General features: G+C 38.8%; 3 protein-coding genes and 1 long non-coding RNA gene across 6 annotated transcripts; 2 read left to right on the forward strand and 2 right to left on the reverse strand.

Moving 5' to 3' along the window:
* Positions 1–8,012: 8,012 nt before the first annotated feature.
* LOC139758025 (calaxin-like) lies at positions 8,013–12,587 on the forward strand. 3 transcript variants are annotated; one of them, XM_071679028.1, is made up of 6 exons: positions 8,013–8,300; positions 9,079–9,192; positions 9,404–9,567; positions 10,883–11,014; positions 11,829–11,953; positions 12,290–12,587. In XM_071679028.1, the coding sequence occupies exons 1-6, from the start codon at positions 8,035–8,037 to the stop codon at positions 12,350–12,352; spliced, it is 864 nt and encodes a 287-aa protein (XP_071535129.1). In that variant the 5' UTR covers positions 8,013–8,034; the 3' UTR covers positions 12,353–12,587. The 3 variants fall into 3 exon arrangements, with proteins under 3 accessions (XP_071535129.1, XP_071535130.1, XP_071535131.1); XM_071679030.1 differs by having other exon boundaries at positions 8,020–8,300; positions 9,117–9,192; XM_071679029.1 differs by lacking the exon at positions 9,079–9,192 and having other exon boundaries at positions 8,014–8,300.
* Positions 12,588–13,961: 1,374 nt separating this feature from the next.
* Oda (Ornithine decarboxylase antizyme) lies at positions 13,962–35,789 on the reverse strand. Its single transcript, XM_071678918.1, has 6 exons — positions 35,614–35,789; positions 32,696–32,719; positions 32,463–32,475; positions 16,931–17,083; positions 16,181–16,421; positions 13,962–15,000 (listed from the first exon to the last, which is right to left on the reverse strand). Exons 1-6 carry the CDS (start codon positions 35,787–35,789, stop codon positions 14,891–14,893), a joined length of 717 nt encoding a protein of 238 aa, XP_071535019.1. The 3' UTR covers positions 13,962–14,890.
* A 26,437-nt stretch (positions 35,790–62,226) lies between these two features.
* Positions 62,227–63,039, reverse strand: LOC139757924 (uncharacterized). The gene is made up of 3 exons (XR_011714741.1): positions 62,996–63,039; positions 62,344–62,457; positions 62,227–62,303 (listed from the first exon to the last, which is right to left on the reverse strand). It is a non-coding gene; the product is annotated as an uncharacterized lncRNA (long non-coding RNA).
* A 1,616-nt stretch (positions 63,040–64,655) lies between these two features.
* Positions 64,656–70,109, forward strand: LOC139757925 (uncharacterized). Its single transcript, XM_071678867.1, has 7 exons — positions 64,656–64,732; positions 66,509–66,653; positions 66,876–67,010; positions 68,093–68,214; positions 68,465–68,612; positions 68,991–69,143; positions 69,499–70,109. Exons 1-7 carry the CDS (start codon positions 64,724–64,726, stop codon positions 69,588–69,590), a joined length of 804 nt encoding a protein of 267 aa, XP_071534968.1. The 5' UTR covers positions 64,656–64,723; the 3' UTR covers positions 69,591–70,109.
* The last annotated feature ends 1,980 nt before the right edge of the window (positions 70,110–72,089 follow it).

Genomic DNA, 72,089 nt, shown 5'->3' on the forward strand with positions numbered 1-72,089 from the left:
ACTCGAAACATGACAGAAACCCTTGTGTGGGCTGTAACGTTCACAAGTTTACGCCAGAGATATGGCGCTTTGTGTACGTGATTTTAAAGAACAGGTACATTGTGGTCTTTGTGTGTGTGTGTGTGTGTGTGTGTGTGAGGAGTTTGTATGGGTGTCGTTGCTTGGCTTCGTGGGAGTGACTCGGGTTTGCAATGCTTGTGTCGGCCTCATATCAGTTGTGTATGAATGTAAGTGTTGAGCTGTAGCACAGAAGCAATTGCAATGCAGCAAGATGTACCTCATGCATTTGTGACAGCAGGTTCGAGGTTGAGGTGTCCAAGAGTGTAAATATAAGTACATTTAAGAGTAGATATGCTCATGTTGTTGAGTCGCGATGTATATGAGGAGTGACTATGCCTTTTTTGGTCAAAGTGAGTCTACCGGTAAGTTGGAAGTGTAGATAAGTAGACATAAGAGCGTTCCACTTACTTCTCTTAGCATCAGCCTCGTCCCGCGTCCCGGTTTTCTTCAGTGTACCTTGAACGCCGTCCATTTTCTCTCTCTCGCCCTTCTGTCGATTCTTGTTTCTTTCCTTCTTCGCCTTGCTCTTCTGCGTTGTCTTCTTCGCCTGGGAACTCTTCCGTGTAGGCTTTTGATTACGTTCTGCCATCTTTTTGTCCTTCCCTTTTCTTTTATCGCCCCTCCTATCGTTCCTCCTTCCATGCCTGCCTCCCATATTCCTTGACGTTTTCTTCCTATTCTTCGCAAGTTTTCCCCTCTTTCCGTTTTTGTGTCTCGTTTTCTCTCTCTTGTTTTCACCTTCCCCCATTCCTTCACTCCCAGATTTGACTTTCCCTCTCTCTTTTGTTCTCTCTTTTCTTCTCGTTTTCTTAGACTCTTTCTGCGCTTCATCCTTCGGTCTCTTGTTTCCTCGCGTTTTCTTTCTCTGTGCTCCTTTCTTCGGTCTCTTGTTTCCTCTCGTTTTTTTTCTCTGTGCTCCATCCTTCGGTCTCTTGTTTCCTCTCGTTTTCTTTCTCTCTGCTTGATCCTTCGGTCTCGTATTTCCTCTCGTTTTCTTAGACTTTATCTCTGCTTCATCCTTAGGTCTCTTGTTTCCACCAGTTTGTTTAACGTTTCTTTCTCCTTCTTTCCCAAGTCTCCTGTTTCCTTTTGTATTAAGTCTTCTGGTTCCTTTCCTGTTAGTACCGCTTCCTTTCTTATTAGATTTTCTTTTTCCTTTCATATTAGTTCCTCTATTTCCTCCATCCATAGCAGTTCTTCCGTTTCTTTCCTTATTCATTCTTCTTCTTCCATTCGTATTAATTCTTCTGTTTCTTTCCTTATCATCTCTCTCTCCTTCCTTATTAGCTCTTCTGTTTCCTTTCTTATTAGTTCTTCTGTTTCCTTCCTTATCAGTTCCTCTGTTTCCTCCCTTATTAATTTTTCTGTTATCTTCCTTATTCATTCTTCCTTTTCGTTTCTTATTAATTCTTCTTTTCCCCTCATCACGACCTTTTCTGTTTCTTTCCTTATCATCTCTCTTTCCTTCCTTAACAGCTCTTTTGCTTCCTTCCTTATTATCTCTCTTTCTTTCTTCAATAGATTCTTTGTTTCCTTTCGTATTCCTGTTTCCTCCAGTCTCGCGTCTCTCATTTCCATCTTTGTCAGGTCTTCTGTCTCTTCCTCTCCTTAGCGTTGATCTCTTCCTGCCTGCAATGTATTGGACGAAGATACTTCATTAATTTTTTTTTGTCGAACTATATTTTTTTTGACATATAATCAGAGACATTCGCCTGCCTGACACAAACTTTCGCTTTACGTAGGTATACATATTCTTTTTTCTTTATTTCAAATCAGAAGGGAAAATGAGACAGTCTGAATATGCTTCCCCACCCAGCTGATAACTGATAACGTTTCTCTCTCTCTCTCTCTCTCTCTCTCTCTCTCTCTCTCACTGTCTGCTCATCTTCCTCGCGATCTGTGGCGGAGTAGTGGAAGTGCTAATAGCAGTAGTAGTGGTAGTGGTGGTCATACCCTTACCTTTTTGAAGGCAGCACTGCCAGCCAGGCTTCGGGCATGTGAACTCCGGCTCCAAGCGACCGCCGCATTGAGCTCGACCAGCCTCGGCCACACACTCGCCCCCGCTCGCTTCGCACTCCCTCGCTCCCTCTTTCTCCTGTCGGGAGACCAGCGTCTTTGGAACATCCTCATTGCTAAAACACTGCAGTGGTTAGGTTAGGTGGTTGAATGGTGGGAGGGGGGGCCAGCGTGGCGGGACTCTGGGAACGTAATTGAAGGGATGGGTGTATATGGATCCATTCAGGGAGGTGCAAATTAGATGGCGTGAAGAGGTGTGTGGATTATATACACTCCGGTGATGCACTGTCATCAGGTGATGGATAGCTAGATCACACACACACACACACACACACACACACACACACACACACACACACACACACACACACGAGATGGTGTCCTACAGGTTTGTAAAGTTCAACTCTCCCTACATCAGGAGTAGGTCATTTCAAATAGGTAATGATTACACATACGATAGGAATGGAAGGTGAACAGTTAGATACACAATATTTCCCCGTCAGTGACATGGCACCGAAGCACAAGAATGTATCCCATACCCGAAAAAAAAAAAGATGAACGGACTATTATTTATTTTCTTTTTTCGAAGCCAGATACCAGACCACAAGACCGAACACTGATGCAACGGAGTGATTCACTTGGGCTGATTATTTGGTAACCCGTGATTCCAAACACTATCGTCTTTATAGTGATAAAACTTATATTTTTTCCTCGTTCCAAATAAGATGGAGACTTTGTTATCCGTAAATAATGAGGCCATACATTTGTTAAGTACAATTTAGATTTTTTTTTTATCGTATTTTATGAATCTCATTTTTTGTTTTGTTAGGGAGATACGTGTGTTAGACAAGGTTGGATTATACAACATGAAGGAGGGGATAATGTGGTGGTGCCAAGGGCCTGCCTCGAAATTTGAAGAAGACCTTACCTTACTGGCCGCGCCGTGGACCACGAAGACCACAGAGGCGCATAGGAGGCCAAGGGCCAACTTCCTCATCCTGTTGGTGCTGACGGCGACTTGCTGACGCTGCTCTGGCCTCCTCCTCCTGGTGGCGCTGACGGCGATGGACCACGTTGGGTCTTGGGAACTGACAGTCAGCCACTGACAGGCACGATTTTGAGCGCCTACCCGTCCTGGTCTCCTCTCCAGCGTCCCATTGCGCCCTCTGTCGCTTCGTCTTATATACAGATGTCCACCATAGCCCCTCCCTCCCCCTTCAACATCTGTACACACACACACACACACACACACACAGACACACACACACAATACACGTGAAAATGGGTGTTGTGGGGGGAGAGGTCAGTGGGAGAGGCCAGTGAGAGAGGTCAGTGAGAGATAGGGTAAAGGTCACAGTTGTATATGTTCGGTCGTGTTACACAAGGTTCTTTTAAAGTCTGTTATGGTCTTGGACGACGTGTCTCTGTAACCCGGGCGAAAAAGTGGGGTTTAGCGAGGCAGTTTGAGCCAGGTTGTCGTACAGAAAGATAACCAGTATTCTGAATGAAGGGAAAGACATAATTCTCCCTCACCGTAACCCGATTCATTTTTTTCAAGTTCAAATAGATAATAGCGGTTTTTTTTGGTGGTGGTGGTGGGGGGGGGGGGTGAGTGATTGAGATGACAAGAATAATTGTGGGCGATAGTTGGCGGGAATGGCGCAAACAGTTACCCATTTTTTCTTCTTTGTTACCCATTGTTGGCCAAGTTTTCTAGCACAGCTGTTAGCCAGACACTGAACGGCCAAAGTAAAGCAAAGGGTGCGGGAAGGTAGTGTTGTGGAGTGAGGGACGAAGAGCGTTTATCTTGGCGTTTCTTTTGTACGACTGTCGTCTGAGCTGGCCGACACCAGATCTCGTCGGTATTTCTTTAGGAAGGCGTTCCGCAAGGTGAGGGTGGGATAAAAATGCACCACTTCATTTTTCTTTTTTTTTTTTTTGTCTCTGTTTTACGAAAGTACTGTCCGTTTTGCCTATCACCATTAGTCCATGATTGCTCTTGTAGAGGGGGTGCATATGCCTTTTTTTTTATTTGTTTATAGGTTGGCATGGAGAAGAATTTTTAAGGATACGAGATGCCATGACGAGATTCTGGGCAAGAAAAGGACGTAAGGGTAGCTGCGTCTCAGTGTAAGGATAGTGGATGGGTGGGAGAGGCTGTGCAGTGAAGCTGTTATTACCTGCAGGATACATTATGATAAATGAATAAGAATATAGAATGCTGCTTGGTGGTGTGGAGAGTTTTAAGAGCTAAGGGGTACCACGAGAGTTGAATAGTCTCTCTCTCTCTCTCTCACACACACACACACACACACACACACACACACACACACACACATAACAACAACCTCCACACAATACAGCATATCTATACTAACCCATTACTAGTCTTCCTGCACATGCTGTCGTAGTCCCCATCACAATACCATGGGATTCTCGACCTCACCGGTTCCCTCCCCCCCCTATACACACGCACACCCCAACCACACACACACACACACACACACACACACACACACAAATATCATTGAGTTCCAGAGGGACACAAGGAACACCAAGGATGTTGTATGGATGGCCGTGAGATTGGGACTGTTGTTTCGTAATGTCGACCCTTCTAGGACTTAAGAAATGCTGGTGTATGCCACTGTGTTGGCGCTAGTTGCCTGCCCCGTATACTTAATCGACTCCACCGTTGTTAAGATCCAAGGTGTAATTACACAATATTTGTTAGCGATACAGAACATTTGTTAAGGTAATACAGTGTTTATTCAAGTTACACAATATTTGTTCAGGTAACAGTATTTTTAAGGTGATACAGTGTTTATTCTAGCTACTCAATATTTGTTCAGATAACAATATTTGTTAAGATAATACAATATTCATTCAAGCTGCACAATAATTGTTCATGCAACACAATATTTGTTAAGGTAATACAGTATTTGTTCAGGCCACGCAATTTTTGTTAAGATGATACAATATTTGCTGAGGTTACACAATGTTTATTCATGTTACACAATATTTGTTCAGGTTTTTACAATATTTGTCCAGGTAACAATATTTGCTGAGGTAGCACAATAATTTTTCAAGTTACACAATATTTCTTCCAATTACACAATATCTCTTCAGGCTACAATATTTGTTCAGGTTACAAAACATTTGTTAATGCTTCATAATATTTTGTTGAGGTCACAAAACTTTGTTCATTCTACATAATATTTTGTTCAGGTTACAGAACATTTGCTTATACATATTTTGCTCAGATTACAGAACATTTGTTCATACTACACAATATTTTGTTCAGGTTACAAAACATAGAACATACCAACCTTCCACAGTCTGAATCGAACTCGGACTCCTGCCTGGTTAACGGAAGCGCTACAGCTACGTTATGATCGCTCCTAGTTACGAAATGACTATATTCGAATACTATGTACTCGAATTCCCTTCGTCTCACGTTGGTGAGCAACGGGGTCTACACCGGTCATTTCCCTATAGGCTCACACAGCCAGCAGATAGCATTTTACCGAACCTGGTTGTTGGAAGTTTGTATTGTGTGTAGGTGGTGCTCAAGATGATGAGGGAAAAAAAAATGAACAAACAAACATCTCGATTACTCGCATTAACATATTCCTCACAATTGCTCACGACAAATGTATCAGATAAATTGATTACATGACATGTATCACGTTACGTAAATGGGAACCCCCTCCCCCTCGCACACACACGCACACACACACACACACACACACACACTCACACACACACACTTGACTATAATAAAATGGAAGGCCGCTGTCGTTTTGTACCTGTAACACGTCTGCATATATATATATATTTATTACATTTTATGGTACTGGAGATTATTGATCCCACGATCCAGAGACCAGGGGTTTGTTGGAGGGAGTGGCTTATCGCCCGCGCTTCCTACACTCAAACCCATTGACGCAGTCTGTAGGCAGAACAGGTGTGTTATGCGACATGATCCTATCTCTATTAACCCCCAGGATAATTCTTCTATGGTGTGACGAACAAGGTCATGATCAGTATAGGGCTAGAAGGGCACTGACGTGTAGGGAAGGGCGATTGTACCTTCCATATACTGGCAGACCTTCGACCAACTGGAAGCGATTGGTTTAACGGTAATGGTACGGTTGGTGACGGAGCCATTGTATCAGACGGAATATATGATTATTATTTACTGTGAGGCACTCCGGGTGAATGGCTTAGTGATTGAACGTTGTCGGAGTTTTATATGTATAGATATTTAGGTTCACCATTTTTGCATATTTCAAAATGTGTCATTTGTTAAGAAAGACGATGACGTTACCCTTTATCGTTAGATGTCGTACCCTTTGTCGTTAAACGTCGTACCCTGTGTCGTTAAACGTACCCTTTGTCGTTAAACGTCGTACCCTGTGTCGTTAAACGTACCCTTTGTCGTTAAACGTCGTACCCTGTGTCGTTAAACGTACCCTTTGTCGTTAAACGTCGTACCCTGTGCCGTTAAACGTCCTACTTGTTTGAAAGCAGCTGTTACGTCATTTTCACGGGTGTGCTGAGTCATGGGTAGGCGCTGATACTAAACCTGTGATTATAATATATAATTAGGCTGTTGAAGAAGAACCGTTTGGAGTGGAAAGAACATCATCATCCAATCCAGCTTGGCATGTTGTGCTGAGCTGCGTCACCCCCACAGTGCAGGATTTATCAAAGTATAGACAACACAGGTTTGTCCATAGAACGTGTGGGGTCTGAGAGAGAGAGAGAGAGAGAGAGAGAGAGAGAGAGAGAGAGAGAGAGAGAGAGAGAGAGAGATGATTGATGATCCAATGGCGTTTGCTATTAGTACTTGTCTCTTGTAATACTGTTGTTGGAAGGACTGTCAGGGACATGTTAGACAACAGTGTTCTACATTATTCTTCGTTTGTGGGAAATGTACACATAATCAAATAGTGAATTCAGGCACATCAAGATCCAATGTTTATAAGGATATAAACCCAGATTTTACAGTGCATGATGTATACACCAGAAAACATGCAGTTAATGATATTTATTTAGAATGTCTTTTACAAGGCTTGAAGTATGTGGCTACATTTTGGCCATTGAGACAGAAGCATGTGGTTGTTGACTGTCCCAGTACTCAAAATTTAAAAGATTTATAATCATAGGAATCCCATAAATGATTTATTTTCGAAATATACTAATGGCGTTGCTTGTAAGATCGCCCATAATATTCTAAGTGCATGTAGACAATGTACTCAACCAAGCCTATTTACTTATTGATGTTATGTATTTACTATGCTAAGAATTGTACGAGACGAGACCTTGTGTTGGACTACGAATCATGTACTTTACTGCACTGGGGCTAATGTTCTTGTTTTCAGTTATAATGATTTGTGTAATATGTATATCATCTTTGTAAACTATAGTCAGTAAACATCTATCTGTTTGTCTGTCTATATATCTGTCTGTGATATTATTATTATTAATTATTATTATGTATCCCTAGTATTCCTTTTAAGTGGCTCCCGAAGTGTCGGAGCTACACTCCAAGCACTTCTATGAGGTGAGAAGGTCCACTTTTTTTTCCGTCTAATGACAGTGATATAGTCTCTAAAATTTCTCACTTGCAGGTGCAGTGCGTTAACACACACACACACACACACACACACACACACACACGATAAAAAAAACACCGTCCCTTGCTAGACAAACACAGCACTCCATCCTGGTTGATGGACGTGTCTGACTACCTGAGCGCTGCTGGAGCACCATGAAAAGGACCCTAGAGTAGAAAGGTTCAGTTTCCGGTCTTGGGTCACTATAAGTGAACTGCAAAATGCGTCATGATTCTTGTATTACACACACACACACACACACACACACACACACACACACACACACACATGCGTGTTGTTCATGCGCAATAGACATTCACAAGCTGGCAGTAATTTGATCATGTGGTTGAAAGACAAAAAATTGTGTACGGTCCAAAATTTCCTTTATTTACACTACTGCTACGTTGTCGCGCAAGATTACCTCACCCAGCCTGGCGTCCCCATGGCAACTGCCGTCTCTATGGCAACCCAGGCAAAACAAAAGCTGATCGCAAGAGTCAACAACAAACAGCTGATCCTCACTGGCCTCCGGGACGACCATGTCGAAGAACACAACGTACAAGGGATATTCCAAGCTAGCGGAAAAGATCGCCAAGAACACACACTGTGAGTGAGTGACGTGTTTTATTAGAACGTGTTATCACTGACATGAACGTATGGGAGGAGAGAGGGAAGGGATGGGATAACCAAAACGATATAAACGAGTGTGATATTGAAAATTTACTAATTTTCCGGACTGTTGTGTATCCGATAGTCCCAAGGGAACGGCTGTGCCACTCAACACGAACGAATATATGGCTCGAACCACCAAGCTCAAGGATCTTACCTTAATGTTCAAGGGTCGTACCGTTATGCTCGTGTCGTACCGTTATGTTCAAGGGTCGTACCGTTATGTTCAAGGGTCGTACCGTTATCTTCAAGGGTCGTACCGTTATGCTTGTGTCGTACCGTTATGCTCGAGGATCGTACCGCTGCGTTCGTGTCGTACCGTTATGTTTAACTGTCGTACCCATATGCTCAAGGGTCGTACCGTTATGCTCAAGGGTCGTACCGTTATGCTCAAGGGTCGTACCATTATGCTCAAAGGTCGTACCGGTATGCTCCACGTCGCACGGTTATGATTAAAGGGTTGAACTTGAAACAAGTAATCGTTCTTTCAGTTGAATGAATTTTTTTTAGTTTGTGTGTGTGTGTGTGTGTGAGTGCTGATTTGTAGTCAGACTGGCTCAGTGATCAATGTATCATTTTGAGTATTCTGATCATTTGGTTTCACTGTGTGCTTAGACTGGAGGCTTTGCTAAATATTTGATAAAAAAAAAAGGTAGTTATGTTGACTGACGTGACAGTGGCTGTTATTGACATCTAACTATTATTGACCCTAAAGTCGGAATGAATTGCTTGATGCCATTCTCCAACTCTCAGTCACGTGCGAGGAAGTAGACGCTCTCCTGACCCTCCATGACCCATCAGGCGCCTCGCCCCGCATGGATGGTAACAGGTAAGTCGAAGTCTTTCTTGTATAAAAGTTGACTGACATAATCTCAGACAACCACACACTAAGTCATCATTGGCACTCTCTGGTTACCCAGCCATGCTGGATATTCTCTTCAGAACTCTACCCACTCTCAAGTTTTCCTGTTCCCCAACCTTCTCTCGCAATGCCTCTTCCCACCACCACAGCACCTTATCTTCCCGACTTCTTTCTACAGGTTTCGGGACATCATGCACGGGATCTTTGGCATGACGGACGAGGGGTTGATGGAGGCCATGTACCAGGTGTTCGACATGGACCAGGACGGAACAATTGGCCCAGAGGAATTTGTGGTCGGCATGTCCGTCTTCCTTCGAGGCTCCCTTGATGAGAAGATTGATTGTAAGTGGGGTTAAACTGTTTCGAGGTCTAGTAATAGGTTTGTGGGTGGTGGGTAGCAATAGCTTTGCAACAGTGAGTAGATTGACAGTATGTTGGGGTCATGTGTCGAGTTCTGTACATAGGGTTTGAATAGGGCATCTTGTGGGTCGTGGACAGTGACAGTGTTGCCTTTGGTAAGAAGATTGATCATACGTGGGGTTTGTATTTGGTATATATTGGTAGCTATGCCCTCCATGAATGTATAGATATATGGTCTGTAAGTGGGCGATGTCGGTGGAAAGCACTGAATGTGAAACGTGAAGGTGCTGATCAGTGTATACAGAAGGTAGTGTGGCAGGCAGCCGACGACCAGGGAGGTAGATTATCAGTACTACTCGTATGGGTATCAGGAGGGTTAGTTACATCTGCTTAGTGAGCCAGCACTTTATTGGTTGTCAAGTTACACTTCTCTGACCCAGGTAGCTATCTTTTCTTTCTGCCTCACTAACATGCGGACTACAGGCATTCTGTTCACAAACATACAATCTTTCCTTGACGTATGTAACACTTAACTCATGCAGCTCATTCTTCGTAACTAGATTTACCTGTGGTGAGCACTGTGTGTAGCCCTACCTTTCGGCAAAATGGTATGAACAATAGACAGAAGTAGTAGGTAGGAACATTGAGGCAGGATCATTATGTAAAGACATTGGGTAAAAGTAGTAGGTAGGAGGATTAGATAGAAGTATTCATTAGGAACATTAGGTAGGAGCTTCTGCAAAAACTGTGCTAGTGGCATGTTAAGGGCAAGGCATTACTCTGAAGTGGCACTGGAGTTCTTTAGTCATGGAGACTGTTGCCGTGGCCACCCCTTTGAGGGAGTTCCAGTTGGAACAGATGTCATATATATATATATATATATATATATATATATATATCCCTGGGGATAGGGGAGAAAGAATACTTCCCACGTATTCCCTGCGTGTTGTAGAAGGCGACTAAAAGGGAAGGGCGTGGGGGGCTGGAAATCCTTCCCTCTCTTTTTTTTTTTTTCCAAAAGAAGGAACAGAGAAGGGGGCCAGGTGAGGATATTCCCTCAAAGGTACAGTCCTCTGTTCTTAATGCTACCTCGCTAATGCGGGAAATGGCGAATAGTATGAAAGAAAAGAAAGAAGATATATATATACAGGACTTGCATGTGGTGAGGTGTTGGAATATAGTCAATGAGGGATTGACACCTAAATATGTTGTGGCTAAAGATAAGAACCTGCCCTAGTTAGTGTCAATGGAAAACAACTGTAAAGCTTTAGGGAAACATTTTCTATTTCGTTCCCAGACTGTTTCAGTGTATATGACCACAACAGCGATGGTTTGGTGTCTCGGGACGAGATGTTCCATCATCTTAAGTCAGCTGTGGTCAACCTACCTCCTGGCGAGGAACTTGATGAGGTGGTCAAGGATATGGTTGGTTAGTACCTCATACATGCAACCATTCTTTACAGTGTTTTCTTGAGTGTAATAATTTTTTGCTTCATTACAGTCTTGTTAGAAATGTCTGAAACACTGGTTTTTAACACTTTTTGGTAAATAACATCATTTTATGGCTTGGAAGATTTATTTTGACTGTTTACCTCAACCTTTATCAATACAAATTTGTGAAATTTTCGTAGTAATTAACATATCAATAAGTACCAGTCTTCATCTCGTACTTTCTACATTTCATGAGGACTGTGGAACATTTTAGTCCAGTGGGAGGTTATGATGTCTTTGATCAGTAGGACTAGCTGCTTGCACTTATCTTGAAAATAATGAAAAACTCAAAACAAAGGACACATTTTTATCTTTGAGAACTTTGGCACACTTTTAAGTTATGTAGGTGTTAAGTTTAGTCTCTAGTGTTTGTCATAATCTAAAGTGATTAAATTCAGATGTTGTAGAAAAGAAGTATGTGTGGCAAACACTTCTGAATGAAAATGAATATGTGAGACTTGATGTCATGAAAAAGCCATGCGTTGTTTCATGATACAAATGAAGGGAGAATTTCATTAATTCAAACATATGCCATTGTTTTAGGAAGGTGGTAAAAAAGATATGGTTGTTTCATTCATCATAAGTGTAAATCACTGAAATAGTTGAGATATACTTACAAAAAGAGTTGGAGTAAATATGAAAATATAATTAAATCATCAAGTTTACTGTATATCTCTGGGGAGTGGGGGTGCATGGGCAATTATCCTGTGGCCCCCTGGATATGTCCCAGAGTACAGTGTGTTTTGTGTCAGATCTGGTGTGTCGTAAGCTAGATATCGACCATGATGGACGCGTAAGCTTCAATGACTATGCCACTGCAGTCCATTCCGAGCCTCTCCTGCTGGAGGTGTTTGGTCCAGTTCTCCCCGATATCCAGGTAAACTAACATCCTCTTTTGCTTGGCACATACATGACCTTTTGAACTCCCATACCTTACACCACATTACCTGTCCCTTTCCCAACTTACATCCAAGTGACCTGCCCATTTCCTTTACCTTAAATCAACATAACAGTCTATTCAAATTTAATTATGGTTTTCAAACCTTCAGAAATTATCCTTATTTTTGTATAAATAAAAAGATATTCTAGAAAATATCATATGATGAATAAATATAAACCTAGCATTACTTTCATAACATAATGTAGCTTTGTTAGCATGTTACTTTTACAACTGCTAGTGTGGCCTCTAACAGGGAGGAAATTTTGTCCACAGGAACGGGAGCAGTTCCTCAACACCTTCTTGGACAAATATGGCCTTCGTTCCCAGCAGCTTTGAAGACACACAAATATGGCCTTTGTTCTCAGATTTCCTAAACTACTACATATCCCTCTTTGAGTGATGCTCTGCAGTGATTACCACCAAACATCATAGCATCATCAAACTTGTCAGCCAGTCTTTCAGAATGTCATATAGGAGTTCTGTGATCCAAGTGATTTTAGCTTCAAACTCCTTGGTAAGCGGTAAAGGTGGAGGTCTGTCAAATCTATAGTAGAATTATTGGATTTTTTTACATACACCATAGTGTATATTTATATACGTATAGTACCAACTCGCGTGCTTATTGTATACGAAGATTACCATCCCTTTTTCATGCATCCTCTCCATATGTCCAAAGCAATTCATGACATATTCTTTGTCTCTCTCATACATACACTTATTCACACACCTATCACTTACTCTGTCATTTCCTACTTTATCTACCCTCCTCATACTACATGTTGTCCTCGGCCATTTAATTTTCAACTCATTCACTCTTTTAATCACATTTTTGTCAAAGGCCCATGCCTTACATATATACATTACCAACAGAACAATGGAGACCATGAAACATAATCTTTGTCTTTATTGACAATGTCGTCTCTATCTCCACACATTCCTCAGTGTGCCTAAGACCTTTATCCCTCACCTATCCTGTGGGTAACTTCAGTTCCCATTGTTCCATTTAAGAAATTCTGCATTTTATTTCCTTCTCCCTTAAAGGGAATGATACTTTGTTTTTATTAAACATTTTCACTTTTGATGGCAATTACTGATGTGCTTCTCTTTTCAGCCTTCCATGCGGGTGTTTAAGCTCTGTATTTACTCTGTTGAAAGAAGGTATTAAATTTACAAATGGGATTGGTAATTTTCTCTAGAGGTATCATTATGATATCAGGACCCTTTTCTGTTAAGGGGTCCTCCTCCAAGGCTGCATAACATCCAGTAGCAGGGAATGGATGTCATTGGAACCGGTTCTTCAATGAGACCGTACCTCTTTCGTCAACTCATGACGAAATGGACTACCAAAGGGAAGTTTTCACTAGCAGTATAACCACAAGCAGGGACAGTTTAGTAACACTTTCCTGAGGTACACGCAGAACCAACATGAATCTTACACCAGGGAACTTTGAAAGGTTGGCATGTTCAATTTTTTTTGTCATATTGTCGTATTATGTCCAAGAGTAAAGATTGTTTTTGTGCTGTGTACATTGTTACAAAATACAAAAATCAGAATCTGATAAAATTATAGATTCTCGAGGAAACCAGTAGGTTTAACTAATTTGCTTGGTTACCAAAAATTTTTGATTAACTCAATAGGAACATTAACTAAATTTGCTTGTCAACAAAACATGTAATTGATAAAGCTCATGATGATGGTAGTTATTCATGCTTGGGAAAAGTAAGCTATAAATATGACCTTTAAAAACTTTAAAAAAAAAACACTTCTCAATTTGATATAGCATTGAGCTACTTACTGCAATTGAATCAAATTTTTTTTTACTGCAGTTCAGTACAGACATAAAGATTGTTTACGGTCACTTTTTGATCCCGTTCAAATGAACCACAAATAATTACATTACAGAGAAAACCACCATTACAGTAGGAGAAGAAAGAAAACTTGGTATCTGTTGTGTGATTTATTTGTATATATGAACAACAAAGGATCCACCGATTACTTCTCCCAAAACAATGAAACTAAATTTCAAAATCATAATGACTGATTTGGTGAATGAATCTCAAGTGTCCATGTTAACTTGCAAGTCTAAAATCCCAATAAAATGATATGAAAATATGAATGCAACAGACTGGGATTCTACAAGGATTCAAAAAACTTACATGGAATGAATACAAGATTTTTTTCATATTTTATTATTTTCCACTTTTTTTTTTTACATTTTTGCTTTGTGATATTATACGTGTCCTACTAGCAGCAGAAGCCAGAGGTTACTGTGGAGCACAAGTGAAAAAGACTCGATCCAGGAGCAAACAGCATAATACCATTTCAGAACCCGACATTTGCAAAGCTTATCCACATATCAATGAAGCTGATTCTGCTTAGTGTTTGATATCAAGATAAACCTACTGAACTAGCATCTTGGGCACAATTCTGCAATTCTAATCACATGCTAAGATATAATGATAGTTAATCTTTAGTTTGTAGGTATGTTAAAGTAAAGTTAATACAATATGGCAAAAAGTACTTACAGTAACAAATACATTTTGTACGAACCTCTGATACATATATTTCGTGTATTGTAAACTATACCATTCTTTGCAGCAACACTGTACAAGGCTCAAAAGCTTATAAAATTACAGCATTCATGCCCTCCTGTATCTGCCACAAGAGCAATTTTCTACAATGCTCCACAACAACGAATGACTACCGGGGGAAACTCCACAATACTTTGGGTAACCAGGTGGCAGACGCTTGGTTTATAATGAAATCTTTCAACTTTCAAATTCAAACAAAAACTTAAAATTTATGGCTTCTCATAACTATATGCAACCTGGTTCAACCCAAGCATAATACAGAACCATCAACCTGTGAAGATACTACTCGATCTCATAGAGCATGTAGAAGTGATCATTGTTGGCGGGTGCCATTGGATGGCCAGGTGGGATGGCCACAAATCCGAGGAACATGAAGGTGCGGATTAGCACAGCTGTGGAAGAAATGAAACATTATGTTATCAGGAAATACTTTCTGTTGTACTTCATTCATGCAAGATATTTAGTCAAGACAATGCAATAAAGAAGAGTGGAGAATAATTACAAGGGTGTACCAGACCACTTAAATGGTGCAAAAGAAATATGGGAGAAATTACAAGGATACTCAAGTATTACTGTGTAGCAGCCAGTCAGATGAAGAGAGAGAAAAACACAAATTTAAGGGTAAAGTACACCGTATGGAAAATACACCTATAACAAGATTTTGCTACAAGGAAGGGCGAGCAGAAGCATGGTAGGACACTGTAATGAGTACAAAGATTGGCAATTATAGAAAATAAAATGGGAAATGAAGGATGTTGCTTGATCCATATGACATAAACCATAAAGGATTATATTTTGTTCAAGTAAAGCACTGACAAAAGGCTTTGTCTTTTTCACCTTTTTTCTGCCATGGAACCCCTAATAATTTTCACAATGATATCCAACATAACATTGCTGATATTTGTTGCTGCCTAACCCAAGGCATGAAGATAGTCCACCATATTTCCTAGGTGGTTCTAAAGATTCTGGAAGGAGAGAAATTTACATTTTGTTTGTGTGGGACTTTTGATGGGAAGCCAAAAATTCCATGCTTTGCATCTCCTGTATACTCTCTGTTCATATGCATGCACTGATGAAGTGGCCAGATATAAGACATAAGGCCGTGAATGGTGGGTGTATTGGTGTTTGCAATACTGGAGACTGGTGATGTCCATAACATATATAGAAAAGCATAAACACACATGCTTCAGAAATGGATGTGTGTGTTGAAGTAGTCTAAAAATGGGTACGAAGAATAGCTGTTTAGTACCTGTTGAGACACTTCTTTTTTCATACATACTTGCCATTTCCCATGTGAGCAAGGTAGCAGGAAGAACAGATGATCAAGCCTTAGAGGAAAAATTCCTATCTCGGCTCCTTGCTCTGTTCCTTAAAAGAATTCAACAAAGATCGAATCTAGGCAAAACATCTCAAAGGCCACATAACTTTCCACATGAACATGACCTGCATTTAGGATTACATAAACTAATTTTTGAAATTTAAATCTATCCATTTGTTTCTATTTCTTCTCTCTATCTCTTACTAATATGGTGTATAATATAAGGACAAATATATCAAATCTAATTTATATACCTCGATCACTGCGGTCCTTCTTGAAACAGATAAGCACATGTGAACAACCGAGGACTTCCTCAGCATACTCCAAGAGCGACACAAATGCCTCTTTGCTGCCCTCGGGTAAATGTACAATGGACAAGTAGAGGCGGCGGCCAACTACGACTGTCTCCCATAGCACCGTCGTTTGCTCCGCCAGTTGAAATTCAAAACTCACGCGGGCACAACCGCTCTGAGCTGCAGACACCACTTCAGTACCCTGCATAAATACGACGATTTCAGTTCTTTGCTCAAGATATACCTGTAATTGTTACAGGATCAAAGAAAAATAGCTTCTAAAGGGAAATCGTTCATAACCAAAATTAGCTAATTATACTGTAAATTTACATTGTAAGAATCACGGGAAACATTCTTTTCAAAGAAAGTTGGCATAAATATTTCAATGTTAAGCTTATCTCCTCTGAAGTGGTTCAATAAGATGCTCCATGACAAATGTTTATGATAGTGTAAATATTAATTGGCCTCTTAAACATGCAATATTCAAGGTAACTAACTACTACCTCTATCATGGATATAAATAAATGACTTTTTACATCTATTCACTGATCATGAAGCCCTATAAAAGCACATTATCATATCCATTGCATGCTTGCAAGTGTGGCTATTCACAAACACACATATATGTGCGTGTGTTAGCGCAGACATCATTAAATGGTTTGTGAAAGGATTCATAACTGCATGACAGATCCATCTCGGTGTAACTCTTACCGACACAGGTTTAGAACGAGTGCCGGCCACAGGGGGCTCTGTTGGTTTCCCCACGCCGCTGCCCTCTGCACTAGTAGACACGTAGGCGGCATGGGGGGCATCAAACCCACCACCGAGGCCCTGCGCCCAGGTGAACTGAGAAGTGACGCATTCCTCCACTCATACTACTACAATCCGAACTGAAAGAAAAAAATATGCATGTTCAATGGCACAAGACAAAACAGCTAAAAAATATATGACATAGTGCAGGCTAAAAACTAATCTATATTCTTATGTATAGGAAATATGTAGGATTAAGCCAACAGCAAAAACAATCTACAAATTACAAACTTTGTAATGAATTATATTTTTTCTAATCTATTCCTTTTCACTGTAAACATATAAAATCACTATACAACATTATTTACAACACAGAACACAAATTAAAATAATATGAAATAAGAGTTCAGACTGACTAGTCTTGTAGTAGCATGAAGGCCTATTATGACAGATCTCAAGGTTTTCATGCGTGTTTCTGGTATGATTAAATTTCACCTTAGTGTTCTCATACACATACAGCATATAAAATAGTTTTATGTAATTCTAACGATGGGTTTACTGGCTATCCTTGGCTTTCATAGGTCACACACTTCACTGAAGTCAATCACACCAGATGGTCTCATTATCAGTTACATAACTTCCCTCCTCTTTACTAATTCCCACACCTGCAGGTTAAAACTAAAACACCCGACCCAACTTTCCAATTTGCCCTGCGCTACAGCTTACCTTGATTTCTTGCTGGAGTTCACCTCCAAAACCAAATGCTGTTTGAAATCACACAACATTGTCCAGGCACCAACACACACAACTCCTCTTTTATCTTGTACTTTGTCTTCAAGTAATACACAATACACTCAAGTCTTTATAAACAAAAAGGCAATATTTCTTTAAAACTATTTCACGTATTTCTCCAGTAAATGAAGTTTATCACAAATATTTGTACTTTGTTGCTTTCAATTTGTAATTATTTTTCACACTGACAAGTGTTTCCTGCTGTGTGGTTCAGAGTATGTATTACCCTTCTCTTGAAACGATACGTCTTTCACTTCACTTTTTTGCACTGTTCAAGCCAAAATGTTATGTTTCAGGGCAAGTTATAGAAGTCTTAGGTAATGGATTAACTTATATCACGTATTGCTACCAGAGTTAATACTCGCAAAACTATTCAATGGGTTTTCCATAAAATCCTGAAAAATACAATCAATATTGCATACTGACAATATATTTATCAGGGAATTCAAATACACATACTTTTCACAGCACTGTTCCTTCACCCATCAGAACAATATGATCACATGATAAAAATCATATGAAATGCAACAGAAATTCCTTGCGCACTCATCTGTCAATTCAACATTTTCCCACAGACTCCAATGTAACCAATAAAGAACAATATTCCCTAAAGCTCACCCAGCAACTACATCATAGAGGAAATATCTGGAGTTCTCGGGAGGTACATGTAACTTTTTGTGCCAACAGTGGCTACAGTCCATTCTTAACAAAAGTGCCATAACTGTAATCTATCCACTCTTTAGTCACATGGGTCCAACGATAAATGTTCGCTAATTTTTTTTTCAAGTTTCACCTGTCATTATACTGTTCTCAAAAGTGATCACTATCGATCAGACCGTTCTCCATAGTCTCAATAGCGATCACTAGCCAACAATCTCTTCCTCAACGTTTGATGTCACTACCTCTCACAGCGTGGGTACAACACACAACTTTGTTTTCCTTCTTGTCAATTGTCAAAACTCTGTACTATAAAATTTTCTCATAATCATCCACTGATATGTCTCTATTCGCTTGCAAATAATACTACTAAAGATGGGGCCCATAAAAAAAATACAAGAGCTGCAAGAAACCGCAGGTGTTTACTGACGTACAGAAGAGCGAGAAGGTAGATTACAGTACACCATAAGGTAGGTAGCTAAGGCATTTGGCCGGGCCGACCCGCTCGATGCCGGCCACACACATTCACTGCTACCTGCATTCTATGTGCTGAGGCCTTTTATTCCTACCAACGCGGCCAGCTGGGCCTTGGCACTCTAACAATCTCACACTCGCCAAAACCATGCCAGCCCACAAACCAAATCAGTCTCTTACTAAACGCAATAACAACGAAGAAAATCCACTGAGAGATGAATCCACCTGTAAGCAGTGCCTACCCCTACCAGTCTTATACTGGCATCTTGCTGTAAAACACGAAGACCTACATCTCAAAATATAAAACATCACGATGTAATGACCAATAAACAAGGAAGCCATTATGGAACAGAGGGCATATATTAAAGGCAGTTGCGCAAGCCCTCAAAGCGTCTCTTGACTGCCTTACCTCCCAGCTGCACTAACTCCCACTCGCTCGGCTTAGACACGCCATGACGTCAAAAGATCCTACAAGGTCCTGATGCGATTCCCAAGCGTTCACGTCACCGCGGTGATCTCTGGCCTGTAAATGCATCAGAAAAACACTTGCCCTGAAACTTATTGCCGTTATGTTCACCGCTGAACCATGACGCCTAAAGTTACGTGAACTCGCTCATATGATGCAATACAAAGTATGTTGATCATGACACCTTGGGAAGATTTCACACCCTGATCCTTCTCAGATGTGGCAGCACACAAAGATAAGGCAACGGTCCAACCAGATTACTGTAAAAGGGATAGCATTATCTCCAGTGATCCTACCAGATAAGATATAACCATTTTACCATCCACGTTATTCTTCCCAAATTAACGTCCGCTGTGTTCCTCTCTTATTGTCTTAAGTCAGAAATTACAAACGCCCTTCGACTTAAGTGAGAAAATGTGGGTTGGGTTTGGGCGTCCGTGACCTAACTCCAGCTAACCACCAGCCATCCCTCTTATTCACTACTGTTTCTTCGTCCAGTGAGCGAATTCGTCCCATATAAGCTACAATTAATCCAATGACCATTTCTAAAATATACTCGCACAGTTTTATTTATTTTAAACCATACTGCTACCAAAATAACTTTCATGAAATGACCAAGCTTAATGAATCTCTAGTCCTAACACTGCACGATTTGAAATAAGAACCAGGGACCTAAATACAAAACCAACGATCCCCTACAGGTTCATGTAATGTGAATTACATCTTACAATATGCAGTTCCAAAAAAGACGTGGAATTACTATTCTGTAGCCTGATCATATTTTCAAGTATATATAGCTTCAAATTATGTTATATGCAAACATTAAAAGAACCTTTAGTTCAAAATTATTTGCATGTTATATATATATTTCCGTCCCCCTCACGGATAAAAAAATACATTATAGTACGTTTTATAAAAACATCAAAAGGGATTTATATGCTGTGCGAATTCATCTAATTTGCATGCCTCGGCTACTAACGCGAATAAACTTTTTCTCTTGACAAACCCTGTTCTCGGCAACAGACCAGACACCTCAGAGGTTTGAGATCACATATGTATAACAGCGCCACGCACCAACTATATTCCTTCGGTGCTCCCAAAACCATCGGCCTGAAGTCAAACACAAAGTCAACGTCATTCTAAACCTGAGGGGAATACATAAAAATAAACCCTTTGAGGCGAGAGATCTGAGTAACTCAGAAAGAACAGATGAAAGTAAGGAGATGAGAGGGAAGAGAGTCTTAACCCACATGACAACTGGGTAGCGACAAGAAGGTTCGCGCTGCCGTGGTGCCAGGTACGGTATTATTATCCTGAAGCCTTAAGATGCTGGCCAACCCACCCCCAGGTGCTGGCCAACCCACCCCAGCAGATCCGTGAAGCACCAACCAAATGATGTCCTTGGCTAATAATGTTTTAAGGCATTTGACGCATACAAACTATTATAACCAGCATGTTTCTATCCTACGAATAATAATAAGAAAAAAGTCTGCCCGTCTACACACTCGCGCACAAAAATAAACAAAATTGCCAAAGTGTCCACAACAAAAAAAAAAAAAAATGTCAACACTTATGTTTGCCAGGATAAGGGAGTCCACTGCACTCCAACAATGTCGCCGACAACTTTCTGTTGATATTAACGAAAACATATACACATGGAGCTGACCATCTTTACTGACTTGGCAAGCTGACTAACCCAACCTTCCGTGTGTGTAAACAAACCAGGAGAGGAGCTCTCAACCATGTAGGTAAGGTTCCGCAGACCTTTAAACAACCATTTCACAAGCATGACCTCGACTATTATGTAAACAATTCCGTGTGCCACTGATGAAAATGCTGCCTCACGACTACACGCAGTAAGAAATAAAAAAAAAATATACCCTGGCAGGGGCGCCTAGCCGAACGCTTTACCTCGACTAACACGAATATGTTCTGCTTTATATATATATATATATATATATATATATATATATATATATATATATATATATATATATATATATATATGGGGAGACGGAAAGACGCGGAGTTCTCGAGCGATGGGGCGGTATACAGGGGACTACGTGCTGTAAATGGGCTGAACCAGGACATACGGTGAGGTGAAACCACGGAACGGGCTGGGGAGAAAGGGATCTGGTTTCGGTGGATTATACACAGTAAGGCAACGTGAGCAAATCAGGAAGCTGTTTAACTTCTTGGCGTTATCTAGCTAACGCAAGAAACCAATATATATATATATATATATATATATATATATATATATATATATATATATATATATATAATATCTCGGAGACATGATATTGTGCTGCTTGGGTAACTACGACGCAGTATGTGTGAGGGCGCACTGCCTATCAGTGGGATGACGTTTCCCCTGCGGCTTGCATAGCGTGCCTGCCAGCGGCCCAAGTAACCTCAACCAATATATTTGGGCCTCACCTCTCCCCCACCATCCTTGACATCACCTTCCTATGCCATCCAACCATTCCAGCTTTACCATCTCATCTCCAACCACACTACGATCTTCAAGACACCAAGACTGTCCTTCAGCAGAAAAAGTCACACACCATCGAGTCATCCTACAATCTGTTCTCCACCATCAATTCCATCGTTTCTCTCACCTAACCACATCACAAACACCTCATTCAAGTACTTCAGCCCTCCCAGCCGCCGCTCGAATACCACTACAAAACCAGTGTCAACGCCCTATTCTCGACAAGCCGCGGCAGAATATGGTCTGTGCAGTCGAACATGACCTCCCGACACCAAATCACAACCGATATCAATACCGATGCCTCACCCAAAACTGATGTCGCACCACTCCAAAAAACCACAACCACCATACCAATGTAACCACAAGCATCATCATTCCAATATCAAACCAGATAACAGTGACCAGTATCATGCCACAACAACCATTAACATCCCTCTCCAGTGACAAATCCTATACCGTTACACTGCGCACATACTAATTGTGCCACACACACACAATCTCTCGCGAGTGACTTACGTAAGAATACTCCCCCCAACGGTATTCATCACCACCAGTTATGTACGGGGACATAACCGTCGGGTACACACAACCCCATGCATAAAACAGTAACACTTGATTATATATTTTACTTGTCCCAGTTCTCGTGCCATAAACTTGTCGTATAAAACAACGCCCATATGAACACGAAGAGAGTTATCACATTGCTAACGAACGGTAGGAGACATACACACAATCGTCATGACTAGTCATATATATGTTCTAGGAAAACCTACTTTTCATGTAGGTTTGGAGATAACGTCATTGCTGGCGGAGAAATGAAATATATTTGAACCTCAAAGTGAGGTGGGCACACACACACACACATGCTTCGTTACTAGGCTGTTCTGCGTATGGATCGACGCAGAATCAAATGTACGCCACGAAAAGATTAAGAAATGAATACATCCTGCATTATAGTCTTTTTGCACAATCTCAATCTTCAATGACATCTACTGCCCTTTACTTCACAAGCACACATTCGTTCCCCCTTCCAAAGTTCACTGTATCCAAGCGAACTTCCAAACATCAAGTCGCTTAACGGTCTTGGCACACTTGGGAATAATTCATTCATTTCATCATTTTTCTTTAGTTAAGTTTTCACGAAAGGATAGATGATCAATTCCTGCAAGATATTCATTAAGACTTCCGGGTGATTCTGGATATCTTCAATCGACTACGGGAGGAATGCAACACACAAAACTCTAAGGGGGGAGCAGTGTCCCGTAATTGCGTAACATCAACCAAGCAGACCTCACGGCGGCAACCAGTGTACCCCGCGTCACCAGGAACCACTAGCCTTGGGCCGGTCCCTCGTACCTACACCCAACCAATCAATAGACCACACATCCAACCACACACACACACGTTCGAAAAGTCAAGGGAGAAATGATAACCAATACTACAAAACGCGCATGCACGAACCAAAATACTATATCACCGAAATGTCTACAAAGAACATACACACAACACCTATATATATATATATATATATATATATATATATATTCCGTTGCTATGGCGAGGCGAATCTGTACATCGCGAAGTACATCGTCATTGGTTTAACATTTCAACCAGTTCTTAACGGAAAAACGAGTTTCGCAGTTCTACCGATGCCTCCAATTCTTAGGACCTGAACATAAGCAAGCACAAACATAGTTCCAGCCAGTAACAGGGTCCTGTGCATGATTAACCACGTTATCTAGGAGGGAGCGAATATGGGGACCAACAACACGGAAGCTTAGCCTATTTTCTCCGATATGAAGATACAGTAAAACGTGCGTCAGGCATACGGGCCTCTGTCATCCAATGACATCAGATGTAACTCATTTCTTCTTGGCATCAAACACGCACACACCAGACCAGTTTAAATAAATAAAAAAAAAAAAAATTGCACAGTTCAGAGTGGCGTGAGCTGCGGTGGCCGGCCGCAGCGGGCTTGCCAAAGCCTCCATCCATCCTGGCAGCGGTTGCGGCGTAGAAAGCGGCGGTGTGGTGTCGTCGGTAGCACGTGGTCGAGCCACCTGCAACACCTACCACCCTAACATCCATCCCTCCCCACCAACGCGACTCCACCACTATCGCTGGCTACCGCCTCCGCCTATCAAGCAAGCATTCAGTATCAATAATATTTTTTTTTGTAACTTTGAATATCTCCCATTTTCGACAACTATCATTTTTTTTTTATTTACAGAATCCTCACCGTGTGTGAACGAATGTATCTATCGAGGTAAATCATTTCCATCTACATCAACGGAAGTTGTATGACCGTAGGTGGGGAATCCAAGACGGTACAAATGTATTTCAAGCTAATCTACAATATCAGCGGGAACACGATTAAGTCATTTACAAACTAGATATCAAAACGTTATCATATATCAGTGTACAATCATTATCTACGGTAAACTGTTCTTAATCACAGTATATTATCAAAATCCAAATAATAGCTACTAGGACCAACAGCACCTACCTCACGAACCAAAGTTTCGAACGGGCCACGGGTACATGTCGTGAACGCTCCCAAATTGACTCAAAGAGGCGAGAACATCAGTGTCCCTGCAACACGTACGTGGAGAGTGAATCTTTCACTCAAGCTACGGTAACTAGGTCCATCGCGGGCAGGGCTGTGGGGAATAACATGAACCCAAGGACAAGCAGCAAGGACCAGGAATGAGCATTTGACGCATCGAGGTCAAGAAGCAAGATTATGAAACGCGAACTAAAGGATTGGCAACGGTGTTTGAACCTTCCCAAAGATGCAGGCGTGTACGAAGTGGATAAGAGGATCCCATATCAAAGCTTCTTGCACTGACAACCCCCCCACCTAATAGGCGTCGATGGAAGTTCATAATGCCTTTAAAAAACTGACATATAACCAGTAACCAGGGGTCGAAACCGCCTTGTTTAGTAGCAATATGATACGATGACATCTCCCACTCTGGACCAATCCTACTACTACCCCATTAGTTCTAATTCACGAAAGCTACTTTAAAATAACTAGAAACCAACGGAAATGTGGCATTTACACCGCAAAACTTTCCCCTGCTGCACACTGGCCAATACAACGCTTCACACAATCCTGACAACGCCAAGAGCAACGAAGACAGGCCTTTCATATCCACTGTCAATCAACGTTTTACAGACTTGGGCCGCGGTTGTGCTTGCTTCCTGGATCAGCCGAGGTGGAGATATCGAGGATGACCTTCGACAGACACCCTTGCGCATGAAGGGCTGACGAACAATGGGTGCTATAACTTCGACTCCTGTCTGCAGCCGAGCTCAAACCGTTGACGAAACTCTTATACCCTACATTAAATGACTAATATAACAAGCGGTCATGCAAAGATAAACGAACGTATACACATAAACGAATGTATACACATTATCCGGCATGAATACAAAATACCTAATACCTCCAGTAACGCCTTAAACATTACTGATAATTACCAGAGAAGCATCCTGGAATACATATACGTACCTCTCAGGCTTTCCTGCTAAAATGTATTCAGAGCAACGTCTAGAGGCGGTGGCGTGAGCGTCAAGGCTTTCAAATGCACGCTTCTCCTCAACCCTTCGTTACGCGAGCGCAACACACACACACACACACATGAACACATGGCACGAACGGGCTTTCTCACACAAGAACCCCGGACCATGTCAAAACAGGACAAACATCTACCTTTGAGCGTGGAGGATGAATCTTCCTCGTTAAAAAAAAAGTGGCCAAAGCGGCGTTAATCTCGTTAGGCAAATTTTCGCCAAAAACAGCGGTCGGCGCGGGCTTCACTGCTCACAGAGATCTGACTTGACCTCATCTGGCCTGGCTCAACCCGGGGACGTACTACAGTCTTCCACTCCTTGCACAGAAGGCACCATATTCACCTGACAGTGGTGATGCATTGCTGTTCATCTCTTCATCTCACAGAAGCATTATATGTTTTTGCTCCTCAATAACTTTCCCACTTGGCTCGAGTAATTTCTCACAAAGTAGGTCTTTCAGTTTTAAGCTACGGTACTCCGTCCATCATTGCTATAGGCGTGGGGAATTAAACCAGCCCCAGACACAATCAGGGGGCGAAACAAACTTCTATAGTCGCAATGTTACGATACACATTGACGGTATGACGATTCGAACACGATACGACCCCTCGTGATAAGGGCCGTGCCGTCGTGCATGAAGGCGTTACCAATAACAGTACTTCCCCCAACACCTGCAGGAATTCAGACATCCTCGCTTGGCTTATATTTCTATTGGTACATACGGGGCAAATCAAAACACGAGTCCGAGCGACATAAGTTTTCCGCGGTCTCACACACACACACACTTATGTAAACAACACAAACACATACGAGCGTACCCCGTTATCACGATAACGGTTTGAGAGTCGTGTATATATATATATATGTATATATATATATATATATATATATATATATATATATATATATATATATATATATATATATATCTTTCTTTCGCACTATTCGCCATCTCCCGCGATAGCGAGGTAGCATCAAGAACAGAGGACTGGGCCTTTGAGGGAGCATCCTTACCTGGCCCCCTTCTCTGTTCCTTCTTTTGGAAATTGAAAAAAAAACGAGAGGGGAGGATTTCCAGCCACCCGCTCCCTCACCTTTTAGTCGCCTTCTACGACACGCAGGGAATACGTTGGAAGTATTCTTTCTCCCCTATCCCCAGGGATATATATATATATTTATATATATATATATATATATTTATATATATATATAATATATATATATATAATATATATATATATATATATATATATATATATATATATATATATATATACATATATATATATACATATATATATATATATATATATATATATATATATATATATATATATATATATATATATATATATATGTGTGTGTGTGTGTGTGTAATAATCCACCTAGCACCATAGTCACACAAACACCAACATGGACAGCAATTAACGATAATCATACATCGGACACTCCCCCATACGGCCTTGGGGCAAGGGGTATCACTTGTATGTGCGCGCGCATAACCTCTCCCAGCGATAAACATGTCACATGCCCTGAACAAGGTCACAGAACACGCTAGAGAATAAATCACACATGACGAAAATCGCTAACTCATCAACAGCATAGGGTCAGTTGCCAAACAGGAGTTATCACGTTGGCGCGCCATTTTAACAATGGGGTACCGTTTAGTGCGCCTGGGGGTTTTATGATGGGAAGGGTGTGACGCAAGGTTATTATAGGAAGAGCATCATTACAGGAGAAGGTGGATGGTTCCAGTCCCGCGAGCAACGCCAGCAGCAACACCTACACAAACAAAACAGCAGCAGCCTTATCAGCGGAAACTCCCGCTGATAATATAACCTCATGCCTCCAGGACACCAGCACAAGATGAGGCCCTCAACCACCCTCCTGGTACCTCACGCACCACTCATGTAACCTGCTCCTCAACCATCACACACTACACGCACCTGGTACCTCACATACCAAACCTAACTCATTAATCCTCCACCACTCCTTAATACCACTCCAGAACCAACCCACAGCATGACGATGAAGGACGTAGCTGATAAGTTAAGGAGGCTTCCTCCTGAACCACCTCACCCCAACCCCAGGCACTGGTAGTGACATTTTTAGCAAGATAATAACACACCAAGAGTTGGCTGACCGCTCTGGCCACTGACTCTGGCGCCTAACCTCATCATTCCCTGGACGGACCACACGTTCAAAACCTTTACATGTATCGCGCAACCAACTCATCCACCCCACGGCCATGAAACTATCAAACTCTGTACGTCCTCAAGGCAAGCACTTAGGATACTTTCATCCCAATCCCTACAACCCCGCTACTTTATGTAATAAAAAAAAAATACCCAATCCACAAAATCCCATCTTTCGAGTCATGTTCATGCTTATGAAAAAAAGTAAAACCACACACACACACCTTTATCACCCCAAAACTGCTCATCTATACTAAGAACATGCACTCAAAACACATTCCATACTATATATTTTAACCTCCACAGCATCTGCTTGTAAAACCTCCCAACATCACCTGGCAAGCTTATACAGATACCAACAGAGCATGCCCATAATATGCTTAAAATATACAATTCCAAACTCGTACCCAACGACGCAGATACAGCATTCCAAGCAGCCTTTTACCGCAAGCTGTTGCTGGACTATATTCATCCCTCCCTCCCTCCCTATTTAATGCCGATGTATTTGATAGTAGAGAGCTAAAAGTTACATTTCAGTTTAGCAACTATAGTTCAAACTCATTATATGTACGTGTGCATATATATATATATATATTCCCTGCGTGTCGTAGAAGGCGACTAAAAGGGAAGGGAGCGGGGGGCTGGAAATCCTCCCCTCTCGTTTTTTCTTTTTTTTCCAAAAGAAGGAACAGAGAAGAGGGCCAGGTGAGGATATTCCCTCAAAGGCCCAGTCCTCTGTTCTTAACGCTACCTCGCTATCGCGGGAAATAGCGATTAGTATGATATATATATATATATATATATATATATATATATATATATATATATATATTCTATTTATACAATACATCACTTTTCACAGCAACTTAATATTCATCAAAAGTCAGACATATTTACCAAACCATTACCGCTCTCTATAAAGCGTAACAAGTTAACAAGTTCAGTATTTAAATCGCATGCTTTACATCATCCAACTGCCTCTTACTTTACTATCCTCTCCATCGCAAATTAGCTTAAAACGCAGATAGCCCTGTCATGAAACAGCACGTCTCCTGTTACATGTCCTTCACAAGCACTCAAAACACTTTCTATGTTATCTGTCCTTCACATGCACTCAAATCACTTCCACTCGTATGAAAACACCTTTACTGTTGTTTATATATATATATATATATATATATATATATATATATATATATATATATATATATATATATATATAAACCACCTTAAAAGATTTCCACCGATTGTTTAATTCATATAAAAAGCCTACTCAGTAACCCTGCGATGAACACTGTAATTATGAAAAACGTGACCTGCAAGGATAAACCTGGCTGCCTCTGACGCCTGATGAATAATATGTTGTCGAGAAGCCAAGCAGAGCAGAGAGCTAGCTGCCTGACGTCCAAGCCTCGCTCTGGGTTAAGCCGAGAAGCCACTCAAAAACTGATGTAGGACACTCAATATGGCATCGAAACGCGTATTTCGGCGTGTGTGTGTGAGACGTTTCCGCCAACGATACCACAGCCAACCGAAGAACACTTTAACAATGTCCACTTTATCCGTAGTCCAAAGTACATCATATCAAATAACATCATTATTTCGGCCAGTGTCACTTCCTTACCGGTTCCGACGGCAAAACACACGTTCTTGGTCAACACACTTTCACTCCATCTGTCACCAAGGAAAATTATCTTCATACCACTGCTCCTTAAACCTAAATTTAGAGCAATGAACGACCTCTCCTCTCTTTAGGTATCTGGAGTATCAAATATAATTCACCCACGGCGACAAAGGTATTTGGAGCATCAAGTGAAATCTACACTTTAAACCCCTTTTCTTCACCCCAACCATCCCCCACCCCTCTTAGCCCACCTGCCGCGCTAAACATCAACTATAAACACAAAGCACTTGTACCAACCTCGGTATTTGTCACACAAATGCTGCTCCCAACAATCACCAGAATGGTGAACGAACTCTGAACGATGTCCCAATGTATTTAGTTTCTATAAACACAACATACATGTATCACAGACCCTCCTTCGAAGAGCTCCTGCAGGTCAAGCTGTGCTACTTCCAGTAACAAAAAAATTGTGTTCTCCTATGAAATGATAACTTCATTAACGAGGCTGTAATCCCAAAGATACAACCTTGACAAGGGTGACTTCACACGCGGTTTCATCTGCAAGCGGAGACCAGAAACACGCGTATATATTCTACGAAAACTGTACTAGTCGAGCACCCACTAGCGTCATTTCCGGTGCCCGCATTTCTCTAACCCTAAGAATCATATACCTAAAACTCCGTAGTCTTATATATACATATATATATATATATATATATATATATATATATATATATATATATATATATATATATAGGACGAAAACTACCTCAGCTTCTTAAACCTCCCCAAGGAATTAGGACCAAAAGAACAATGCAAAAAACACATCAAATGTACAAAATATCAGGCGTGAAATTTTAGAACAGAGTGACAGTAATATCAGTGTAGCGTCACAGCTAATGGAAGCAATGACTTCTCCCCCTTCCCAAGAATGTAACGGTAGTGGGGGGTTAATGTGGTTGCGGCTCCAAAACTCAAACATCCAACACTACTGCTACACATACACGTCGCCAACAATACCCTCCGGAGTAACTAAATACTCGTTGCAAGCTGTTAAACTGCGTAATCATACTATACTTGGCCTATGGGCAATGCCGCAAGTTGGGAATACGGTTAGAAAAAAAAAAAATCCAGAAAATGGGTCGCCGATAAACTAGATCAGAGAAGTTACGCGAGAACAAACTTAAGATATCCTCTAATCAAAATGTAGGGCAAAACATCACGAAATGCTTCCATATGTCTTGGTACGAGCACATCAAACTCACTTGCTGAAGATTATCATTATGGAGGGAAGTGTAAACAAGTTAAAAGTCGAGGTGAAAGGAGAGCAGTGAGAAAAAGCGCAGAGCTAACTAGGTAGGTGCTAGAGCAGAGGTCGAAAATACAGACTCCTTTCAGTTTGTACTATTAAGAGTTGAGTAACAGTCACTATACCATCCACAAGGAAAACCTTGGAAAACCGTACATTACCTTTCCTGCCGGGCTCAGTTTATGGCAGCAACAAATTTTGCCCTCTGCCATACCACTAACTAACGGGTCAGATATAATAACCTCAACCCGGGCAGTCGGCACGCTATTTCACGCAGCCTTGTACTAATTCTGCCACTGCAACAGGGAACATCCCAGCCTCGTCTTGTTATTGCTATTGCATAACATAAAATCTTCCAACTGATTAAAAGAGGGTATGTCCACTCTAGGGCAAGCATAATGAACTCTCTCGCACTGCAATGTACATGATTCGACTGTTCAGTATAAAGGAAACAAAAGTAGTGATAGACTTCAAAAGAATACTAAAGAAATGACAATACTAATGACGGTATAAATCGTTACCCAAAACCAGCGGAGGGTATAGAATAAGCAAGGGGAGAATTGGTTCGCTCTGATAACGTTAAAAATGCTTCAACCTCTGAAAGAGCCTTTAATAAACAGGAGCAAGCACTAACCTCTCAAGGCCATCATTCTTTTGCAAGTTACCAGAAAAATTCAGTGAAGGTGAATTCTGGACTAGCGTCATCCTACCTATGTGAAACCAGGCGTTACGGTCTGAACGCAAACTGGTAATATGTGGTATTCATGTCAAGATTTCTGGTGTGGGTAACATGTGATACCCCTTACGGCTGAAGTTCTAAAGGGTGGAAGTGCCTGACCAATCGAGGGTAACAGAGAGTTTCTTGTTGAGATGCAGACAGCTTTGAGTGAGCCAGTGTTCTACTTGAGTGATGTAATGTTGCATGTTTCACGTTGCTCTAGTAATGTAAAAGAACATCTGCTTATAGGACGACTTCCACACTGGTCTGCGGGTGGTGATGAAAGGTCATATAGAAGAGCCTGAAGGATATAAAAACTAATCCTTGGTACAACCCAATGTATACTTTAAGAGTTTTGGAAGCGAAACCTTTGTGAATGGTTCTGGCTTGGTAGCCAGCTAGAAAGTTGAACTATCTTCTGGCAATTTTTGTTGAAGATGGAGTAAAAGAAGTTTAGCGAGAGATGTGCAAGGAACTGTCAAATGTTTTCATATTTATTGCCTCTCATTTGTGCAGGATGTGGGTTGTGATTCATTGTAGCCATTCAGAATGTGTTGTGTTACAACTGTGTTTAGTGTGTATTGTGATTTGAATCTAAAGCTGTGATGTGAGAACAAAACATTTTGCTGGACTCTGTCGTGAAGTAGCTCTCACATAGTTCGGATTCCGCTGAAAATGATGGTATAGGGCAATAAGAATGGAAGTAGAGTGGCTTAGAGGACTTAATATTCTAATGTTGTGGGTGTCAATCCAGCCTTATGCAAGAAGGTGCTATGAATTTCAGTCAACAAGAAATTTCCTACCATGATTAAAATCTCAAGCCTCCTTTAAAAATTTGGACGGACTACGATTTACTACGATTTGTTTGTTTCCTTTCTAGAAAAACTAAGTTATGATTTCTTATTCTTTCTCAAAATATCCAAGTGAATATCTTCAAGAATATGGCAGTTTTCCATTACGTTACACATACCAGTCAAGTGTCTTTCTACCAGGTATAGCTGTTTGAGCATTACCACAAAATGTTCCCAATTTCTTTTCAATCTTACAAAATCTTTAATTCCTTAAAACTAAGCTTGTAATCCTGTTCACTATGCAGTATAATCCATACAAGCTACTCCTACTGATGAGAATACCAACAATACAGGTCACTGTGTCATGCACATATAAAAGCTTTCCACAGATACTAACCTCCGAGTACTTTCTGCAAAGGAAAGCCAAATAAAATACTAAATGTTCTTATACTTCATGCCAAAGTATTTCTACAATCTTAATTAGAGTAATATATATATATATATATATATATATATATATATATATATATATATATATATATATATATATGAGAAAGAATTTCATCCATCACCACTCATAGAAGATACCAGTACTATACAGAAAACCTACATGATTAAAAGGCCTCTTACCTGTCTATAGATGGCCAATGTGACCTGCAAATTAAAAAAACAAAACGTACAAATGAAACTGGTTGATATAAAACTTATGAACATATATGGAAATAAATATGAACAAGTCACTGGCATCATTTCCCTGCTGATCAATACTGTATTTTTTTCCAATTCTATATAACCTTTCATGCATACAACACATGAATATAATGATCTGAAATCCAGGTCTAGTAAGATTTCCAGAGTTTTACTAATCTAATACTGTACTATGAAATAAATGCAAGAAAATCAAGTTTCAGTGTTATTATACCTAAACCTGTCTATAACTTAAGTCTTAACACAACTACACTAAAATTGCAATAACTGTCAGTGGAATCTACCTATGCTAAAGTGATACTAGTGTCTTTTCAATCAAAGGCTTACTTGGAAATTCTTCAAATCATTGCACTGACAGTCAGCTCAAAATCCAACATGATTAAACAAAATTAAGTTGCGGTTACTCATAGAAAACTATGTTCTGGAAAGTATATCTGTATGGATAACGAGATACTAATTACCAGACATTGGATTATGTACCTGGTTACTCATAGAAAACTATGTTCTTGAAAGTATATCTGTATGGACAACGAGATACTACTTGCCAGATATTGGATTATGTACAATATCCAAATGCCTATGCACACTCTTATTTTCACTGGCTACTAAACAATCAAATGTTACTCTGTTAAACAGAAGTGTCCACAGTGATAAGTATAGGCCAGCACCTAAAGATGTGAATCTGCGAGTGCTGAAACTATTATCAAAACAGTTGTTCACGAGATCATCTGTGAAAATGTTCAACACCTCTTCCATCCTTATTAAAACTAGTTATAAGCTATAATTCATCTTTCATAACAGCTAACTGAATGAATTCTTCAAAATTCTTAATACACAAAATACATCATGGATTTAGAATGTCATGGGAGTAAAAAGAAAAAAAATCTTGCCTACAGCCATAAACATGAAATAATACTTCATCAGTATTTCAAATTCCACCATACAAAGTCTTGTAACCATTTTCCTAGATTTTAAGCTTATCTGAGATTCAAAAAATTCTTCTCCAGATTATAATCCAGTGATTGTGTACGAGACCTCCTGTGAACTTAAATAAATTTGGTTAAACTTTTCATGGACTACACCGAATCCAAAATTAACTATTGCTGAACGGTTGATGGTAACAGAAGAGGTAGGATGAAAATACAACAAAATGATGCACCTAGTGGATTGAGTGCACCTACAATTACTTTGGATAAGTATGCCATTTCCACCTTTTTCCATGCAAGTAGTTCCCCCTGCAGTAAATACGTGAAAACTATTCAATCATGACTGAGCATCGGCTATTCTGTGTTGTTGAAATTGAGAAAGACATTTAATGAGTTTACCAAGGGTAATGAGAATAACTCTGTGCATGTAAATGGAGTAAATAACAACCCAAACCCACCATATAACAATTTGATAAATTACACTTATGTTTTTATGGGGATCTGAGACGTTGTAAGATAAAAATATATTACATCCAATCTGCACCAAGGCAAAATTGTTCTCTTTTCATGTTCAGAGAGAAATCATTACTGCAATACTCAAACCAAATTATGTATATAGTTAAACGTCATACCCATTCCAGCAATTTCCAAGAATCACATGTCATTTATTTAAATACTAATATTGGGTATATTCAGTAACTTCTAAGCCACATATGGAAGTGAGGTGGATATGGCTATTGTGGCCAGGTCCAATGCCTAAGAGCAAGTCATCAAAAAGATGTAACATTTCTGACTCATTAGTACTACATTGTGTTTATTTCAGTGCAAGCTTTAATGTCCTACCTACCTTCACTGCGTGTCACTTAAAACATTAATCAACTAAAAAATACAGTTAAAAAAACGCACGAGATGTAATCCAAACATGACAGAATATCTTTTGATATTGTAGAACTGAATGCACATGAAAATAAATCCTTAGAAAAATGACCTTGCAAGACCTTACCCTACAGACTAGAAAATGAAGGATGCTCCTATTCCATGGGGTAGACTTGGTACCATATAATCAAGAAATGAATTTCAATTATTCCTTTACATGTTGATATCCTCAAATATTGTAGTAAGGATATACTTTCTGGAACGCCTAGCATCAGCACTTCATGCCCATAAGTATATATTCGTCTGACACTACCCTCACTTATATGGGAACCTACTGCTGCCTTATTCACTAAAATGGCCCAATATGAACTTTTCAAATATCAAAACCTATGATAAAATAAATCTTCAATTCTATTTGTCTCATAGCAAGGAATATCTCAGCATCTGCACTTCATGTTAGTACCACTTAATTAATTAAGAAAACAGTTACAATGAACAAACATATGTCGATATATCAAACATTTATGAATTGCACATGTAACTAGCCATTGTATTATATATCATATATACATGAATATATATACATGAATATATATATATATATATATATATATATATATATATATATATATATATATATATATAATCAATCTTTTGGCTTCCAGTATTCTTGATTCTAGTCATTTCCACCCACATAGATTTAAAATTAAGACTAACAGATGATGAATATATAGCTACAATACATGGGGAAGTGTACAACTGTTTGTTGATGCATAAATTCACGTACCCTTGAATACAACTCACATCAGAATAGGTGATCCTCGCCTCTAAGCGTAACTCAACAACAAAAATAACACCTTAACATCCATGGGCTTCACTTACCCCCGAAAACACACGGGGAATAACGATACATTAATACATTTTCGACTTTGTAAATAGGTCACGAACAGCTTATCTCTACCAAGATGGCTGACCCGTCAATGACACACACACAAAAAAGGGACGCCTCAGTAACACAAACCCGCCGAGCACACTCACCTATCATCATCACACAAGGCAGGCATTACAGCGCTCTCTTCTTTAAGATTGAGGTGCTCTAACGTTGTTAACTCGGAGAGGAGTCTAACATTCATAACTACGTCTAGAAGCCACGGTTTACAATCTTCCTTAGACGACAGCTGAGTATAATGTGGCAGATCAGCTGGTTGGCTCATGCGCCGTAAACCAAAACGAGTCTACACCCTCAGCAAGAGGCTCGACCGCTAGCTACTACCACTATACAGGCGTATAATATTTTGATACTACTTTTTTTCTCTAATATCGGCAAAAAATCATTACTGCTCTATAAAGATTTTAGATATGAAAGTAACGGAGACTACCTCATACGTCTGTCAACTCTTAGAAACGAAAAGAAATAACGGGCCCAATGGATCTTAGTACAACGGACATATAAAAAAAAAAAATAATGCACTTATTCAATATTGTATCATTCTTTTCACTTTCAAATTCAACTATTATACTTTCGAATGTTTTAATTGTATATCTCCTCATTAATCAGCATTGTCATGATTTTTGTTGTAAAGGAGAAAAAAACACGATATGTGTTTATGGAAATCAGATTACATTAACACGCATTTTAAGAAGATAACGACTAAAATCTTTATATATCAACAATATTTATATATGTATCTGTAAGTTTCAGGGAAACAATACTTCCTGTTATGACTGTAGCGAAATGATTATTATCCAATCAATACTGTTTCCAGGATCCTCGCAGTGCTGACTCAAACATGACCAAGACTTTATTTAATAACACTGGGATTCCTCCCATATATATATATATATATATATATATATATATATATATATATATATATATATATATATATATATATATATATATCCGAACAAGGCTACGAATTTTTGCTACTATACCATATCAAAAGTTCGAATTCTAACTCTTAGGTTACGAATGTTAACCAATGAACTGTATCTAAGTCACGAATGTTAACCACCGTACCATGGCTGGGCTACGAATGTTAACTAATGTACAGCAAATAGGCTACGAATATTAGGCCCCCCCGCCCATACCCATAGCTAAGCAGGAATATGACATCACCCACGCCCCCTTTTTCATGATTTCCTATACATCAAACGTAAATGTTGTCATAGGTCTATAAAAACACATCATATTCTATATAAATGTACCCAGAGACGAGAAATTAAGTAGAGAAATCCATTAACCGTAAATATGATTGATATAATAAAAGATAACTTAGATAAATGCCTGAGGTGTACATCCAATGAACTGATTATTACGCTTCTAATCAAATGATAACGTGTCAAAAGAACCTCCCACAAATTGTGATAAAATCTATCGAGCAGCGCCATGGACCAACACAATCTTGTTGTCATGATACTTTCCAATAAGCTAATGGAAACTAGCTGGATTACCGAGAGTTAATCAATGTTTCTCTCTGTTTACTTTTCATATGCCGTCTAGGGGGAATGACTATAATTTCATTGCTTTACGTATAGTTTAGTCGGCTTTGAAAGTTCATAATATACACCTACATAAAATATTCGTGATTGTTTTTGGATATCTAGGATTATCAAGAAAGTATAAGCGCTGATGTCTATTTGTATATATGTACTTTTTATGTACTCCTATGTATTAATGCAGACGCATGGGACCCAGCTTCAGCTACGTACCCATTTATCGACCAGTCCCGAAGGTGGGATGATCATTTGAGTTGGGTATAGGCCGTCGATCGCGCTAAGGATTCAAACTTATGCTGACCTCCTTCATGAATGAATATACGACGACGCCAGAAACTAAGGGATATAGGCAGAAGGAACTTTTGCTTCATACTATTCGAGTTGGACTTGCGACCCGAACAGAAACACCTTATCATAGAAAACGTACGCCATTAGAGAAAACGATTTTTATTTTAAGGGTAACTATACATTATTTCAAGCTTCCGTCGGAAGTCGACTATAAAGCTAAAAAACGAATAGCCATCCCTGTCTGAGAGAATAAGCTTACACCTAACAACAATCTAAACACCCATATGAATATTTTATGCATGTAGTAACACATTAAACTTTCATAAACAAAGTTTATGCTAATACTTTCACTGATATAACGAAAAAATTATACAGTGTCGTACTGTAAGTTTGTCCACTAGTCTGCAAAATAAGGACGAAAAAGTTAATTAAAAGCCTTTCTGACAACTGGTAGTATGTACAAACTGAGTGGTTCACCAATGTTATAACGCTAATATGAAGACGTCAGCGTTTTTTCAGAGAAAACAGCTGTGGCAAATACAAATACAACATTGTGAGTAGCAATTCATCTAAATATGCATTGTCCTATGAGAAAGAAAACAGGAATGACAGTCTAAGTTCTCTTTCTTTCATCCAGTTGGCCTGCCAAAGTTAATCATCGTAAAAAGTATATTTAAGTAAAGCAATACGCAAACATCAAACAAATTTCAATCGACATAAAACTGACTTCAAGGCCACCCTACTCAATATCAAACAAGTAATAAAGTTACAGTAAGTGAGCCATATTAACAACACCACACACACACATATAAACGAAATCACAAGCAGAAAAACTGACACTAAATCAGTACTATTTACGAAGTACTTTCAATATACTAAGCAAGATCAATAGCATTACACATACCATGCATTTGATGATGAATGCCTTAGCCATCGAATAACCAACGAACAACATCTGCTAACATAATCATACCACAGTATTTGTACGCTGTTGGTATGAGGATATATCCCCAGCATATGGAAACCTACCATCATTATTCGTACGCCAACGAAAAGAGTTACACAAAGGAACTCGGTGATCTTGGTCCATTCAACTCCCTGGCGAGAATAATACGGTAATATTTATACAGCGAATCTCTCATTGTACTGGACATATTCCAATTTTCCTACCAAAAGAAACTCTCAGTGGACGACGCTATATGAATACTTCCTAGACTACTTTACAAGCCCCATAGAAACACTTAATTCATACGCCAGACCTCTCTATTCAACTCCCGTAACTTCTCTATCATCAAAATACGTCTGCTGCTTCAAAAACCGTTAGATCTTGGAATATCATTTCATGTATACATAAATTTGTAGTGGACTTCATCACTGGCAGACGCACGTCTGTTATTGTCACATTCAACCACTTATTGTGTTATTTCTGATGATAATGGATCATTCTCTTAGCTTAAGTGAAACAACTAATTAACCTGCATGATAAACATAGTCATCTTAACACTGAAAACATAACGAAGGAATTCGTATTTAACTGAAGGAAGAATGATCCATCTTATGCTACATTTATCATTGATGACAATCTAGCAGACCGTGTTGAAATACGGGGCCACCACTATGGATGACAAGCTATCTTGGGTTTGCCAGTTTGAGAACGTAGGAACTTCAACAAAGATTACTTGAAGTTACTTTTAATACGAAAGTGAAAATACTAGGATAATAGGACTTACCTAATTTATACATTGGTAGCTGAACTAGAACTTCACCTCTCCTCTGCATCGCTCGAAGGACTAGGAGGAACTTCAACTCTCCTATGCATCGGTCGAGTGCCAAGGAGGAACTTCACCTCTCCTATGCATCGGTCGAGTGACTAGGAGGAACTTCACCTCTCCTATGCATCGGTGGCTGTGACTCGGTAGCTGAAAGTAATGTTCTTCATAACATACATAGCCTTAATCTAAATAATCATCAGAAATAATACTTGAGAAGACTGAAGAAAAGAGGTTTATGTGTGTATGTATGTTTGTAGGATATATTAAATTTGATAAAAATACGTTAGGCTAAGGATACCTGTAATCCACGTTCCTCAAACTCTATATATATATATATATATATATATATATATATATATATATATATATATATATATATATATATATATATATATATCTTTTAATGTCAAAGTATCAAATAATATAATGCACACGTTAGGTATTAACAATCACGACTTCCTATGACGGCAGACACGTGAGATTTTATGTATTCATCGAGCCGAGACCTGTACGTGGTAATGGCATAACACTGTAAGGTAAATATGCTATTATGTGATCATTTTCGAGAAGAAATGATCACACAATGAACGATTTGAGATTCACTAATCTCTATCGATATCTGGTAGATTAAGATACCTTCATTCAATTATCTAAGTAACTTAATAATCTTAAAAGAAAGCCTTACCTCTCACAGTACATTTGGAACACGTCTGCACACTCAAAACATCAACAAACCTCTGGGCGTTGGGGCGGTGGGCAAGGAAACTGAAGGAATTACAGATAGAAGGAACGTTCGCTCCGCAATGTCTGTGTTGGATTTTCGATTCGAGCAGACGCGCTCTATCATAGAAAACGTAAGCAACAGAGAAAACGAATTATGATTTAACGGTAACTATACAATATTGAATGTCACCTCGAAGATTGATTAAAAAGTTACAAAAACGAATGGTTATCTGCATGTAAGATAAAGAACTTCCCCTCTAACGATGAATTACATACTAGAAAAAAGAATGGATATCTGTATATGAGAAAAAGGACTTCCTTCTAACGATGAATTACATATTATACCAATATTTTACATCTGAGGTAAAACATATTATTACATTTTCATCGTTATGTTTACGCTTATATGTAATATGATACAGCGTTTCTGCTGATGATTACTTAGATATAGAAAATGAAAAGAATATACAGTTGTCATTAGTCCGCAAATTAGAGACAACAACGAAAAAAATGAATATTTAAGGACCTATCTGACAGCAAAACTATCCTGTACAAAATGATTGAGTAATTTTATTGTTACAGCGTCACCCTTCTCATAGTGTGTAGCACCATTTATTCATCTATGCAGACATTGTCCTTATGAGAACAGAATGGCACAGATGAACGACCAATAACACAGATGGTACAACAGCAAACAAGGACTGACATAGCTTCTACAAGCTGAGCTTTTTTTTATGTTTCGAAAATAGACAACCTGTCAACACTTGTCATTGTGAAAAAAATTCATTCGTGCTCACCCAGACGAGGAAGAAAACATCAGACAAATGTCAATTAACGTAGAACATAATAGGGTGTCATGGCCATCCTACCTATCATCAAGCAAATGATGAGCTACCGATGAACCTGCTGCATGAACAGTACCAGACACAAACAAAGGTTGGTATGTTGGTATGAGGATATATCCCCAACATATGGAAACCTGCCATCATTATTCGTACGCCAACGAAAAGAGTTACACAAAGGAACTCGGTGATCTTGGTCCATTCAACTCCCTGGCGAGAATAATACGGGAATATTTATACAGCGAATCTCTCATTGTATTGGACACATTTCAGTTTTCCTACCAAAAGAAACACTCAGTGGACGACGCTATATTAACACTTCCCAGATTAGTTTACAAGCTCCCTAGAAACACTTAATTTATACGCCAGACTTCTCTATTCAACTCCCGTAAATTCTCTATCATCAAAATACGTCTGTTGCTTCAAAAACCGTCAGATCTTGGAATATCATTTCACGTAGACAAATTTGTAATGGACTTCATCTCTGGCAGACGCACGTCTGTTATTGTCACATTCAACCACTTATTGTGTTATTTCTGATAATAATGGATCATTCTCTTAGCTTAAGTGAAACACCTAATTAACCTGCATGATAAACATAGTCATCTTAACACTGAAAACATAACGAAGGAATTCGTATTTAACTGAAGGAAGAACGATCCATCTTATGCTACATTTATCATTGATGACAATCTAGCAGACCGTGTTGAAATACGGGGCCACCACTATTGATGACAAACTATCTTGGGTTTGCCAGTTTGAGAACGTAGGAACTTCAACAAAGATTACTTGAAGTTACATTTAATACGAAAGTGAAAATACTAGGATAATAGGACTCACCTTTATGCATCGGTAGCTGAACTAGAACTTCAACTCTCCTCTGCATCGCTCGCGGGACTAGGAGGAACTTCACCTCTCCTATGAATCGGTCGAGTGCCAAGGAGGAACTTCACCTCTCCTATGCATCGGTCGAGTGCCAAGGAGGAACTTCAACTCTCCTATGCATCGGTCGCCGTGACTAGGAGGAACTTCAACTCTCCTATGCATCGGTGGCTGTGACTCGGTAGCTGAAAGTAATGTTCTTCATCACATACATAGCCTTAACCTAAATAATCATCAGAAATAATACTTGAGAAGACTGAAGAAAAGAGGTTTATGTGTGTATGTATGTTTGTAGGATATATCAAATTTGATAAAAATACGTTAGGCTAAGGATACCTGTAATCCACGTTCCTCAAACTCTATATATATATATATATATATATATATATATATATATATATATATATATATATATATATATATATATATATATATATATATATATATATATATATATATATATCTTAATGTCAAAGTATCAAATAATATAATGCACACGTTAGGTAGTAACAATCACGACTTCCTATGACGGCAGACACGTGAGATTTTATGTATTCATCGAGCCGAGACCTGTACGTGGTAATGGCATAACACTGTAAGGTAAATATGCTATTATGTGATCATTTTCGAGAAGAAATGATGACAATGAACGCTTTGAGATTCACTAGTCTCTATCGATATCTGGTAGATTAAGATACCTTCATTCAATCATCTAAGTAACTTAATAATCTTAAAAGAAAGCCTTACCTCTCACAGTACATTTGGAACACGTCTGCACACTCAAAACATCAACAAACCTCTGGGCGTTGGGGCGGTGGGCAAGGAAACTGAAGGAATCATAGATAGAAGGAACGTTCGCTCCGCAATGTTTGTGTTGGATTTTGGATTCGAGCAGACGCGCTCTATCATAGAAAACGTACGCAACAGAGAGAAAACGAATTATGATTTAACGGTAACTATACAATATTGAAGGTCCTCTCGAAGATTGATTAAAAAGTTAGACAAACGAATGGTTATCTGCAGGTAAGATAAAGGACTTCCCCTCTAACGATGAATTACATACTAGAAAAACGAATGGATATCTGTATATGAGAAAAAAGACTTCCTTCTAACGATGAATTACATATTATACCAATATTTTATATCTGAGGTAACACATATTATTACATTTTCATCGTTATGTTTAAGCTTATATGTAATATGATACAGCGTTTCTGCTGATGATTACTTAGATATAGAAAATGAAAAGAATATACAGCTGTCATTAGTCCGCAAATTAGAGACAACAACGAAAAAAATGAATATTTAAGGACCTATCTGACAGCAAAACTATCCTGTACAAAATGATTGAGTAATTATATTGTTACAGCGTCACCCTTCTCATAGTGTGTAGCACCATTCATTCATCTATGCAAACATTGTCCTTATGAGAACAGAATGGCACAGATGAACGATCAATAACACAGATGGTACAACAGCAAACAAGGACTGACATAGCTTCTACAAGCTGAGCTTTTTTTTTGTTTCGAAAATAGACACCCTGTCAACACTTGTCATTGTGAAAAAAATTCATTCGTGCTCACCCAGACGAGGAAGAAAACATCAGACAAATGTCAATTAACGTAGAACATAATAGGGTGTCATGGCCATCCTACCTATCATCAAGCAAATGATGAGCTACCGATAAACCTGCTGCATGAACAGTACCAGACACAAACAAAGGTTGGTATGTTGGTATGAGGATATATCCCCAACATATGGAAACCTGCCATCATTATTCGTACGCCAACGAAAAGAGTTACACAAAGGAACTCGGTGATCTTGGTCCATTCAACTCCCTGGCGAGGATAATACGGGAATATTTATACAGCGAATCTCTCATTGTACTGGACATATTCCAATTTTCCTACCAAAAGAAACTCTCAGTGGACGACGCTATATGAATACTTCCTAGACTACTTTACAAGCTCCCTAGAAACACTTAATTCATACACCAGACTTCTCTATTCAACTGCCGTAACTTCTCTATCATCAAAATACGTCTGTTGCTTCAAAAACCGTCAGATCTTGGAATATCATTTCATGTATACATAAATTTGTAGTGGACTTCATCACTGGCAGACGCACGTCTGTTAATGTCACATTCAACCACTTATTGTTTTATTTCTGATGATAATGGATCATTCTTTTAGCTTAAGTGAAACACCTAATTAACCTGCATGATAAACATAGTCATCTTATCACTGAAAACATAACGAAGGAATTCGTATATAACTGAAGGAAGAACGATCCATCTTATGCTACATTTATCATTGATGACAATCTAGCAGACCGTGTTGAAATACGGGGCCACCACTACTGATGACAAGCTATCTTGGGTTTGCCAGTTTGAGAACGTAGGAACTTCAACAAAGATTACTTGAAGTTACTTTTAATACGAAAGTGAAAATACTAGGATAATAGGACTCACCTTTATGCATCGGTAGCTGAACTAGAACTTCAACTCTCCTCTGCATCGCTCGCGGGACTAGGAGGAACTTCAACTCTCCTATGCATCGGTCGCCGTGACTAGGAGGAACTTCACCTCTCCTATGCATCGGTGGCTATGACTCAGTAGCTGAAAGTAATGTTCTTCATAACATATATAGCCTTAACCTAAATAATCATCAGAAATAATGCTTGAGAAGAAAGAAGAAAAGAGGTTTATGTGTGTCTGTATGTTTGTGGGATACATTAAATTTGATAAAAATACATCAGGCCTGTAATCCACGTTCCTCAAACTCTATATATATATATATATATATATATATATATATATATATATATATATATATATATATATATATAGCGTGGGCTATGGATAGAGTTGTGCGCAGAAGGATGGATGTGCTGGAAATGAGATGTTTGAGGACAATGTGTGGTGTGAGGTGGTTTGATCGAGTGAGTAACGTAAGGGTAAGAGAGATGTGTGGAAATAAAAAGAGCGTGGTTGAGAGAGCAGAAGAGGGTGTTTTGAAGTGGTTTGGGCACATGGAGAGGATGAGTGAGGAAAGATTGACCAAGAGGATATATGTGTCGGAGGTGGAGGGAACGAGGAGAAGAGGGAGACCAAATTGGAGGTGGAAAGATGGAGTGAAAAAGATTTTGTGTGATCGGGGCCTGAACATGCAGGAGGGTGAAAGGAGGGCAAGGAATAGAGTGAATTGGAGCGATGTGGTATACCGGGGTTGACGTGCTGTCAGTGGATTGAATCAAGGCATGTGAAGCGTCTGGGGTAAACCATATAAAGCTGTGTAGGTATGTATATTTGCGTGTGTGGACGTATGTATTTACATGTGTATGGTGGGGGGGGGGGGGTTGGGCCATTTCTTTCGTCTGTTTCCTTGCGCTACCTCGCAAACGCGGGAGACAGCGACAAATAATAAAAAAAAAATATAATATATATATATATATATATATATATATATATATATATATATATATATATATATATTTTAATGTCAAAGTATCAAATAATATAATGCGCACGTTAGGTATTAACAATCACGACTTCCTATGACGGCAGACACGTGAGATTTTATGTATTCATCGAGCCGAGACCTGTACGTGGTAATGGCATAACAGTGCAGGGTAAATATGCTATTATGTGATCATTTTCGAGAAGAAATGATCACATAATGAACGTTTTGAGATTCACTAATCTCTATCGATATCTGGTAGATTAAGATACCTTCATTCAATTATCTAAGTAACTTAATAATCTTAAAAGAAAGCCTTACCTCTCACAGTACATTTGGAACACGTCTGTACACTCAAAACATCAACAAACCTCTGGGCTTTGGGGCGATGGGCAAGGAAACTGAAGGAATCATAGATAGAAGGAACGTTCGCTCCGCAATGTTTGTGTTGGATTTTGGATTCGAGCAGACGCGCTCTATCATAGAAAACGTACGCAAAAGAGAGAAAACGAATTATGATTTAACAGTAACTATACAATATTGAAGGTCCCCTCGAAGATTGATTAAAAAGTTAGAAAAACGAATGGTTATGTGCATGTAAGATAAAGAACTTCCCCTCTAACGATGAATTACATACTAGAAAAAAGAATGGATATCTGTATATGAGAAAAAGGACTTCCTTCTAACGATGAATTACATATTATACCAATATTTTATATCTGAGGTAACACACATTATTACATTTTCATCGTTATGTTTACGCTTATATGTAATATGATACAGCGTTTCTGCTGATGATTACTTAGATATAGAAAATGAAAAGAATATACAGTTGTCATTAGTCCGCAAATTAGAGACAACAGCGAAAAAAATGAATATTTAAGGACCTATCTGACAGCAGAACTATCCTGTACAAAATGATTGAGTAATTATATTGTTACAGCGTCACCCTTCTCATAGTGTGTAGCACCATTTATTCATCTATGCAAACATTGTCCTTATGAGAAAAGAATGGCACAGATGAACGATCAATAACACAGATGGTACAACAGCAAACAAGGACTGACATAGCTTCTACAAGCTGAACTTTTTTTTTGTTTCGAAAATAGAAAACCTGTCAACACTTGTCATTGTGAAAAAAAATCATTCGTGCTCACCCAGACGAGGAAGAAAACATCAGACAAATGTCAATTAACGTAGAACATAATAGGGTGTCATGGCCATCCTACCTATCATCAAGCAAATGATGAGGTACCGATAAACCTGCTGCATGAACAGTACCAGACACAAACAAAGGTTGGTATGTTGGTATGAGGATATATCCCCAACATATGGAAACCTGCCATCATTATTCGTACGCCAAAGAAAAGAGTTACACAAAGGAACTCGGTGATCTTGGTCCATTCAACTCCCTGGCGAGAATAATACGGGAATATTTATACAGCGAATCTCTCATTGTATTGGACACATTTCAGTTTTCCTACCAAAAGAAACACTCAGTGGACGACGCTATATGAATACTTCCCAGATTAGTTTACAAGCTCCCTAGAAACACTTAATTCATACACCAGACTTCTCTATTCAACTGCCGTAACTTCTCTATCATCAAAATACGTCTGTTGCTTCAAAAACCGTCAGATCTTGGAATATCATTTCATGTATACATAAATTTGTAGTGGACTTCATCACTGGCAGACGCACGTCTGTTATTGTCACATTCAACCACTTATTGTGTTATTTCTGATGATAATGGATCATTCTCTTAGCTTAAGTGAAACACCTAATTAACCTGCATGATAAACATAGTCATCTTAACACTGAAAACATAACGAAGGAATTCGTATTTAACTGAAGGAAGAATGATCCATCTTATGCTGCATTTATCATTGATGACAATCTAGCAGACCGTGTTGAAATACGGGGCCACCACTACTGATGACAAGCTATCTTGGGTTTGCCAGTTTGAGAACGTAGGAACTTCAACAAAGATTACTTGAAGTTACTTTTAATACGAAAGTGAAAATACTAGGATAATAGGACTTACCTAATTTATACATTGGTAGCTGAACTAGAACTTCACCTCTCCTCTGCATCGCTCGAAGGACTAGGAGGAACTTCACCTCTCCTATGCATCGGTCGAGTGCCAAGGAGGAACTTCACCTCTCCTATGCATCGGTGGCTGTGACTCGGTAGCTGAAAGTAATGTTCTTCATAACATACATAGCCTTAACCTAAATAATCATCAGATATAATGCTTGAGAAGACTGAAAAAAAGAGGTTTATGTGTGTCTGTATGTTTGTGGGATACATTAAATTTGATAAAAATACATCAGGCTAAGGATACCTGTAGTTCACGTTCCTCAAACTCTATATATATATATATATATATATATATATATATATATATATATATATATATATATATATATATATATATATATATATATATCTTAATGTCAAAGTATCAAATAATATAATGCACACGTTAGGTATTAACAATCACGACTTCCTATGACGGCAGACACGTGAGATTTTATGTATTCATCGAGCCGAGACCTGTACGTGGTAATGGCATAACAGTGCAGGGTAAATATGCTATTATGTGATCATTTTCGAGAAGAAACGATCACATAATGAACGTTTTGAGATTCACTAATCTCTATCGATATCTGGTAGATTAAGATACCTTCATTCAATTATCTAAGTAACTTAATAATCTTAAAAGAAAGCCTTACCTCTCACAGTACATTTGGAACACGTCTGTACACTCAAAACATCAACAAACCTCTGGGCGTTGGGGCGGTGGGCAAGGAAACTGAAGGAATTATAGATAGAAGGAACGTTCGCTCCGCAATGTTTGTGTTGGATTTTCGATTCGAGCAGACGCGCTCTATCATAGAAAACGTACGCAACAGAGAAAACGAATTATGATTTAACGGTAACTATACAATATTGAAGGTCCCCTCGAAGATTGATTAAAAAGTTAGAAAAACGAATGGTTATGTGCATGTAAGATAAAGAACTTCCCCTCTAACGATGAATTACTTACTAGAAAAAAGAATGGATATCTGTATATGAGAAAAAGGAATTCTCTCTAACGATGAATTACATATTATACCAATATTTTATATCTGAGGTAATACATATTATGACATTTTCATCGTTATATTTACGCTTAGATGTAATATGATACAGCGTTTCTGCTGATGATTACTTAGATATAGAAAATGAAAAGAATATACAGTAGTCATAAGTCCGCAAATTAGAGACAACAGCGAAAAAAATGAATATTTAAGGGCCTATCTGACAGGAGAACTATCCTGTACAAAATGATTGAGTAATTATATTGTTACAGCGTCACCCTTCTCATAGTGTGTAGCACCATTCATTCATCTATGCAGACATTGTCCTTATGAGAACAGAATGGCACAGATGAACGACCAATAACACAGATGGTACAACAGCAAACAAGGACTGACATAGCTTCTACAAGCTGAGCTTTTTTTTATGTTTCGAAAATAGACAACCTGTCAACACTTGTCATTGTGAAAAAAATTCATTCGTGCTCACCCAGACGAGGAAGAAAACATCAGACAAGTGTCAATTAACGTAGAACATAATAGGGTGTCATGGCCATCCTACCTATCATCAAGCAAATGATGAGCTACCGATGAACCTGCTGCATGAACAGTACCAGACACAAACAAAGGTTGGTATGTTGGTATGAGGATATATCCCCAGTATATGGAAACCTGCCATCATTATTCGTGCGCCAACGAAAAGAGTTACACAAAGGAACTCGGTGATCTTGGTCCATTCAACTCCCTGGCGAGAATAATACGGGAATATTTATACAGCGAATCTCTCATTGTACTGGACATATTCCAATTTTCCTACCAAAAGAAACTCTCAGTGGACGAAGCTATATGAATACTTCCTAGACTACTTTACAAGCTCCCTAGAAACACTTAATTCATACGCCAAACCTCTCTATTCAACTCCCGTAAATTCTCTATCATAAAAATACGTCTGTTGCTTCAAAAACCGTCAGATCTTGGAATATCATTTCATGTATACATAAATTTGTGGTGGACTTCATCACTGGCAGACGCACGTCTGTTATTGTCACATTCAACCACTTATTGTGTTATTTCTGATGATAATGGATCATTCTCTTAGCTTAAGTGAAACACCTAATTAACCTGCATGATAAACATAGTCATCTTATCACTGAAAACATAACGAAGGAATTCGTATTTAACTGAAGGAAGAATGATCCATCTTATGCTGCATTTATCATTGATGACAATCTAGCAGACCGTGTTGAAATACGGGGCCACCACTACTGATGACAAACTATCTTGGGTTTGCCAGTTTGAGAACGTAGGAACTTCAACAAAGATTACTTGAAGTTACTTTTAATACGAAAGTGAAAATACTAGGATAATAGGACTCACCTTTATGCATCGGTAGCTGAACTAGAACTTCAACTCTCCTCTGCATCGCTCGCGGAACTAGGAGGAACTTCACCTCTTCTATGCATCGGTCGAGTGCCAAGGAGGAACTTCACCCCTCCTATGCATCGGTCGCCGTGACTAGGAGGAACTTCAACTCTCCTATGCATCGGTGGCTGTGACTCGGTAGCTGAAAGTAATGTTCTTCATAACATACATAGCCTTAACCTAAATAATCATCAGAAATAATACTTGAGAAGACTGAAGAAAAGAGGTTTATGTGTGTATGTATGTTTGTAGGATATATTAAATTTGATAAAAATACGTTAGGCTAAGGATACCTGTAATCCACGTTCCTCAAACTCTATATATATATATATATATATATATATATATATATATATATATATATATATATATATATATATATATATATATATATATATATATATATATATCTTTTAATGTCAAAGTATCAAATAATATAATGCACACGTTAGGTATTAACAATCACGACTCCCTATTACGCCAGACACGTACGATTTTATGTATTCATCGAGCCGAGACCTGTACGTGGTAATGGCATAACACTGCAGGGTAAATATGCTATTATGTGATCATTTTCGAGAAGAAATGATCACACAATGAGCGCTTTGAGATTCACTAATCTCTATCGATATCTGGTAGATTAAGATACCTTCATTCAATCATCTAAGTAACTTAATAATCTTAAAAGAAAGCCTTACCTCTCACAGTACATTTGGAACACGTCTGCACACTCAAAACATCAACAAACCTCTGGGCGTTGGGGCGGTGGGCAAGGAAACTGAAGGAATCATAGATAGAAGGAACGTTCGCTCCGCAATGTTTGTGTTGGATTTTCGATTCGAGCAGACGCGCTCTATCATAGAAAACGTACGCAACAGAGAAAACGAATTATGATTTAACGGTAACTATACAATATTGAATGTCACCTCGAAGATTGATTAAAAAGTTAGAAAAACGAATGGTTATGTGCATGTAAGATAAAGAAACTTCCCCTCTAACGATGAATTACATACTAGAAAAAAGAATGGATATCTGTATATTGAGAAAAAGGACATATTATTACATTTTCATCGTTATGTTTACGCTTATATGTAATATGATACAGCGTTTCTGCTGATGATTACTTAGATATAGAAAATGAAAAGAATATACAGTAGTCATTAGTCCGCAAATTAGAGACAACAGCGAAAAAAAATGAATATTTAAGGACCTATCTGACAGCAAAACTATCCTGTACAAAATGATTGAGTAATTTTATTGTTACAGCGTCACCCTTCTCATAGTGTGTAGCACCATTCATTCATCTATGCAACATTGTCCTTATGGAAAGAATGGCACAAAAAGAACGCCCAAAAACCGATGGTACAACAGCAACAAGGAGACATGCTTCACAAGTTTCTTTTTTTTTTTGTTTGAAAATAGAAAACCGTCAACACTTGTTTGTGAAAAAAATCATTCGTGCTCACCCCCGACGAGGAAGAAAAAATCAGACAAATGTAATTAAGTGAACATAATAGGGGGTCATGGCCCTCCTACCCATCACAAGCAAATGTGAGTAGTAAAAACCCGCTGCATGAAAGTACCCGACACAAACAAGGTTGGTTTTTGTTGGTATGGGATATTCCCCCATATTGGAAACCCGCCATCATTTTCGTCGCCAAGAAAAGGGTTTAAAAAAGGGGCTCGGTGATCTTGGTCCCCTTAACCCTGGCAGAATAATACGGGAATATTTTTACAGCGAATCTCTCATTGTATTGGAACATTTCATTTTCCTACAAAAGAAACCTCAGTGGACGAGTATATAAATTCCCAGGGGTTTTTACAAGCCCCTTGAAACACTTAATTTTATACCCAATTTCTACCTCCCCTAAATTCTCTAAACATAAAATAGTCTGTTGCTTTAAAAAACGTCAGATCTGGAATTTAATTTTATTATACATAATTTGTTATTAATTTTTCCCCTGGAGACGCAGTTGTTTTTTGTCACATTCAACCCCTATTGTGTTATTTCTGATGATATGGTCATTCTTTAGCTTAAGTGAAAACCTAATTACCTGCATGTAAACATGTCATCTTTCCCCTGAAAACATAACGAAAAGGGAATTTTGTTTTTTTTAATGAAGGAAAAAAATGATCCCTTTTTTTTGTGCATTTATCATTGAGACAATCTAGAGGCCTTTTTTTTGAAATACGGGGCCCCCACTATGATGACAAAACTTCTTGGGTTGCCAGTTTGAGAACGTAAACTTCAACAAAGATTCTTGAAGTTATTTTTTAATACGAAGTGAAAATACTGGTAATGGGATTTACCTTTTTATCTTTGGAGCTGAACTGAATTAAAACCTCTCCTCTGATCGCTCGGGAAAAGGGGAAACCCTTTAAAGGGGAGGGGAAATTTCCCCCTCCTATGCTTTCGGTCTTGCCAAGGAGGAACTTACCTTTCCTAGTCGGTGGCTGTGACTCGGTGCTGAAAGTAATTTTTTTCATAACATAATACCTTAACCCTAAAATAATCATCGAAAAAAACTTGAGAAGATGAAAAAAAGGGTTTATGTGTTTTTTTTTGTATTTTTGTGGTTTTAATTAAATTTGATAAAAATTAGGTAGGATACCTTTTTAAACACTTTCTCAAACTTTTTATATATATATTATTTATTTTATATATATTTTTAAAAATTTATATATATATTATTTTTAAAATATTTTTATATTTTTTTATATATATATATTTTTAATGTCAAAGTATCAAATAATATAATGCACACGTTAGGTATTAACAATCACGACTCCCTATTACGCCAGACACGTACGATTTTATGTATTCATCGAGCCGAGACCTGTACGTGGTAATGGCATAACACTGCAGGGTAAATATGCTATTATGTGATCATTTTCGAGAAGAAATGATCACACAATGAGCGCTTTGAGATTCACTAATCTCTATCGATATCTGGTAGATTAAGATACCTTCATTCAATCATCTAAGTAACTTAATAATCTTAAAAGAAAGCCTTACCTCTCACAGTACATTTGGAACACGTCTGCACACTCAAAACATCAACAAACCTCTGGGCGTTGGGGCGGTGGGCAAGGAAACTGAAGGAATCATAGATAGAAGGAACGTTCGCTCCGCAATGTTTGTGTTGGATTTTCGATTCGAGCAGACGCGCTCTATCATAGAAAACGTACGCAACAGAGAAAACGAATTATGATTTAACGGTAACTATACAATATTGAATGTCACCTCGAAGATTGATTAAAAAGTTAGAAAAACGAATGGTTATGTGCATGTAAGATAAAGAACTTCCCCTCTAACGATGAATTACATACTAGAAAAAAGAATGGATATCTGTATATGAGAAAAAGGACATATTATTACATTTTCATCGTTATGTTTACGCTTATATGTAATATGATACAGCGTTTCTGCTGATGATTACTTAGATATAGAAAATGAAAAGAATATACAGTAGTCATTAGTCCGCAAATTAGAGACAACAGCGAAAAAAAATGAATATTTAAGGACCTATCTGACAGCAAAACTATCCTGTACAAAATGATTGAGTAATTTTATTGTTACAGCGTCACCCTTCTCATAGTGTGTAGCACCATTCATTCATCTATGCAGACATTGTCCTTATGAGAACAGAATGGCACAGATGAACGACCAATAACACAGATGGTACAACAGCAAACAAGGACTGACATAGCTTCTACAAGCTGAGCTTTTTTTTATGTTTCGAAAATAGACAACCTGTCAACACTTGTCATTGTGAAAAAAATTCATTCGTGCTCACCCAGACGAGGAAGAAAACATCAGACAAATGTCAATTAACGTAGAACATAATAGGGTGTCATGGCCATCCTACCTATCATCAAGCAAATGATGAGGTACCGATAAACCTGCTGCATGAACAGTACCAGACACAAACAAAGGTTGGTATGTTGGTATGAGGATATATCCCCAACATATGGAAACCTGCCATCATTATTCGTGCGCCAACGAAAAGAGTTACACAAAGGAACTCGGTGATCTTGGTCCATTCAACTCCCTGGCGAGGATAATACGGGAATATTTATACAGCGAATCTCTCATTGTACTGGCCATATTCCAATTTTCCTACCAAAAGAAACTCTCAGTGGACGAAGCTATATGAATACTTCCCAGATTAGTTTACAAGTTCCCTAGAAACACTTAATTCATACACCAGACTTCTCTATTCAACTGCCGTAACTTCTCTATCATTAAAATACGTCTGCTGCTTCAAAAACCGTCAGATCTTGGAATATCATTTCACGTAGACATAAATTTGTAATGGACTTCATCTCTGGCAGACGCACGTCTGTTATTGTCACATTCAACCACTTATTGTGTTATTTCTGATGATAATGGATCATTCTCTTAGCTTAAGTGAAACACCTAATTAACCTGCATGATAAACATAGTCATCTTATCACTGAAAACATAACGAAGGAATTCGTATATAACTGAAGGAAGAATGATCCATCTTATGCTGCATTTATCATTGATGACAATCTAGTAGACCGTGTTTAAATACGGGGCCACCACTACTGATGACAAGCTATCTTGGGTTTGCCAGTTTGAGAACGTAGGAACTTCAACAAAGATTACTTGAAGTTACTTTTAATACGAAAGTGAAAATACTAGGATAATAGGACTCACCTTTATGCATCGGTAGCTGAACTAGAACTTCACCTCTCCCCTGCATCGCTCGCGGGACTAGGAGGAACTTCAACTCTCCTATGCATCGGTGGCTGTGACTCGGTAGCTGAAAGTAATGTTCTTCATAACATACATAGCCTTAACCTAAATAATCATCAGAAATAATGCTTGAGAAGAAAGAAGAAAAGAGGTTTATGTGTGTCTGTATGTTTGTGGGATACATTAAATTTGATAAAAATACATCAGGCCTGTAATCCACGTTCCTCAAACTCTATATATATATATATATATATATATATATATATATATATATATATATATATATATATATATATAGCGTGGGCTATGGATAGAGTTGTGCGCAGGAGGATGGATGTGCTGGAAATGAGATGTTTGAGGACAATGTGTGGTGTGAGGTGGTTTGATCGAGTGAGTAACGTAAGGGTAAGAGAGATGTGTGGAAATAAAAAGAGCGTGGTTGAGAGAGCAGAAGAGGGTGTTTTGAAGTGGTTTGGGCACATGGAGAGGATGAGTGAGGAAAGATTGACCAAGAGGATATATGTGTCGGAGGTGGAGGGAACGAGGAGAAGAGGGAGACCAAATTGGAGGTGGAAAGATGGAGTGAAAAAGATTTTGTGTGATCGGGGCCTGAACATGCAGGAGGGTGAAAGGAGGGCAAGGAATAGAGTGAATTGGAGCGATGTGGTATACCGGGGTTGACGTGCTGTCAGTGGATTGAATCAAGGCATGTGAAGCGTCTGGGGTAAACCATATAAAGCTGTGTAGGTATGTATATTTGCGTGTGTGGACGTATGTATTTACATGTGTATGGTGGGGGGGGGGGGGTTGGGCCATTTCTTTCGTCTGTTTCCTTGCGCTACCTCGCAAACGCGGGAGACAGCGACAAAGTATAATAAAAAAAAAATATAATATATATATATATATATATATATATATATATATATATATATATATATATATATATATATATATATATATATATACATATATATATATATATATATATATATATATATATATATATATATATATATATATATATATATATATATATATATATATATATATATATATATATATTTTAATGTCAAAGTATCAAATAATATAATGCACACGTTAGGTATTAACAATCACGACTTCCTATGACGGCAGACACGTGAGATTTTATGTATTCATCGAGCCGAGACCTGTACGTGGTAATGGCATAACACTGTAAGGTAAATATGCTATTATGTGATCATTTTCGAGAAGAAATGATCACACAATGAACGCTTTGAGATTCACTAATCTCTATCGATATCTGGTAGATTAAGATACCTTCATTCAATTATCTAAGTAACTTAATAATCTTAAAAGAAAGCCTTACCTCTCACAGTACATTTGGAACACGTCTGCACACTCAAAACATCAACAAACCTCTGGGCGTTGGGGCGGTGGGCAAGGAAACTGAAGGAATTATAGATAGAAGGAACGTTCGCTCCGCAATGTCTGTGTTGGATTTTCGATTCGAGCAGACGCGCTCTATCATAGAAAACGTACGCAACAGAGAGAAAACGAATTGTGATTTAACGGTAACTATACAATATTGAAGGTCCCCTCGAAGATTGATTAAAAAGTTAGAAAAACGAATGGTTATGTGCATGTAAAATAAAGAACTTCCCCTATAACGATGAATTACATACTAGAAAAAAGAATGGATATCTGTATATGAGAAAAAGGACTTCCTTCTAACGATGAATTACATATTATACCAATATTTTATATCTGGGGTAACACACATTATTACATTTTCATCGTTATGTTTACGCTTATATGTAATATGATACAGCGTTTCTGCTGATGATTACTTAGATATAGAAAATGAAAAGAATATACAGTTGTCATTAGTCCGCAAATTAGAGACAACAGCGAAAAAAATGAATATTTAAGGACCTATCTGACATCAGAACTATCCTGTACAAAATGATTGAGTAATTATATTGTTACAGCGTCACCCTTCTCATAGTGTGTAGCACCATTCATTCATCTATGCAAACATTGTCCTTATGAGAACAGAATGGCACAGATGAACGATCAATAACACAGATGGTACAACAGCAAACAAGGACTGACATAACTTCTACAAGCTGAGCTTTTTTTTATGTTTCGAAAATAGACAACCTGTCAACACTTGTCATTGTGAAAAAAATTCATTCGTGCTCACCCAGACGAGGAAGAAAACATCAGACAAATGTCAATTAACGTAGAACATAATAGGGTGTTATGGCCATCCTACCTATCATCAAGCAAATGATGAGCTACCGATAAACCTGCTGCATGAACAGTACCAGACACAAACAAAGGTTGGTATGTTGGTATGAGGATATATCCCCAACATATGGAAACCTGCCATCATTATTCGTACGCCAACGAAAAGAGTTACACAAAGGAACTCGGTGATCTTGGTCCATTCAACTCCCTGGCGAGAATAATACGGGAATATTTATACAGCGAATCTCTCATTGTATTGGACACATTTCAGTTTTCCTACCAAAAGAAACACTCAGTGGACGACGCTATATTAACACTTCCCAGATTAGTTTACAAGCTCCCTAGAAACACTTAATTTATACGCCAGACTTCTCTATTCAACTCCCGTAAATTCTCTATCATCAAAATACGTCTGTTGCTTCAAAAACCGTCAGATCTTGGAATATCATTTCATATATACATAAATTTGTGGTGGACTTCATCACTGGCAGACGCACGTCTGTTAATGTCACATTCAACCACTTATTGTGTTATTTCTGATGATAATGGATCATTCTTTTAGCTTAAGTGAAACACCTAATTAACCTGCATGATAAACATAGTCATCTCAACACTGAAAACATAACGAAGGAACTCGTATATAATTGAAGGAAGAATGATCCATCTTATGCTGCATTTATCACTGATGACAATCTAGTAGACCGTGTTGAAATACGGGGCCACCACTATTGATGACAAACTATCTTGGGTTTGCCAGTTTGAGAACGTAGGAACTTCAACAAAGATTACTTGAAGTTACTTTTAATACGAAAGTGAAAATACTAGGATAATAGGACTTACCTAATTTATACATTGGTAGCTGAACTAGAACTTCACCTCTCCTCTGCATCGCTCGCGGGACTAGGAGGAACTTCAACTCTCCTCTGCATCGCTCGAAGGACTAGGAGGAACTTCACCTCTCCTATGCATCGGTCGAGTGACTAGGAGGAACTTCACCTCTCCTATGCATCGGTGGCTGTGACTCGGTAGCTGAAAGTAATGTTCTTCATAACATACATAGCCTTAACCTAAATAATCATCAGAAATAATACTTGAGAAGACTGAAGAAAAGAGGTTTATGTGTGTATGTATGTTTGTAGGATATATCAAATTTGATAAAAATACGTTAGGCTAAGGATACCTGTAATCCACGTTCCTCAAACTCTCTCTCTCTCTCTCTCTCTCTCTCTCTCTCTCTCTCTCTCTCTATATATATATATATATATATATATATATATATATATATATATATATCTTAATGTCAAAGTATCAAATAATATAATGCACACGTTAGGTAGTAACAATCACGACTCCCTATTACGGCAGACACGTACGATTTTATGTATTCATCGAGCCGAGACCTGTACGTGGTAATGGCATAACACTGCAGGGTAAATATGCTATTATGTGATCATTTTCGAGAAGAAACGATCACACAATGAACGTTTTGAGATTCACTAATCTCTATCGATATCTGGTAGATTAAGATACCTTCATTCAATTATCTAAGTGACTTGATAATCTTAAAAGAAAGCCTTACCTCTCACAGTACATTTGGAACACGTCTGCACACTCAAAACATCAACAAACCTCTGGGCGTTGGGGCGGTGGGCAAGGAAACTGAAGGAATTATAGATAGAAGGAACGTTCGCTCCGCAATGTTTGTGTTGGATTTTCGATTCGAGCAGACGCGCTCTATCATAGAAAACGTACGCAACAGAGAAAACGAATTGTGATTTAACGGTAACTATACAATATTGAAGGTCCCCTCGAAGATTGATTAAAAAGTTAGAAAAACGAATGGTTATGTGCATGTAAGATAAAGAACTTCCCCTCTAACGATGAATTACATACTAGAAAAAAGAATGGATATCTGTATATGAGAAAAAGGAATTCTCTCTAACGATGAATTACATATTATACCAATATTTTATATCTGAGGTAATACATATTATGACATTTTCATCGTTATATTTACGCTTAGATGTAATATGATACAGCGTTTCTGCTGATGATTACTTAGATATAGAAAATGAAAAGAATATACAGTAGTCATTAGTCCGCAAATTAGAGACAACAGCGAAAAAAATGAATATTTAAGGGCCTATCTGACAGCAGAACTATCCTGTACAAAATGATTGAGTAATTATATTGTTACAGCGTCACCCTTCTCATAGTGTGTAGCACCATTCATTCATCTATGCAGACATTGTCCTTATGAGAAAAGAATGGCACAGATGAACGATCAATAACACAGATGGTACAACAGCAAACAAGGACTGACATAGCTTCTACAAGCTGAGCTTTTTTTTTGTTTCGAAAATAGACACCCTGTCAACACTTGTCATTGTGAAAAAAATTCATTCGTGCTCACCCAGACGAGGAAGAAAATATCAGACAAATGTCAATTAACGTAGAACATAATAGGGTGTCATGGCCATCCTACCTATCATCAAGCAAATGATGAGCTACCGATAAACCTGCTGCATGAACAGTACCAGACACAAACAAAGGTTGGTATGTTGGTATGAGGATATATCCCCAACATATGGAAACCTGCCATCATTATTCGTACGCCAACGAAAAGAGTTACACAAAGGAACTCGGTGATCTTGGTCCATTCAACTCCCTGGCGAGATTAATACGGGAACATTTATGCAGCGAATCTCTCACTGTATTGGACATATTCCAATTTTCCTACCAAAAGAAACACTCAGTGGACGACGCTATATGAATACTTCCCAGATTAGTTTACAAGCTCCCTAGAAACACTTAATTCATACACCAGACTTCTCTATTCAACTGCCGTAACTTCTCTATCATCAAAATACGTCTGTTGCTTCAAAAACCGTCAGATCTTGGAATATCATTTCATGTATACATAAATTTGTAGTGGACTTCATCACTGGCAGACGCACGTCTGTTATTGTCACATTCAACCACTTATTGTGTTATTTCTGATGATAATGGATCATTCTCTTAGCTTAAGTGAAACACCTAATTAACCTGCATGATAAACATAGTCATCTTAACACTGAAAACATAACGAAGGAATTCGTATTTAACTGAAGGAAGAATGATCCATCTTATGCTGCATTTATCATTGATGACAATCTAGCAGACCGTGTTGAAATACGGGGCCACCACTACTGATGACAAGCTATCTTGGGTTTGCCAGTTTGAGAACGTAGGAACTTCAACAAAGATTACTTGAAGTTACTTTTAATACGAAAGTGAAAATACTAGGATAATAGGACTTACCTAATTTATACATTGGTAGCTGAACTAGAACTTCACCTCTCCTCTGCATCGCTCGAAGGACTAGGAGGAACTTCACCTCTCCTATGCATCGGTCGAGTGCCAAGGAGGAACTTCACCTCTCCTATGCATCGGTGGCTGTGACTCGGTAGCTGAAAGTAATGTTCTTCATCACATACATAGCCTTAACCTAAATAATCATCAGATATAATGCTTGAGAAGACTGAAAAAAAGAGGTTTATGTGTGTCTGTATGTTTGTGGGATACATTAAATTTGATAAAAATACATCAGGCTAAGGATACCTGTAGTTCACGTTCCTCAAACTCTATATATATATATATATATATATATATATATATATATATATATATATATATATATATATATATATATATATATATATATATATATATATATATATATATATCTTAATGTCAAAGTATCAAATAATATAATGCACACGTTAGGTAGTAACAATCACGACTTCCTATGACGGCAGACACGTGAGATTTTATGTATTCATCGAGCCGAGACCTGTACGTGGTAATGGCATAACACTGTAAGGTAAATATGCTATTATGTGATCATTTTCGAGAAGAAACGATCACACAATGAACGTTTTGAGATTCACTAATCTCTATCGATATCTGGTAGATTAAGATACCTTCATTCAATTATCTAAGTGACTTGATAATCTTAAAAGAAAGCCTTACCTCTCACAGTACATTTGGAACACGTCTGTACACTCAAAACATCAACAAACCTCTGGGCGTTGGGGCGGTGGGCAAGGAAACTGAAGGAATCATAGATAGAAGGAACGTTCGCTCCGCAATGTTTGTGTTGGATTTTCGATTCGAGCAGACGCGCTCTATCATAGAAAACGTACGCAACAGAGAAAACGAATTATGATTTAACGGTAACTATACAATATTGAAGGTCCCCTCGAAGATTGATTAAAAAGTTACAAAAACGAATGGTTATGTGCATGTAAGATAAAGAACTTCCCCTCTAACGATGAATTACATACTAGAAAAAAGAATGGATATCTGTATATGAGAAAAAGGACTTCCTTCTAACGATGAATTACATATTATACCAATATTTTACATCTGAGGTAACACATATTATTACATTTTCATCGTTATGTTTACGCTTATATGTAATATGATACAGCGTTTCTGCTGATGATTACTTAGATATAGAAAATGAAAAGAATATACAGTTGTCATTAGTCCGCAAATTAGAGACAACGAAAAAAATGAATAATTAAGGACCTATCTGACAGCAAAACTATCCTGTACAAAATGATTGAGTAATTTTATTGTTACAGCGTCACCCTTCTCATAGTGTGTAGCACCATTTATTCATCTATGCAGACATTGTCCTTATGAGAACAGAATGGCACAGATGAACGACCAATAACACAGATGGTACAACAGCAAACAAGGACTGACATAGCTTCTACAAGCTGAGCTTTTTTTTATGTTTCGAAAATAGACAACCTGTCAACACTTGTCATTGTGAAAAAAACTCATTCGTGCTCACCCAGACGAGGAAGAAAACATCAGACAAATGTCAATTAACGTAGAACATAATAGGGTGTCATGGCCATCCTACCTATCATCAAGCAAATGATGAGCTACCGATAAACCTGCTGCATGAACAGTACCAGACACAAACAAAGGTTGGTATGTTGGTATGAGGATATATCCCCAACATATGGAAACCTGCCATCATTATTCGTGCGCCAACGAAAAGAGTTACACAAAGGAACTCGGTGATCTTGGTCCATTCAACTCCCTGGCGAGAATAATACGGGAATATTTATACAGCGAATCTCTCATTGTATTGGACACATTTCAGTTTTCCTACCAAAAGAAACACTCAGTGGACGACGCTATATTAACACTTCCCAGATTAGTTTACAAGCTCCCTAGAAACACTTAATTTATACGCCAGACCTTCTCTATTCAACTCCCGTAAATTCTCTATCATCAAAATACGTCTGTTGCTTCAAAAACCGTCAGATCTTGGAATATCATTTCATATATACATAAATTTGTGGTGGACTTCATCACTGGCAGACGCACGTCTGTTAATGTCACATTCAACCACTTATTGTGTTATTTCTGATGATAATGGATCATTCTTTTAGCTTAAGTGAAACACCTAATTAACCTGCATGATAAACATAGTCATCTCAACACTGAAAACATAACGAAGGAACTCGTATATAATTGAAGGAAGAATGATCCATCTTATGCTGCATTTATCATTGATGACAATCTAGTAGACCGTGTTGAAATACGGGGCCACCACTATTGATGACAAACTATCTTGGGTTTGCCAGTTTGAGAACGTAGGAACTTCAACAAAGATTACTTGAAGTTACTTTTAATACGAAAGTGAAAATACTAGGATAATAGGACTTACCTAATTTATACATTGGTAGCTGAACTAGAACTTCACCTCTCCTCTGCATCGCTCGAAGGACTAGGAGGAACTTCAACTCTCCTATGCATCGGTCGAGTGCCAAGGAGGAACTTCACCTCTCCTATGCATCGGTCGAGTGCCAAGGAGGAACTTCACCTCTCCTATGCATCGGTCGCCGTGACTAGGAGGAACTTCAACTCTCCTATGCATCGGTGGCTGTGACTCGGTAGCTGAAAGTAATGTTCTTCATAACATACATAGCCTTAACCTAGATAATCATCAGAAATAATACGTGAGAAGACTGAAGAAAAGAGGTTTATGTGTGTATGTATGTTTGTAGGATATATTAAATTTGATAAAAATACATCAGGCTAAGGATACCTGTAATCCACGTTCCTCAAACTCTATATATATATATATATATATATATATATATATATATATATATATATATATATATATATATATATATATATATATATTTTAATGTCAAAGTATCAAATAATATAATGCACACGTTAGGTATTAACAATCACGACTTCCTATGACGGCAGACACGTGAGATTTTATGTATTCATCGAGCCGAGACCTGTACGTGGTAATGGCATAACAGTGCAGGGTAAATATGCTATTATGTGATCATTTTCGAGAAGAAATGATCACACAATGAACGCTTTGAGATTCACTAATCTCTATCGATATCTGGTAGATTAAGATACCTTCATTCAATTATCTAAGTAACTTAATAATCTTAAAAGAAAGCCTTACCTCTCACAGTACATTTGGAACACGTCTGCACACTCAAAACATCAACAAACCTCTGGGCGTTGGGGCGGTGGGCAAGGAAACTGAAGGAATTATAGATAGAAGGAACGTTCGCTCCGCAATGTTTGTGTTGGATTTTGGATTCGAGCAGACGCGCTCTATCATAGAAAACGTACGCAACAGAGAAAACGAATTATGATTTAACGGTAACTATGCAATATTGAAGGTCCCCTCGAAGATTGATTAAAAAGTTAGAAAAACGAATGGTTATGTGCATGTAAGATAAAGAACTTCCCCTCTAACGATGAATTACATACTAGAAAAAAGAATGGATATCTGTATATGAGAAAAAGGAATTCTCTCTAACGATGAATTACATATTATACCAATATTTTATATCTGAGGTAACACATATTATGACATTTTCATCGTTATATTTACGCTTAGATGTAATATGATACAGCGTTTCTGCTGATGATTACTTAGATATAGAAAATGAAAAGAATATACAGCTGTCATTAGTCCGCAAATTAGAGACAACAACGAAAAAAATGAATATTTAAGGACCTATCTGACAGCAGAACTTTCCTGTACAAAATGATTGAGTAATTTTATTGTTACAGCGTCACCCTTCTCATAGTGTGTAGCACCATTTATTCATCTATGCAAACATTGTCCTTATGAGAAAAGAATGGCACAGATGAACGATCAATAACACAGATGGTACAACAGCAAACAAGGACTGACATAGATTCTACAAGCTGAGCTTTTTTTTGTTTCGAAAATAGACACCCTGTCAACACTTGTCATTATGAAAAAAACTCATTCGTGCTCACCCAGACGAGGAAGAAAACATCAGACAAATGTCAGTCAACGTAGAACAAAATAGGGTGTCATGGCATCAAGCAAATAATGAGGTACCGATGAACCTGCTGCATGAACAGTACCAGACACAAACAAAGGAGTGATGGGTAAATAACTACAAACAATAAATTACCAATGTTTACTAGGGTTGTCTAGTATACTTAGCCAACCCGGGAGCAATATACAGACCATACGTATAAGGGTGGAGGTCTCAGTTAGCTAACAACCAAATAACATCATCTGCAAACATGATTACGAAATGAAAAAAGTTGATTAAACTGACTATACATCAGCTAAAAGGAAAGTCAGCTAGATCAACAAGAGTATAATTGTATGACAGACGAGGCAAGGCGTCTAACTTAACGGTTATTCACTGTTTCTTTCGAAAGAGAAGTGAATTTTCTACATTTCTATGATACGTTTTCTTTCCATTTTCATTTTCCACATACCAAAGCAGCTGGTATGTAAGTGTTTCTTAGTAGCCATGATTGCGTGTGAGCCTCCACCATCACGCCTCACCACGCTTGCCTTCTGACCGTCGTCAGAATAAATTAAGGGAGTGGGGTCAAAAGAGGTGGTGGAGGGGACAAAAAAAGAATTTGGGGATGGTCCAAGCCACGTCAACACTGTCAGTTTCGTCCATTGTCCACAGTCACGATTAATCATTTGTTGACGACTCTCTCTCTCTCTCTCTCTCTCTCTCTCTCTCTCTCTCTCTCTCTCTCTCTCTCTCTCTCTCTCTCTCTCTCTCCTCCAGGCTTCGCCGCCACACCACCTGAGCGATCAGTTACGCCTCGCCAGCTGAGCGGCCACAACACCATCTGGGAAGCAGTGCACCAACTGTCGAACCACGGGAGGGCTTCCTTCATGTACCTGGTAGGTAAAGTACCAGACGGTACACAGGTACCAGACGGTACACCGATACCAGACGGTACACAGGTACCAAACGGTGCACCAGTTGCTTTCAATAGACCTGGTAAACTTTGATAAAAGTTAGACTGTGACAGGAGGTACACTGACTGGAGGTAAACTTTGCCATGAGGCAAACCAGATCTGTTAGTGGGTGAACTTTGACAGGAGGTAGACTTTGACGGAGGGTAAACTCTGAAAAGGTTGAAGCATTGACCTTCAGGTAAGCCCGCGACTAGAAATCAAACTCTGACCAATAAGTAAACCTAAGACGTGATGTATACTCAAGATCGGTATGTAAACTGTACGAGAAGCACAGCAAAATCAGGCCTCTCAAAAAATCGCTTCGTCTAGAGTTGGACAGAGGAGACGTTATTCGTGATTTTGATTCCTTAGAAATAAACAAAACATAACCATTATCCATTCTTTTCAGTAATACCTCATGGAAATGTAAAGTCCTTCTGTGATTAAGGCGTAGGGACAAAGGCTTTGACACGAAGCTCATTTGAGGTTGGGATCAAAGCCTATTAGGTGACAGGAAAATCATGATAGTTGTCAACTTCAGGGCTACCAAATACCAACATAATGGTCTTCAACACCTTACCTTCTATCACCTTACCTTCTATAGGTCATACGGGTAGCTTTAAGATCCGATCTCACTATGTATATAGTTCCCATGCTCAGTTGTTGTTCAGATAAAACCCCACATACCTCTAGCTACTAATTTCCAAGAAGACATGTAGAAACTTATCATTAATATTCCATTCCATTGATTCTGAACTGACCATTTCTACGAGTGTTTTCTCAAAACGTGACGGCAAATGTAGAGGAATGGAGGTGCAAGAATGACAGGGAATTCATATGACTGGTAAAACAAGGATATCTGGTTCTGGAAGACAAGGAATTCAGCTGGGGAAAGTGAGGTAAAGGAAGACAGGTAAAGATATCAAGTGAAAGAAGGCATTTAAAAGATATGTAGTAAGATATCAAGTGAAGGAAGACATGTAGAAAGATATGAAGTGAAGGAGGGCATGGAAAGAATTAAACTGAAGAAGGAACAGCAAAGATATCAGGTGTAGAGAAAGAGGTCAAGATATTAGATGAAGTCAGACGATACCAGGTGAAGGAAGGTAGAGGAGGAGAAGAGTTCCTATACTCTCCCATGTGTACCAACCTCACCCATTCCTCTAGCAATGAGTGAAACTCTCTTAAGGAAAATAAGACCTTCCTTTTGTGTGCAATAGACGGGGCGGTGAAGGGCGTGAGTTAGAGGTTATATAGATGACTAGGTTGGGCAGGTCGATCGCTAGGTCATTTAGGATAATTGGTATACAGCATGTATCTACTAACGGTGTAATTTTCCATCCCTCTCTTTTTTCTTTCTCTTTTTTTTCTTTGTCCGAAATGAGCTCCCAGCATGGTCTCATTGATCGACATACTAATTGAGGCCAGTTGCTATATAACCTATAGTTTCCCTGTCTGTGTGTATAGCTTCAGGGCTAGCATAGAAACAGATGAGAATCTCTGAAATATATATATAGTGCCTCATCCTCATGTCAAAGAACGTCGAGGACCAAATGTCTTATTAATGTTTCATTATGTTCAGGACTAATATACAAGCGAGAACGTTCATTTATCATAGTATATTTACTGTGTTTATCTGTGGTCTTCACTCAATTCATAAGATTCTTAATTCTATATACTCTGCATGTGTAGATAAATGATCCTTACGTACATCTACAGATGCACTGGAGACGAGCCAATCGTGGTGGTGGTGGGGGCGATGGCCGTGGTGTTGGAAATGCTGGACTGGTGGTAGTGTTGGCAGTGATGACGTTCGTGGTTGGTTCCTCGTTGGCTCAGAACGTTGGCATGTTTCGTCTCGCTGGTGAGGGGAATGTATATATATACGTATAAACTTCCCACGTTGGCTTCTTTTCTTCCCCCCACTTATCTTTAATTATGACCATTACCTATTCTTGTCATCTTAAACATGGCCTTTACCTATTCTTATCAAATATAATTTTGTCTGACGGGCAAATAGAGAAGAACAATAGTGACCACAGCCAATGGAAGATTATAATAGATATCGTTTCGACCATTGTACCAGGGGTAGATAAGAAGTTCGCCGGCCCGTTGTCAACCAATCGCAGAACACTGGTGTTGTTGACGTGGTCTTCGAGCCTGATTGCATGTGCAGCGTATTGCAGGAGCCAGGAGCCCTGTCTCGCCTTCAACTACCACAGTGAGTGAAGAGGGGGTGTGGTCGTACACCACCACCTGCTATCCGCTGTATAGTTGATGTTGTGTGTGTGTGTGTGTTGTAGTGATGATGCTATGCTCACTTGTAGTGATGATGTTATACTTTACTTGAAGCGAGGATGCTCTACTTTCTGAATGCTAAAGCTAAACCTTTTGGTACTTTTGCTATATATCATGGCACTGGTGCTTTACACTGTCTATATTCTATACTATTCATATACTGCCACTATATACTGTGGTACTGATGCTATACATCGTTGTTTTGGAATTATATGATGTAGCAGTAATGCTATGCATTGTAAGAATAGAGCTATACAGTATAGTGCTAATCGTAGTATCACTGCTATAGACCTATCAGTGACTAATGCTATACAACGATGATCGTACTTTTGTGCTATACTGTATAGTACGAGTACTGCACACTGTAGGGATATTGCCATATATAGTTGTTGTTGTGCTATACGGCGCAGTACTAGTGCTATACATTATAGTGCTACTGCTATACATTGTAGTTCTCCTGCGCTGTGAACAAGTCTACGGATTTTCATACGCATATTACGTAGGTTTACGGACATTCATACGTGTATTACATAATTCTAAAAACATTCACACGCATGTTATATAGGTCTACGAATTTTCATACGCATTTTACATACATCTATGGACTTACGAACACTCATAAGATAAGTCTACGGACTTTCATACGCCAGTTACGCTAATATACGGGCTTTCATACGCAAATTACGAAAGTCTATATACCTGTCAAACACAGTTTTCACTTACAAATGTAAAACAGAAAGGCACTATGTCTATAGACACCATTATTTACAATCACCACACTCTAAAACTCTACAGACAAACCCATCCACATTACATTACCCAAATTGGAAGAAAGATAACCCATTGTTCGCACACTGTAACCCATGAAGCAATAGGGCGCTGGAAAACATGGTTTTTGACCTTATGAAATCCCAATAGGACAAATGAGGATAATGGGTGATTGCTGTACCGCCATCCCATCTTGTATCTGTCTGTCTGTCTGTCTGTCTGTCTGTCTATCCGTAGGGGTACATGGCACGTGCGAGCACCTGGGATCCGCCTGGCTGGAAAACGACAATCCAATGTTACAGGACCATCCAGGCTGGGACTACTACACCCAGCACTACCCCAACCTGCCCTCGGTCGTGGTAAGACACCCCTTCCTCCCCTCCCTCCCTCCCTCCTGAAGGGAGGCCGGGCCATCCGTGGCGCTACTCCGCCAGCGGCGGGAAACGGCGATGGAGTGTGAATTTGAAACAGAGAGAGAGAGAGAGAGAGAGAGAGAGAGAGAGAGAGAGAGAGAGAGAGAGAGAGAGAGAGAGAGAGAGAGAGAGAGAGAGAGAGAGAGTCTAAACAATTACGAATTCCACCTTCTTTTCTTTTTTTCACTTCTCCCAGGATCCATGTCGGAGTAATCCGTGCGAGGCAGACAGCGTGTGTGTGCGATACCTACAGCCAATACACCAGAAGTATAGATACGATCTCGACTTCTACATGTGCACCCGACACCACTGGTACCTCGAAGAGCACAGTGCTGGACGAACTGGTAATACACAACTTACGATAGGTCTTACTAGGGAGAGTGTCTTAACCTTCCCTCCTAATCTATCTCTCCTCCCCGTGTCTTAACCTCCCCTCCTGATCTCTCTCCTCCCCCGTGTCTTAACCTCCCCTCCTAATCTCTCTCCTCCCCCGTGTCTTAACCTCCCCTCCTGATCTCTCTCCTCCCCCGTGTCTTAACCTCCCCTCCTAATCTCTTTCTTCCCTTCCCTCCCCAACCTCTTCCCCCACCCTGTGTCACAGAATCGCATCTTTGGCTACGTTAAGAAATGGATCATCTGTGTTACTACAATAAGTCTACCTTAAACTGTGCCTCGCATGTCGAATTTCTTTCTTTCTTTTTTTTTCTCTTTCCTTTTTACAGTATGTACTCACAGGATTGTGTATGATCTCGACTACCGTGGCTTCGACATAGCACCGTATGCTGGAGTATACGCCCCCGTGCAAGACGCCTTTAAGAAATGCGTGGAGCACGACTGCGCAGCTTTACTCTGTCTGAACGTCAACGATGATGAGGGTTCGTTCTGTCGTAACAGTCGTTAGGGATGGTTCGGTTGGAGTGGGGTGGGAGGTGTGGGGGGTGGGGTTTGTGTGGGGGAGGAGGGGGGGCCTTGTAACGACTGCTCTAGTTTCGAGCCATTGTATGTGGCAGGGAAAGAATAGGTGTGTGTGTGTGTGTGTGTGTGTGTGTGTGTGTGTGTGTGTGTGTGTAAATGAAGGCCTTTCTGTTTTTGTCTTTTCCGATTACTCATGATGCTTCGCTGAAGCAGAGGGGTATGTGTATACATATGTGTATATGCTGATAGGTATATGTATATGCATGTTCATGTGCGTGTATGGGCTTTTATATATATATACATTTCTCTCCTCAGTGAGGTGCTGGATGAAGACAGCGTTCGATGATGTTAAAGAAAAGGCTGTGGTTTCGAATGGCTTCGTCTTCTGGTATCCAGAGTGTCATTAGGAGGGCTTACCACTTCAGAACCCCCATCTTTCAAGAGGTATATAGTTTATGACGTCATTCTACACTTCAGAACCCCCTCTTTCAAGAGGTGTATAGTCCATGACGTCATTCCATATACTAATAATGAGTTAGTTTACCTAGGCACAGTCCATGATATATGGAATCTTCTAAAAGTTCGTTCTATGTGTGATTATTATCATTGAATACTACTCGTGTGTTCAGGGGGAAGATAGAGTTTTGTACTCGTGTTGGCTCCTCCCTTGATGCTCTAAGTGTGTACATGTGTTATATCTTTTGTTATGGGTCTATAGATATAAGAGAAATAACACTTGTGTTCAGTGGTGCTTTTATTATTGGATTCTTTATCATCAATATTGTAACCTCATTCATCTATATTACATCATACATATATATGTATACATGTATATCATTGTTTTCTATAATCACAACACCTCTTTGAATACATAAGGTTTTAAGGGCTATGATTACTTTTAGTAAAACTATATATGATATTCGTTTGATTCATACCCGTAATATGTCTATCAAAAAGTAAACAAGAATATATTACATTTGGTAGTTGATGATTGGTGCATAATCATCGATATTGTGAAATGATTTGGAAAGATGGGGAAAGTATGCAAGGATGACTGATTTTGTCTTTGTTGCTGTTCCTGAGAAAGGAAAGTGGTGGAAGGGGATGTTTGCGGAACGGTGTGGAATGGAATGGTGTGGTACAGAGAGAGAGAGAGAGAGGAATTTCCGTGATTCATCGTAGCCTTTATATTTGTTTCGATTATCTACTCATCTACGTTACATGACCATAATTTTGCCTGTCTAATCATTCAACATTATTAGGTTTATCATACGAGGGACTGTATGATCAAGTTGTTCAACATTGACGCACATTTATGTTGATCTCTTTCATGAGAAATGACACTCCAGCAATAATATTTTGTTTCCTAAACCAGTTGAGCACCTTGTCACAATTGGCCCATTTTGGTCGACATTTCTGTCGACCACAGTCACAGGTTCATTTCTTTCAGATTCGACTTCATTTGCTTCGTTAACAAAAAGTCTAATGAATTCATGGTGGGTATGTCTGACTCTCGTAGTGAAAGAGCACAGATATCTGACTGAATCTCGTTTGCATGAGTGTTCGATACCTTTTTTGGAACCGATTCAAAGCATCGAACTCAATGAAAGCAAAGTGCATTATGCAAGTGCTTTGTCGAGTCTCCGTACATTGTACTTATGACTTATGATTCCGGCCACTTAAAATCTTGTAATAGTGAGGCAATCCTGTCTTGCACTTAAGACGGGAGAAGTTTATGTAGTGAAGAGGTATAATCGTCCTTCTCTACACTAGTAGGTAAAGTAGGTTATCCACATCTCTAGGTAATTGTTTTGACAACATATCCAACACCAGCTGAAGTGCGTAGTATGATTTCTAAAAGTGTTGGAGATGATGCTGGGAAAAGACGTAGGACCAAATAGTGTTGGGGAAGTTATGGAGAAAGTTGTAGGACGAGCGAGTGTTGGAGATGAGTTGGGGAAAGCTTTAGGGTAAGAAATGTTGGAGAAGATACAAGGAAATCTATTGGGCGAGGAGAAGCTGGAGACGATGTTAGGGAAATCTAAATGTCGAGTGCGTATTGTAGGAGTGGGAGGAGATACAGCGGGATGAATAGGTCATGAAGTCAACGCAAACGTGAATAGGTTGATTGATCTGGCGTTCAATGTCATAGATCCGGGGTACACTGTACCGGGTTCAAGATACAGTGCACTGGGTATAATGTGCTGGATCTAAGATGCAATGCGCAAGGTTCCTGGGCACGTTAATCTTTCAAGAACCGAACCATTAAAATGCCTCAGACAAATCAAACTATAAAATGCCTAGTTAAAAGCCTCTTTGATCTGTAACACTTTCCCTCGCCAAACACACTCACACAATCTATCATTAGATTTCTCATTTCCCCAGCTTGCTTGAGTGCACTTTTAACTCTAATTACCCTAGATTGTACTTCACTGACATTAGACTTTGCCTCAAACTATGAGAAGCACTTGAAAAATATTCTCACGATAGTACTTTGACATTTAGCCTATTGCAGATACGAAATTTTCATCCTTCACTTATTATTTTTATTTTTTTTTTTTTTATTGTTATGGACCAGAAATCATGATGATAGATACAGATTTTACGTCAAACTCGCCGAGAGCAGATACCTTGAGAGAATAAACTTTTGAAGCGAATACCTTTGAAATAATTCTTCCCAAAATCAGATATTTTGAAAGAATCATCCACTATAGCACATGTTTTGAAGGAATTATCCTCAAAAGTAGACATTTTGAAAGATCACTTACTAAAGTAGACATTTTGAAAGAATCATCCACAAAAGCAGACATTTTAAAAGAATCATCCACAAAAGCAGACATTTTAAAAGAATCATCCACAAAAGCAGACATTTTAAAAGAATCATCCACAAAAGCAGACATTTTGAA

The sequence above is a fragment of the Panulirus ornatus genome, chromosome 29, assembly GCF_036320965.1.
Source record: "Panulirus ornatus isolate Po-2019 chromosome 29, ASM3632096v1, whole genome shotgun sequence".
NCBI classification, from domain to species: Eukaryota; Metazoa; Arthropoda; class Malacostraca; order Decapoda; family Palinuridae; genus Panulirus; species Panulirus ornatus.

Coding starts and splice junctions, on each gene's coding strand:
- Oda (XM_071678918.1), bottom strand. CDS start 35,789: ATGAGCCAACCAGCTGATCTGCCACATTATACTCAGCTGTCGTCTAAG. Junction 32,720..35,613: donor GCCTTGTGTGATGATGATAG/GTGAGTGTGCTC, acceptor TTTAATTTGCAG/GTCACATTGGCCATCTATAG. Junction 16,422..16,930: donor CTCGTTCTAAACCTGTGTCG/GTAAGAGTTACA, acceptor GTATTTATGCAG/GGTACTGAAGTGGTGTCTGC.
- LOC139757925 (XM_071678867.1), top strand. Junction 66,654..66,875: donor TGGCATGTTTCGTCTCGCTG/GTGAGGGGAATG, acceptor CCATTGTACCAG/GGGTAGATAAGAAGTTCGCC. Junction 67,011..68,092: donor TCTCGCCTTCAACTACCACA/GTGAGTGAAGAG, acceptor GTCTATCCGTAG/GGGTACATGGCACGTGCGAG.
- LOC139758025 (XM_071679028.1), top strand. CDS start 8,035: ATGTGGTTGAAAGACAAAAAATTGTGTACGGTCCAAAATTTCCTTTAT. Junction 8,301..9,078: donor GATCGCCAAGAACACACACT/GTGAGTGAGTGA, acceptor TTGACCCTAAAG/TCGGAATGAATTGCTTGATG. Junction 9,568..10,882: donor CCTTGATGAGAAGATTGATT/GTAAGTGGGGTT, acceptor TTTCGTTCCCAG/ACTGTTTCAGTGTATATGAC.